Below are 61,895 nucleotides of genomic sequence, written 5' to 3'. Positions count from 1 at the left end.
CAACTGCTTCTCAAGTGGCTTCAATAAAAGACTTCCTACAAGCTAGAGAGCAAATTAGTTCCTATTTAAAAGATTGTATGGTCTCAACACAGAATTATATGAATCAAACTACTAATAAAAAAAATGGTCAGCACGAGAGTTTTAAGTGGCAAACATGATTTTCTTGAAGCTCCAACCTTATCGATAGGTCATTATTGCTATCCACTATTCCCTGAAATTATCGGTTAAGCATATGGTGCATACCCTATGATTAAAAGGATTAGGAAAGTCGTTTATAAGTGCCAGCTTTCGCCTGCTTGCAGAATTCATGTGTTCCATGTTTCCTTAATCAAAAAGCAAGTAAGTCCCATTTCTACTGTGTCTACTACACTGTCCTCTGTATTTGATGAAGAATGGGTCATTCAACCTCAAAAGGTCCTCAATACTCAATATGTTATCATAGGAACTCTACTTTAAACAATTGTTGATCTTATGGATTGGATTCTCAACTGTCAACTCCATGCGGAAGGATGGGAGTACTATCAGCAAGCAATACCTATATTTTTACCCTTCTAGGGGACAAGAATGTGCGAAACAATGGCGTATTGTCACATATGTGAGACGTAGAAAGTTGAAGGAGTAATTCTGTTACTGGTCTTTTTACTATTATGCCATCGGTGGTAGAGAATTATGTTAGCTGCTATTTTGGTTTTTAGCAGTTGTTGCTAACCTCGGCTGTACTAACAACATACAAGGTCATGGAAGATATAAGGCATATCTATCTATGAAAATTATCAATAAATTCTTCTTATATTCTCTTTTCTATTCTCTATCTCTTCCTTTCTATCTCTTCATCTAATTCTAATTATATGGATTCAAAACCTGGTTAATAATGATGTTCCGGTCATTTCAGATAAAAAAAACTCACCAGAATAGTAACGTGACAACTGCGTTGTTTTCCTTTTTTATTTCCTTAATTCAACTGCTTGAAATGGTTACTTGGCAGTCAAAAAATGTTTTTTTTTGCTATCACGTTATTTTCATGTAGCTAACATGTTACGCATAAAAAGTAAAATCTTTCCAACATGGTTGTGGCTAGGGGTGTTCAAAATTGAACAGGGCCGAAATAACCGACAAAATCGATGAATTTTGATTTTTCGGTTCGGACTTGTAGTCTATTTAATTCGATTTCGGCCATAGTTTATATAATATTTTGGCAATTTCGGTTGGTTTTGTTTTGTGACAAAATTATCGAATTAAATGAACCATACGAAATGAAGTTTAATTAGATTTACAAGTTATAACAACAACCAGGCGATTAATAATATTAAATTATTAATAGCCTTTTCAAGTTTTTAATTTTCTGATTAGTGAATTTTTTTTTTTTTTTGCGGTTCTATTAAACCGTTAAATCTATATATAATATAAAACAGTAACGATGGAACTGAGGTGTCACTTCCTCTTTTTTTAGTGATAAAAAATTTAATATATTAATTTTAATTTTATTATATATATTTATCTATAAAAAGATTATTTTATCCGTACTATATCTAAGAGTTCTACAGAATTTAAATTAATCCCTAAAATCTCTCTAATTCTCTACACATCTATATATAATATAAAACAGTAACGATAGAACTGAGGTGTAACTTCCTCCTTTTTTACTGATAAAAAATATAATATAATATATAATATATTAATTTTAATTCTATTATTATATTTATCTATAAAAAGGATTATTTTATCCATACTATATCTAAGAGTTCTACAGAATTTAAATTAATCCCTAAAATCTCTCTAATTCTCTACACATCTATCTATATATAATATAAAAAAGGAACGATGGAACTGAGGTGTCACTTCCTCCTTTTTTAGTGATAAAAAATTTAATATATTAATTTTAATTTTATTATATATATTTATCTATAAAAATATTATTGTATCCGTACTATATCTAAGAGTTCTACAGAATTTAAATTAATCCCTAAAATCTCTCTAATTCTCTACACATCTATCTATATATAATATAAAACAGTAACGATGGAACTGAGGTGTCACTTCCTCCTTTTTTAGTGATAAAAAATTTAATATATTAATTTTAATTTTATTATATATATTTATCTATAAAAAGATTATTGTATCCGTACTATATCTAAGAGTTCTACAGAATTTAAATTAATCCCTAAAATCTCTCTAATTCTCTACACATCTATATATATAATATAAAACAGTAACGATGGAACTGAGGTGTCACTTCCTCCTTTTTTTAGTGATAAAAAATTTAATATACTAATTTTAATTTTATTATATATATATATATCTATAAAAAGATTATTGTATCCGTACTATGTCTGAGAGTTCTACAGAATCTATCTATATATAATATAAAACAGTAACGATGGAACTGATGTGTCACTTCCTCCTTTTTTTAGTGATAAAAAATTTAATATATTAATTTTAATTTTATTATATATATTTATCTATAAAAAGATTATTGTATCCGTACTATATCTAAGAGTTCTACAGAATTTAAATTAATCCCTAAAATCTCTCTAATTCTCTACACATCTATATATAATATAAAACAGTAACGATGGAACTGAGGTGTCACTTCCTCTTTTTTTAGTGATAAAAAATTTAATATACTAATTTTAATTTTATTATATATATTTATCTATAAAAATATTATTGTATCCTTACTATATCTAAGAGTTCTACAGAATTTAAATTAATCCCTAAAATCTCTCTAATTCTCTACATATCTATATCTATATATAATATAAAACAGTAACGATGGAACTGAGGTGTCACTTCCTTCTTTTTTAGTGATAAAAAATTTAATATATTAATTTTAATTTTATTATGTATATTTATCTATAAAAAGATTATTTTATCCCATATATCTAAGAGTACTACAGAATTTAAATTAGTCCCTAAAATCTCTCTAATTCTCTACATATCTATCTATATATAATATAAAACAGTAACGATGGAACTGATGTGTCACTTCCTCCTTTTTTACTGATAAAAAATATAATATAATATATGATATATTAGTTTTTATTTTATTATTATATTTATCTATAAAAATATTATTTAAAGTAAATGTGAAAATCAAATAATAATATTTAATTTATATAACACATTTATGTCATTAATTGTAATTATTAGATTGTATTTTTATTTATTTTTTTGTAGAAAAGGAAAAGAAAAACGAACAACAACAAACTACCCAGGAATTAGCCTATGGAAGCTAACCCCAATCCTATCTTCTAAGAGAAGAGGAGAGATGAAACTAGGAGAAACAGGAAGGGTAGTAACGCCTAACGTCCTTTCATGGCCCGCCGCCGCCAAGCGATCAGCAACACGATTCTGCTCTCTAAAAATGTGTCTGAACTCTACGAACTCAAAGGAGGAGCAAAGCCTTTTAATAGCTTTGATGAGGTTGCGACTGTTAAGACCCATAGAATGATTCTTAGAAATCATTTTGATTGCTTTCAAATTATCAGACTCCACAGAGAGCCTCTTAACACCCAGCCTTTTAGCAAGATTGATTCCAGTAAGAATAGCCCAGAGCTCCGCAGAAAAGGAAGAACCCAACCCTAAATTCTGGGAGAACCCAGAAAGCCAGGCGCCCCCTGCATCTCTAAACACACCTCCAGCCGCAATGTTACCGTTACTGAGGCAGGAACCATCAGTATTCAGCTTCACAACCCCCTCTCTTGGCCTGCTCCATCCCACGAGATGGACATCACAACACTGAGAGGCTCTGGCAAGGGACTCTCCTTTGAAACTATCGATAATAGAGAAAAGTTTTTTCAAGAAGAAATCAGCTAAGTTTGTCATAAAAACAGTTTTATCTCCAAAAATCTCCTCGTTTCTCCATTTCCAAACTTAGTGATAGATAATAGCAAAGTATTTTTATTAATATTTATATATTAAGATGAATCCGTGCATCGCACGGGCCAAAAACTAGTTATTATAATATATAACAAATCAATTTTTCAATTATTAATTTATTACAGTATGAATTGTATAATTTAGTAATTAACAGTGGTAAATGATTTTTTTTAGAACAGATGAGGGAGTGAAATGGGAGTTCGATGTGGTCTATGTGTTTTTACATTGTTTATACAATCTATTAGAATTATACATTGTTTATACTTCTCCATTCTTATCCTTTATTTATTTCTATCTCTTATCTAGTTCAATTAGAATTACAGTAGAATTAGGGTTAGGGTTAGGGTTAGACTATTTATCCAGAATTTAGACATTGTCATCGTATTTTGGGATAAGTTTCAAAAGATCACTAAATTTAAAAAATTTCAAGTAAATTTGATTTTTTTTTTAATAAAGTCATTGCAGCAAATTCATAAATAATTACTACGTCACTATTTCTGTGATTTTATTTTTATTGTTATCATGCCATACATAAAAAAAAAGTCATACTACTTAAAGATAGTTGTTATATCACGGTAATATTATTTTTTTATGAAAATGACTAAAATGACTTTATTCATATTAAAAAAATTTAATAATTTTATTAAAATAAAATAAAATTGAATGATTTATACGAAGGGGGTGTTTGTTTCAGCTTTTAAGATGAGAGTTTAGTGTTTCACTCCAAACCGCAGAAAATATAGCGCTTTTGTTAGGTTTATATAACCGTAACGTTTATCATTTTCTCTAGAAATGACATGCTTTGGAGTTTTTCACGAAAAACTCCTTTTTGGAGGTTTTAATGAACAATTATTTGTAATTATTCGTTATTGACAAAATTATTCTTCTTATTTCCACAAAATATGTTTCTTTTATAAGATTATTTCTATTTCTATAATATAATTAATGAAAGAACAAAGTTTGTTACGTTCAATAAAAAATTTATTTTAATTTAGGTTATTTTTGTTAATTAGTGTAATACATTTTTTATTTTATAATTTATTTGTTAATAATTAAAACATGTCCATATTATATATTTTAAATACTAACAACAACAATCAACATATATTTTACCAAACACTAATAATTAAACAGTTACAACCACAAACAACAACTAAACTAAACAAGTCCGAAATAAACCCTAAACTGTAGGGTTTTTTACATGAAATTCACAAATATAATAACATTTATTGTTTGACCAATATTGATAATTTAATTAGTAATATATCAAAAATATGAATGTTGATCTTAGAAATGTCAAATTCTTTATCTGCTGTTTGCTGTTTTGGTTGAAAAAGAAGATATAAACTGTTTGGTTAAATATTCAAAACAGCTGCTGATTACTGTTGAATAAGGAATTAGCTGCTTTTTGAATTAGCAGCAAAACACTACTTTTTTATAATGCATTCTGTCCATCACAAGCATTATTGTTCTATTTCATTTTTTTTATTTTTTTTTATTGTATTGGATTTGAGCACTCTAATAAGATGTTTTGGCCACCCAATTTTGGATTGAGAATGATTAATGTTTCTGCAAAAAAAAAAAAAAGATAGATTCATTATTCAATTGGTGAGTGTTTATGAATAAAATATAAACGTAATTTAAATTATTTATTTATTAATTTTAGAATTAGATTTATATATTGATTTATTGATTTGAAATAGGTCTATATTCATCATCTATACTATATATAATAGCGGAAGCAGAGAGAAATGAGGAGAAGTGTTTTAGAAGCTTTTTTGATGAGTTGTCAACGTAGTCTAAAATCAAAATAAAAAAGATTTAATTAATTAAAAATAACAAATTTATATTTATAATATATTAAACAATTATTATCCTATTAATTAAAATAATAAAAGACAGTAAGAGTTACAGGAAGATGAAAAAACACAAAGCAAAGGAAATCCAAAAATCACAAATAAACTTCTATATAAAGCATGATAGATAGTATTCCACCATTATATTCATTTGCCATGATAGATAGTATTATATTTTTGAAGCTAATTATTCGATTTTTTCATATGTTGTAGTTATTTTCTTCTCAATTGTGTTGTTGTTTTATTTTTATTAAACAATAGTTGTTATAGTTTCATCTTTCAGATCTATTTCTGTCGTTACCCAGGTTCTATATCTCTTGCTATCTTATCCATGTTTTCTTTTTTATATGTCTTTTTTTTTTCCAAAACCGATATCTCCAATTGAAGAAATCCGATAGAAATAGAAGATGCATGGACAACTATAATCGGGAAACACAAATGTGTCAAAAATTACAAGAAATTATTATGTTTCTCAAGGTAATTATTCGATTTTTTTTCATATATTGTAATTATGTTTGTTCTCAATTGTGTTGCTTTATTTTTATTAAATAATAGATGTTATAGTTTCATCTTTCAGAGATGAAATTCCATTTCTGTCGTTACCCAAGTCCCATACCTCTCCCTACCTTATCCATGTTTTCTTTTTTATTTTATTTTTTTTTCAAAATGACTAAAATAAAGATTTTGTATATTTGCATTCTTTTTTAAGTATATGTTGCTAGGTGTTATCGTTTCGATTGTTAACTCTAACTAAAATTTAGATTTTCGGCTTTATATAAACTCAATTGTTAGCTTTAACTGAAGTTAGATTAATTTTTCTAATTCGAAACCTGTTGAAATCCATTCATTTTTTTAGTTTGAGTTTATCTAACTGATATGGATTATATATTTTTTATTTTTATGCATTTTGATACAAATAGATATAAAGTTTCACACAATAGTTGTTCATTGAAGTTAGAGACATATTGTAATTCTTTTGTATTGTAGATATAATATTTAATTTTAATTGTAGTTTAATTCAATTTTTGTTTAATATGGATTGTAATTCTTTTGTACCCTAGATATAATATTTAATTTTAATTGTAGTTTAATTCAATTTTTTATTTTTCATTATATTCTAATCTTTTTTTTAATTAATCTCCTATTTTATTATCATTGTTTTACAGAATTCCAATTATATAAAAATATAAAAATATATTAAAATTATTAAAAAGTATAAATCATTGAATTTTATAAAAATAAATAAATCATTCACCTTTAATTAAAATTCTATAAAAAAAATTAATCAATTATTTTCAAAATTAATTTAATTTAATTTGAATTATCAATAAAAAATATATATTAATTTCAAATATACATAATATAAATTTTGTTCATAGGATGATATAAAATTATTTAAAAGTAAATATGTCAATTTATTTATCTAAATTATATAAAAGTTTCATATCTCGTGCATCGCACGAGTTTTTGACTAGTTTTATATAATAACAGCAACTGTTGATTATAATTTTACCAAATACTAATAATCAAACAGCAAATAACAAAACAGCAAACAGCAACAGTAATCGCAAACAATAATTAACAACAGCTAAACCAAACAAGCCCTTAGTGGGTGAAATGGCAATGAAAATCTTTAACTGCCAAGTAATATTGGACTTTACATAATAATAATTGTTTCTGACAAATTTGTAGATAAATTTTAAATTTTGAATTCCCATGTAAATTCCCCTAAATTTTAATTATTATCGGTGCAATTTTCCCTTTTCAAAATTCACAATTAGAAAAACAGAAAGAGTAATTGAATCAGGAATCCAAATGAATCGATTATTGAATTGAATCTATTGTAAGAATAAAGTTACAGTATGATAAGGGAAAATGAACCCAGTTACTATTATATACTTTATTTTGTTCACACTATTAAATATCTAAATAAAATTACGGCATGTTTGTTCGAAGGGATATAGTAGGTAGGATATGGATAAAAAGACGAGATAAGTTATTTTATATTTGTTTGGGAGATAAAGAGAGTGAGACAGTGGAGGTATAAGTCTCTTATCCCAGTAAAGTTATATCTAGTGGGAGATGATATAAGACATGTAGATAACTTATTTAGATGGAAAAATCTAATTCCCTTAAATTTTATTATTTATTCCATTTGTTGTGTTTTGAAAATTTAATAGAGTATTTCAAGTATTTCTCAAATTAATCTTAATCTTTGAACTTTTAAAAACATAAGTTTGTCCATATATTATTGTAGTATCAATGTCGAATAAAATTAATTAAATTTAATCTATCATCTTAAATATATTAGTTATTCCATTTTTTGTGGTTTGAAAATTTAATACACTATTCCAAGTAGAATTTCCCAAATTAGGTTGATAGATTAAATTTAATTAATTCTAGTCCACGTTGATACTACAATAATAAATACATTCTATTTAAATTTGGATAGGAGTAATATAGTAAAATGAATCATTTTATCCATATCTATATCCTACATATTAAACATGAAATAATAAACCCTCCTATTTTATTTTTATCCTTATGTTCATCCCAACATTTATCCCAATCCATATCCTCACGCTTTCTAAAACGCTAATTTAATTACAAAAGATAATTTGAAGTTAAAAGATAATTCTCTCCTTTTAAGAAAAAAAAAAATCATCCGAAAAAATTCTGCAAAATTTAATTTATTCAGAATCCTAAGTTTTATATTAATTCTAGAACATGCAATCCTAGTAGTATTTTAATCTTAACAGGAAGGAATGAGATAAGAATCCTAGTCCTAGAATTTGATTGAAACAATAATCCTAGCCCTAGTCCTAGTCCTATCCTAACTACAACAACGTACTTGTCTAATTCCAACACTATAAATTCCCATCGATTGGCTGCGATACACATTCACCATTTTTTTTCACTTATTATTCATACATTCCGATAGATACTAACATTACTATGGCTCCTTCCGTTTTACCAACTCTTCCCGGCGGCAAACGTGATTCTAAAGATTACGTCGGTAACCTCACATTCTATGTCGTATTTACTTGTGTCGTCGGAGCTTTAGGCGGTTTGATATTCGGATATGATATCGGTATCTCCGGTGGAGTTACTTCCATGCCTTCCTTTTTACATAAATTTTTTCCGACTGTTTATGAAAAGCAAGTATCGGATACCTCCACAAATCAGTACTGCACCTTCAATAATTCAACTCTCACCATGTTTACGTCGTCGTTATACTTAGCCGCTCTACTTTCATCTCTGGTTGCTTCTTCTGTAACAAAGAGTCTTGGTCGGAAGTTTTCCATGTTTCTTGGAGGTCTAATATTTTTTGCAGGAGCTGCTTTGAATGCTTTTGCTCATGCTACTTGGCATCTTATTGTCGGCCGTCTTTTGTTGGGCGTCGGGGTTGGATTCTCCGTTCAGGTAATCTTATTTATTTGGTGTTTGTTTTAACTTTTCCGATGAACGGCATAGCATTTTCTGTTTTTCACAAAAAGCTTTTTTTTTTTTTTAGCTTTGCATGAATAACTATTAGTAGTTATTTGTTATTTATAAAATTATCTATCTTATTTTGTTAGGAACTAATGCAAACACAAACAAAAACATAAGAATTGTTTACCCAGTTCGCTACTCAATTTAGAGATACGGATTACAAAGAAAAAGACTATATTTATACTCCTCAAGAAACCCTAATCATACAAAGAAAGAGGTTATATTTATAACCCTCAAGAAACCCTAATCGTGCAAAGAAAGAGGCTATATTTATACTCCTCAAGAAACCCTAATCGTACAAAGAAAGAGGCTATATTTATACTTCAGCGGGTTGGATCATTGAAGTACATCTATAAATCTCCAAAGCCCATCTATAAGTCTCCAAAGCCCAACAATTTCTACAAAATATTTTTAAAACACGTCCATAAGTTAAAGATAACAGCAAGAACACAACCGCATAGCAGCAAGGGCTATTGGCTACAGCTTAACCAAACATACCTTTATTGTTCAAGTAATAGTATGTTTATATATATACATAATTTATCCTATTTGGTTTTGTTTTTCCAGTCAGTTCCGCTCTATTTATCAGAGATGGCACCGTACAAGTTTCGAGGGTTTCTGAACATTTTGCTTCAGATGCTAATAACAGTTGGTATTTTATGGGCTAATGTGATAAACTATTTTATGCCAAAAGCACATGGAAGCCAAGGTTGGCGTTATAGTCTTGGAATTGCAATGGTTCCTGCTCTACTCATATGTCTCTCGGCGGGGTTTCTTCCAAACACACCTAATTCCATACTGGAAAGAGCTACAAAAGAAGAAGATAAAGAAAAAGCCAAACAAAAAGCCAGAGTTGTTCTTATGCGTATTCGTGGGGCTTCCAGTGAGGAAATAGAGGCTGAATTTCAGGACATAGTGGCAGCAAGTGAAGAAGCTAAGAAGGTGGAACATGAACATCCATGGAGGAATATCATGGAGAGAAAATACAGACCTCATCTAGTTATGGCTATACTAATCCCAGCTCTTCAACAACTTACAGGAATCAATGTAGTCATGTTTTATTCTCCAGTGCTTTTCAGAAGTCTTGGTTTCGGAGGCAGTGCTTCGCTTCTCTCTGCAGTCATCACTGGTGCTGTTAATGCCGTTGCAACTTCGGTTTCCATGTGGGTTACTGATAAACATGGGAGGAGAGTGCTGTTTCTGGAAGGGGGAGTGCAGATGTTCATCTTTCAAGGACTGCTGGCTGGTTTCATTGGATACAAATTCGGCTTGTCTGGAGTTGTGTCGGATCTACCAGTTGGGTATGCTGTTTTAATAGTCGTCTTTATCTGCTTGTTCGTAGCAGGATTTGCTTGGTCATGGGGACCCTTGGGATGGTTAGTTCCCAGTGAGATTTTTCCATTGGAGATCAGATCAGCTGCTCAGAGTATTGTTTCTGCTGTCAACATGCTCTTCACTTTCTTAATTGCTCAGTTGTTCCTTTTCTTGCTTTGTGAATTGAAGTTTGGATTGTTTATCTTGTTTGCTTTCTTCGTCGCTGTAATGACCGCCTTCATCTACTGGTTCTTGCCTGAGACGAAGAACATTCCTATTGAAGAAATGTCTCAAATCTGGATCAACCATTGGTACTGGAAAAGATTCGTTGTTGAAGATGATCATAATGGTGATGCCAAGAAACTTCCTGTTTAAGACATTGCAGCAATTTTCTTTATTTTTTTGTTCTTTAATGCTTTTAGAATTTAATTCATAGATGTTAATTTAGTAGATTCTTTCAATTATTCTGTTATATAAATTCAATAAAGTTTCAGGTTAACTTATTGCAGCATTTATTTTTATTGACTATCACATAAACTTCTCTAATTATATGGGCATGATTTCATGGATACAATTAAACAATGTTATAAATGACAGCAGCTTAACAATCAAAATCAGAACATACAGCAGAAAAACGTGACATTTTTAATAGGTGACAGTTCTGACGAGTCCATCCATATTTCATCTGGATACAATATAGGCTTGGGAGGCAATTCTACACTTTCCAAGTCTGCTTCAGTCATCTCGACGACTTTGTTCATCGGAGGCCGATAAGAAGGTTTCATTTGTATGCACCATAATCCCACCACATTCATATCTGTATTTGTTGCTACATTCCCATTGTAATTTGTAGACTTCATCATAAACCCATAGAGGAAAGTAACAAGATTGGCTTCTTAATGCAATATCTGCATATCACAACCTTTGTGTAGATATTCAATGTCACGAGCAACTCCGAAAGAAATTTCATGCAATTTGTTCTACAACTTCCTAATTAACTCAAATTTATTCTAAAACTTCAAATTAGCTTCTTGAATAATGTATCAACAGATAACAAAGTATTCTAAGCCTGATCAAGTAAAAACATGACTCATTATTTCTACCTATACAATACTTTGAAAGCTTAAGAAACCCAAGCATTAATATACATACATGATTACTTTGTTTCTGAAATGATTTCCAGCTCTAGGTGAAGGCGTCTTTGTGGCCTTTTTGCAGAAACTGCAGACCTGAAAGGATTCGGAGATATCGGTAAGTTTTCTCCTTCTCCTTCCAAAATTTTGACAACAGTTTTCATGGAGGGGCGATCCACTGGGTTCCATTGAATGCACCATAGTCCAACAATTGCTCTCTTCTTTGCTATTTTAGCATCTCCCTCTTCTTCAATCTCCAACCTTAGATCTTCTCCTTCTTCCAATAGATTATATATCCATTCTGGAAAATATATTTGTTCGTCATTACCCATTGTTTCTTCAACAATCTTTCTTCCCCCAACCATTTCTAACACCAACATTCCGAAGCTGTAAACATCGGACTTGTATGAAACATTCCCAAAATTCCTAGAGAAGATTTCAGGTGCCATGTACCCAATAGTCCCTTTTGCAGTTGTCATAGACACTGCACTTTGATCCTTACCACACAACTTAGCCAAGCCAAAGTCTGAAACTTTTGGATTGAAATCATGGTCAAGCAAGATATTTTGCGGTTTGATATCGAAATGGAGAATCCTTTGATCACATCCTTGATGAAGATAATCAATCCCTTTTGCTATTCCAAGAGAGATATCTTGAAGTCTTCTCCAACCAAGGAAATGGCTTTTGGTATCTGAAGAGGATATGAACTTCTGCAGTGAATCATTGGGCAAGTACTCGTATACAAGAGCTCGACGAAACCCATCAGCACAGAATCCAAATAAACGAACTACATTCACATGGTGGATTCTTCCTATTGTTCCAACTTCATTCACAAACTCCTCACCATTTCCTTTGGAGTTACTAAGGACCTTAACAGCAACCATAATTTCATCAGATAGCTTTCCCCTATGCACAGTTCCATAAGCTCCTTGGCCTAATTCATCCTTGAATTGGTTTGTCATTCTTTTAATATCAGCAAAAGAAAATCTCGAAGGCTTGAAAGATTTGTAGTCATCTAAAAACTTGTCAATCATGGACTGATATTCTCTGTCTGTTTTGTTGGAGCTGTACATCCGATAAAGCACAACAACTGCTCCCACAAGAAGGATAGAACCCAGGGTTGCACCTATATACAAAATAAACCGAATTGATTCTCTTCACTTCCTTTGCTTGACCATATATTAAAACAATGGAGGTAATTTCATGAACAAAGTACAGATTAGAGAACTAACCTGTTGCTATTAGCTTGGTTGATGCTCCTGCAAAATACAAATTTGTTTAGTTAATGCTTTAGCCAAATGTACCATATGATTGTATTATCTTCATGCAAGGATTGAAATTTCTAATTGCAGATGTACCATATGATTGGTTTGCACTTGTAATGCAAAAAGAGAGATATTAAAGGAAGAAGTAATTAACTTTCAAACTTCTTAACAAGTTATTTTCACACATCAAAACCAATATGTAGATAAAAACTACTAAATAACAAAGACTATTATAAGCATGTTAGAGAAACCTTTGGCAAACGGAGATGGAACTTGAGAAGAAGTCAAGAAGAGCTAAAACACATGCTTCTCTCAATGGAAGAAGAGTCATTCTTCACATAACAAGTAATAGGTTTGTGAACAACTTCAAAACTTAGGTATTTCAGTTCAATTAGAATGGTTTAATTGAAAGAATATTTGGAGCAATTGCAATCAAACATAATCCGTTGCAAAAATCTTAGTGGCAGGGCAGAACTAAATGATGTATTTCTAGACATACTGATAATTTAAAAGCAACCTTAAAGAAAGTTGAAGAGTAGTTTATCTCTTGAAGAAAAAATGACTTCACTTGAGTATCACCATTTTCTAACTCCATATACTGATGTTATAGGTTAAGTTAAGCAGCCATATATCCAAAACACTCACTGTACATAAGAAGTTACAATACTAAACAATAATAAAATAACTCCAATCACAAGGTAATCAAGTTGTCGGAAATATATAGCATTTTAAACTGAAAGACTCAAATACAAATACAGAACACACACCTGGTTTGAGCATGGCATAGCATTCAGTTCTAGATCCTGTGTTGTTTCTTTGTAATCTACAATACTTTCCTTTTTCTTCACAAGATCTACAATTTGGTTCTGACCAACTCAATTCCAAATTATTTTGCTGGTAAACTAAGTAATTATATGGAATTGGTGAAATATCATGTATCTTGGTGCAAGACAGCAGATGCCCGTACCCACCAATAGATTGTCCTGAACTAATACCATAGGCTGCATAGTGTAGATTACTAAGGCACGGAATTTTGTAATATCCGTTCTCATCTTCTGAAGAGCAATTGAATAACGTGAATTCATACTTGTAATGGTCGTTAAACTGGAAAGGAGAAACAGATAAATTCAAATTTAAAAGCCTTCTTGGAAGGCAACCTTCAGAATCATATGCAGAGATGAGTTGAGATTTATAGTCAATTTTTTTTATGGAGAGTTTCCACGAAGGAGTCAACTGCAGAATAGTATCATTATTTTCAGAGCAAGAGAGAAGAAACCAGTGTTGAGGATAGCCACAGTGATGTGGTTGCTTGCCTTTGATCCGGAATGGAAAACGGACCAGTGGTCCATTGTTCCCACATGTTGAGGAATTACACTCGTTTATATGGACAGAAGTGCTGAATGCAATGAAGAGTAAGAAGCAAGACAAATAAACAACCATCTCACAATATAAAATCTTCTGTAGGAAGAATGCAGTTTTAGCTTCAATTTAGAGGAAGCTTTCAAGACGTTGATGTCATTATGAATGGACTTTGACTATTTCCTTCATGAAGCATGCCTGGACTCAATAAATTATGGAAGTCAATGGTATTTTTACATACGAATCAAATGCAGAAAAGCATACCATGTAATAAAGAACTCCATAGAATTTATTTTACACAATGATGTTGGCAGTGATGTATGGCTAAGATTGCAAAATTACTAACAATATAGACACAATCTCTCATTAATTTTCTCCATTTTCTTCCTCCGACAATGCTTAGGCTTATCATTACAGGTTCTGTATTCTTCTTTATTTTCCTCATAGTGCTTCAGAACAGCATTGCTACAAATACAAATCATTGCCCTCCCTCAGCATGTGGAAGAACAAATATCAGTTACCCTTTCAGCCTACAGACTGATCCAATCAGCTGCGGAGATGATAAATATAAGCTATCTTGTGAAAATAATTTCACAGTCTTGCATCTATTTAATGGAGGAATGTATCACGTGCACGCAATCAACTATGACGACTTCATGATCCAATTGGTGGATGCCAGTGTTTATAGAGATGATTGCTCCTCCATTCCTAGTTTTCCTTTAACAAGTTATAGCTTTCGTTTTGAAGATCCATACACCTTGTATAAATACAAACAGGAGACCAAAAATAAATTCAGGTGGGAAACGTTACCAGCAGAGACGATCGGTTTCATTAAGTGCCAAAATCCTGTGAATTCTTCTGTTTACTTGGATACTAGTCCTTGTATTAACTCTTCTACCAACTCTTCACTCTCTCATTCTGGAATGTATTCTTATGCATACATTGGCGAAATAGCAGGAAATGATTTAAGGGATGGTTGCAGCTTAGAAATGGTGTCACTGTTCCGAAGACTGGATTCCAAGAATAGAATCTCATCCTTCATTGAGATTCATAGGGAAATAGCATTTGGATTTGAGCTTTCCTGGCACAACATCAACTGTAGAAACTGTAGTTCGCACCTATGCTACCTAGACAACAAAGACCATTTTCATTGCCTAAAAACGGGTATGTAATGTTTTGTGCATTATTATACAAATCGATTAATCATTTTCACACATTTCCTATAATTTATTATACAATTGCAGAATGTTAAATTATTATTGTATGAAATTAATATAGGTTTCCTTGTCCGTAATGCAAGTGACTCTATTAAAAACCATTGTCTTACAGATGAAACCACTTCTGTATTCTGATGTTATTGTCTTCTTATAATAGGAATTGGTTTCATGGTGGTTCTTTCTGATATTCTATGTAAGTTCCCACTTTCTCTGTCCAAAAGTCTACGCCAATATAATTGTAATACATGTTTCTTGTAACAGTAATTTTTTTTCATGTTTGCCTCAGGGATACTGTTCTACATGATGGCAAATCTTTGTAAGGACACTTCTCATTCCTACATTTATATATGAAACTGAATTCCTAGACAGGTTTATTTATAGATGGGTATTGTATGAGATACTTTTGCAAACATGGAAAATACATTTTAACTTATCTACGAGCTTATGCCTCTTGAACTCTTCACTCAGGCATGTTGCTTGTTGCAAGAGCTTTATGTGGAAGTCCTTGTGTTGCTGCATTTCTAATCTATAAATGGCGAAGGAGACATTTATCAGGATACGACACAATTGAAGAATTCCTACAAACTCAAAACAACCTTATGCCTATAAGGTATGCATACTCAGACATCAAGAAGATGACCGGAGGCTTCAAGGAAATGTTGGGTAAAGGAGGCTTTGGTTCTGTCTATAAAGGAAAACTTCGTAGTGGCCAGTTCGCTGCAATAAAGATGTTAGAAAAATCTAAAGCCAATGGACAAGATTTTATGAATGAAGTTGCTACCATTGGCAGGATCCATCATGCTAATGTTGTGCGATTGATTGGTTTTTGTTCCGAGGGATCAAAGCATGCTCTCATATATGAATTTATGTCTAAGGGATCTCTTGACAGTCATATTTTTAGTCCAGAAAGATCCATTTCTTTAAGTTGGGAAAAACTATATGAGATTTCCCTTGGAGTTGCTCGTGGTATTGAATATCTCCACAAGGGTTGTGAAATACAAATTCTTCATTTCGATATTAAGCCTCACAATATTCTTCTCAATGAAAATTTCACTCCAAAAATTTCTGATTTTGGGCTTGCCAAATTATATCCAACAAGAGGAAGCATTGCATCTCTCACAGCTGCAAGGGGAACAATAGGATATATGGCACCAGAGTTATTTTACAAAAATATTGGACGTGTGTCATACAAAGCAGATGTGTATAGTTTTGGAATGTTGCTATTGGAAATGGCAGGCAAAAGGAAGACCCTGAAAGCTCCAGCAGCGGATGCATCAGAACAGAATTTGAGCCAAATATACTATCCATTTTGGGTTTATGATAAGCTCTCAGATGGGAAGTTAGAAATTGAAGATGCAACTGGTGAAGAGAATGAAATAGTAAGGAAAATGATCATAACAGGATTGTGGTGCATACAAATGGAACCATCAAATCGGCCTCCAATGAACAAAGTTGTGGAGATGCTTGAAGGAGATTTGGAAGATCTGCAATTGCCTCAGAGACCTCTTTTATATCCAGAAAAAACAATGCAAAAAGGATGAGGAACAATCATCAATTGACTTTTCAGAATCTAGCAGCCTGATTGAAATAACTTAATTTATTGGCAGATCATCATGCACTCTACTAAGTGCAAGGGTATCTAACATTTCTGGTAAATGGAACTAGCCTCTGATACTAGATTGTGGAAGAAATATCACTTTATCTTTTTTTAAATTGTTGAATACTTGATAATCTTATTGACTGTTAATAAAAGTTTGCTTGATGATATAATCTTATTATTGGGCAATTTTTCCTTCAAATATATTGGAAACTCTTTCCTTTTTACTCTTTATGTCTCTAATTAATCATATATTACATGATGGAAAATAGTTAGAGGGTCGACTGCAGAGTCTTTTAAAGAATTTTATAGCAGGAAGGAGAAAACCAGGAAGAATCTTTTGAAGGTGAAAAACAGTTACAGAAGGGTTTTGATAGTGAAGCCTAAGCATATTACAGAAAAATCCAAATTCATTTCTCTGCCTTGAATATACAATTTTTTCCATGGAAGCTACTGCTATCTTAAGTTAGAGGGGTCAACCAAGTTAAGGAAGTTTTGTTCTTAGATAAAGTGTTAGTTGACTACAAATAGCAATTCAGACAAGTTATACAGAGCTCGTGCTCCAAATAAGGTATCCAACAAGGGTATGAAACACATTTCTATATTAACTAATTCAGCTTAAGCAAAAAAATCAACAAATAATAGATGAATAAGTGCATCATGTATAACAAGGTTCACTTACAGATTCCTTCAGCATAAGTGCATCGTTTTTAATGCACAAGAAGAATTGCACATTTGCAAGTGAAGAATAGAAGAAATACTCCAAGAGAAAGCAGCATAAGTAATTCAATTATCACAGTTGATCCAAGGGCTGCACCAACAAAATGAAATTTATCTTTCAATTATTAAACAGGATATTAGGTTAATGTCTTAATTCACAACAAGTGACTAGAAAACGTGACAGAGCTACAAACAGAAAGATCAAGCGAATCATCTAAAGGCATTGAGAAATGAATTATAAAGATGGAATCTGTAATAGAACTTTTCTAACACAAAAGTTTGATTGGTGTATCAACTATTGCACTTACAATGAGCTGCTAATGAATTTATTGGTGTTTGTCGTACAAGATTGACAACAGTCTCAGCCTGCAGAGGCATGGATATCCTTTCGGCACTATCAGAATAACAGTCATAGTGTCCCATATGTTTGATTTCACTGATAACACTGCATCATCTTCTCCTCCCTTATTCTACAAGACAGAGAAATCAAATTAATGTTGGATTGGATTGATAAAATTTATAACAAGAAATTATGATCCCACATTAGTAATAAAAGAACCCTTACTAACAAAAGCTTCTAGACATGATTAATATCTAAAGAAAAATAAAACCTCCAAAGAAGCATTTATGTCGAGCATGTAAAGGGCAAAAAATAGAAAGAAAAGTTCAAAGCTAAAAGAGAGATAAACCTGGTACAACATTGAAATGGAGAGATGAATCAGACACCCTGAAAACATCATCATTGATGAAGACGCTAAGAACCCCTGAAATGATATGATCATTATTTCGCAATTTGAATAAAGGGATAATTACTGATCTAACCCAATCAAGGATCCCAATTTACATATCTAACCCACCGTGCTTCTATTTTATCAAATTAGACATTTAAACCCATTTTGGATAAAATTACCCTTATTCTTATATAACAACCATCTCCTCTTTCCCTTTCATTTACTTTCACATTCTCACAGCAAAATTCATCAACTCAACCCAAGATCTAAGCACATCCATACCCCATTCAAGTTCATGTAAGTATCATTTCTTCATTTTTCATACACATTACTAGAAATACACAGTTGGTATTCGAATGTATTTGCTTGAATCTTGACATTTTCCGATTCCGCCATTGTCGCCCGATGTGTCGCATTCTGGTGCTCAAATGCGACACAGAGAATCAAATGCGACAAGGACTCACATATACCTTGTCGCATTCAGAGCCATGTCGCATTTGCGGTCGCATTTGATGTAGCATGTCGCATTTAGCTGTCGCATTTTGGTGTAGTATGTCGCATTTGAGTCGCATTTTGGTGTAACATGTCGCATTTGAGTCGCATTTACATATGAATTGGCTTTATTATGTTTTGATCACGTGTCCATTTTACTAAATGTAGAAGTATGTCAACCAAAGAGAGGTGTACGCATTTTTTTATCTTGGAATGGACTGTGGACCACAGAGGGAACTGTGATGACATACGTGGGTGGTAAAGCGAAGTTGTTGGTTTTGCCAACAGAGATTTGTTGAAACACCTTTCCACATGATTTTGATTTGACAAAATTATTTAAGTAAAATTAAATATATTCTAAACACACTAAGTTTAAATGCTTTGATTTATTACACTAATGTGTTTGTTCAATGTTGAGTTAAATTGTTTATAAGACATAAAGACTAAAAGGCTTAAAGCCCAATACGGAAGTTAAAGCCCAAGTCAAACAGATCAAGACCACTCGGCCCGCGTGTGTCAAAACGCTGTCGTTATGTACAAAACGCAGCTCAGCGAGAGAAGGATCTAGAAGACCTTCGTTGAACAACTTCGGAATGAAGCTGCTGAGTTGAATCGACAAAGAGTACAAGACAGCAGTTGAGCAAGAACAACTTCCAGACAAAGTGTTTCCACTTTGGGTAAAGTTCAGAAGACACAGAACGCTATCTAGTTGACCTTACCATAAATGGAGAGACATTCTGCCAAACTAACTAAAAGCTGACCGAGGACAGAAGATACTCAAATCTGATTGGCCAAGAGCTCTGAGCAAGACTGAGTGACAACGACAGGAAGCCGTTTCCCTCCAACGGTTATTTCGAAATTCAAAATGACTGATGCCTCAGACGTCTCTATAATAGAGCCTTTCAGTTGCTTCATTCAACACAGAACTTAATCAAGCCATTACGCTGACCAAAATTCTACTCAAAGTTCTGTGAGAAAAAGCAAAGCAAATACTTACACTAAATTCTATATCTTTCGTGTAAAAGTCTAGAGTGATTATTCAATCATCTAAGGTGTCTTAGCAATTGTTGTTTAGGACAAATCTTTATCATTTATAGAGATTAGAAAGGAGAGGCTGAGTACTCGGTTATAGTACTCAGCGAGAGATTAGGAGTGAGTAGAGGTATAGAGGAAGGTACTCTTGTTATACTCAGCTTCTAAGTTGTAAAAGGTTTGATGCTCTACCGTTAAAGAGCTCAGTAGAGAATTCGAAAGCTCGGAACGTGTTCCGAGGACAGGACGTAGGCTTAGAGGCCGAACCTGGATAAATCTGCTGAGTAACATCTTTCTAACCTTAAACTCCTTGATATATATATTGCTTGCTTAAACAAAACTGACCAAGTAAAGAGGTCAAGCTGAGTTGTGTGTATTGAGTATCTGAGTTCAGGAATAGACTCAAGTGCTATCTCTTGACTCAAAGAAAGAAGCTGACTTAGTCACCAGTTGACTAAGCTAGCGTCTTAATTTACTCAGCGCGCTGTGTAATCTTTTTCAAAGAAAAAGAAGTTAGCTTTAACGTACTAAAATTTTAAATAGTTCCTATCCCCCCCCTTGGAACTAACTTGTTACGTTATAAGGGACCAACAAGATTGACTTGCAAAAGTTGAATGCGCTCAAATGCGGTTCAGAAAATTTCTTGTTGAATACTACTTGTCGCATTTGAGCGCATTCCAGTCAAATGCGACAAGGTTAGCAACATACCTCGTCGCATTTGAGTGTTGAATGCGCTCAAATGCGGTTCAGAAAATTCATTGTTGAATACTACTTGTTGCATTTGAGCGTATTCCAGTCAAATGCGCTCAGGTTAGCAACATACCTCGTCGCATTTGAGTGTTGAATGCGCTCAAATGCGGTTCAGAAAATTCATTGTTGAATACTACTTGTCGCATTTGAGCGCATTCCAGTCAAATGCGACAAGGTTTTTAAATAAGAACATAGAACACAATAGAATTACATAAATAAAACATAATATATAACAAAAAATGGAAGATTACAATATCATTTGAAATCTAACAACCGTCCATGAAACAACTCAACTGCAAGGCGCAAACGGAAGAAAGTGCCATCAGTAGAGTTGTATGGATATACATATGAGTCATCATGCGGGAGATCATGTAATCCACTTAAGAATTGTGCGTTTATGCAAGTCCAAATACCACAGTCATTTGAGCCGGACACTTGTTGTGGCACCCCTGAAACTCTACTCCAAGTGATCATCCGTCTCACATTTTCACGTCCATCTACAAAATAGCCGCTCAATTCCATGACTCTAACAATGACTTGTAAGGGTGTTTGGAGGAACGCATCCAAAGGTTGCTCTGACATGTTTGAGATAAGGTTGTCATATATGTTTAGGTGCATAGACCGCAACTCTAACACTCCTAGGATCCAGTGCTCTTGCTTGTAGTTGATCGGAATAAACACTCTTTTCACTGTGTACCAAGGGCGAACAAAATTATCTGCATCACCTTTTACTCTTTGTACGAAATAGTCTTCACTATCCCACCCCGGTTCATTGAACCCCTTCACATACATGGCTTGGCCCATTAATCCAACAAAATCTGTATCAATTGTAGTCCATTCTGCATCCACCTCAGTTTGTACTGACTGTCGTCTCAGTAAATACAGCCAACCATTGATATGCTACAACAGTGAGTGATTATGTAAACCTTTAATACTATAGTAAAAGACAAATAATTACAAATGAAAAGGGTATATTGGATGGATTAATGTTACCTCATTGCAGATATACGTCCCCTCAAGCCGAAGGGTATTGAAAAACTTTTCATCAAGCCAGTACATATCTAAACCATCCAAACATATTCCCTCAGTTAATTCAGGCCCGTTGATCCACGCATCTAGCTCCTCTATCAAACATGCATCTATTCGGTGGCGCTGATCATCAACATTAAAAATAACTAGTCTTTCCTCAAACCCGCCAATGTATTGGCCATCATATAAGGCTAATGGATCGGTGTACTGTAATGGATCGGTGAATTCAAATACTTGCTCATCTTAGGAACACATTTACCTTTTCCACGTGCTCTCCCTCTACCTCTAACTGTGCCTCCGCCCCGGGTTGGACCCTTATCTTCACCTTTCCCAATCCCTCTACCCCTCATTGGACCTTTATCTTCTTTTATGGAAACCACCTACAAAAGGAAAAACATGGTAATGAGCTTATCTCATTGAAGCTGTAATGCAATAGCCTGTCGCATTGGAGGTAAATGCGCTCCAATGCGACAAGCTTTAAGGTAATAGCTTGTCGCATTGGAGGTGAATGCGCTCCAATGCGACAAGCTTTAAGGTAATAGCTTGTCGCATTGGAGATAAATGCGCTCCAATGCGACAAACTTTAAGGTAATAGCTTATCGCATTGGAGGTGAATGCGCTCCAATGTGACAAGCTTTAAGGTAATAGCTTGTCGCATTGGAGATGAATGCGCTCCAATGTGACAAGCTTTAAGGTAATAGCTTGTCGCATCTCAGCCTCCTCATTCTCCCGATTGGTATTGGGTCGACCCATTGCCTTTAAGTCTTTTATATCCCCCTCAATCAATGATACTCGTTCCTCTAGGTTGCCTAACCTACTACCGACCTTGCTAAATTCTCCCTTGCACCACCTATGATGCCTATCAAGCACATCCATCAGAACTTTCTGAAGTTGATTTATCTCGGTCGTTTGTGACCGTGATGCAATGATATATCTATCAACTTCATCATCCCTTTCCTCATCATCTTCAGCTCCCTCACCACCCTCTTCATTATCACCTCCCTCTTCAGCATGTCCCTTCTCATCATCACCCTCCTCATCACCTTCCTCTTGATCATCTTCCACCTTCTCCTTACCTTTCCCTATTTGGGCAAATATTGCATCTATATCAGCTTCCCGTCCTTCAACATGGTCCACCAAATATGTGTACCAATCGAACTCTTTCTCTTCATCCTCAGCCACAAGACGCGCGTCTAGAGGATCAGCAACCTTACATTGCAAAAAAATAGCAATGTATTAGTAAACAAATACAAAATAAATGGAAACATATAAATCTCATTCCACTTACAGAAAACGTTTCTCTGACTGTTTGGTTTGAGGGGACTATTCTATGGGTCCATCTCAGCAAACGTGGAAGTGGGTTGCCACTTCTCCTGCTGTAATATGCATGAGTCACCTTCCACAACTCAAGAATCCAACTCTGCAAATAAGATGTAACCCTTGATAAGCACTATAACCTTGTCGTATTCCATTTGAATGCGCTCGAATGCGACAAGGTTAGCAACCCAACCTTATCGCATTCCATTTGAATGCGCTCGAATGCGACAAGGTTAGCAACCCAACCTTGTCGCATTTGAGCACATTCAACAATAAATGCGACACAGATGTAACTTTGGTGATCGCATTCGGGCGCATTCATACACCAAATATATATACACAAATCATACATCAAATGGAATACCGTATATAAAAATAAAAACCATACCTGGAATATGTGTGCAAATCCAATAAGTTGATATGGAACACGTCCCCTATCTCCCGCTGCATTTGCCTTGATTGCCTTCATTCTTTTCCTAATGGCCCATTCCAATGTCCTATATGTCTCCTCCCAAGCCAATGTACCCCATGGAAACTCATTAAACAATTTTGGATAATTTGCAAGATCCAAAACCCAATCCTTTGCATGCCTATCGTTAGCATTTTCCGGTACATTGCCATGCACAAAGTACAACATGGCAATCATCACAGCATCTTGGTCAAATCTGTTAGTCGCATCCTTCTTCTTCCATTCTACACTTTTCAAAACTTCGAAGAAGTTAATTGTCGTTATTGTCTTGTATTGCTTGAAGTACTTCTTTCGCAACCTCTGCGGCATCTCTAATTCATACATTCTTTCCATGAATTCTCTCGTGTTTACCCCAAACCTTAAACCACTTATCAGGCCAAACTCCCAATCTCCAAACCTCATATCAACTCCCCTCACCCTGAACCACATCTCCCTGTGTTTACTTTCTCTATGTTTAATCTCCCGCGATATGACATGATGAACTATTGCAGAAGAGAAACCAACAATCTTCATATCCAAATATTGACCAAAACATGTTTTCCTATAGATTTCTAGCTGCTTTTCACTCAAGTACTTCTTTATCATGACCCCAGAATCCATATTAAACCTCACTGTTACTTGAGCATTCGAATCAGACACCTTGGGATATTTGAAAATGGAACTATGTTTGCCCTTTTTGGCTTCCCTGGGATCATGCTGTAACAATTTTAAACATACACATATTAAATTCACTAACAAATCTGACATATTCTATGTATAATTCCTTGTTTTACTTACAATCTTGTCGCATTCGTCTGTGAATGCGCTCAAATGCGACAAGGTTTAAGGTAATAGCTTGTCGCATTTGAGCGCATTTAGGTAATAAATGCGACAGGTTTAACGTAATTGCTTGTCGCATTTGAGCGCATTTAGGTAACAAATGCGACAGGTTTACATACAGTTAATATGATCGCATTTGAGCGCATTTAGGTAACAAATGCGACCATATTTTCACGGTAGTAATTAACGTCGCATTCGAGCGCATTTAAGCTTCATTAATGGCAGAAACAACAAGGAAGAAGATGATGCATGCTTACCTTATGTTTCGTCCGTTCCTCTTCGTTTGCCGCCGCCGCCTTCCGTTTTCTCGCCATAACCTCCGCGCGCAGTAGATGAAAACGGGCCCGAGCCGAGGTAGGAGATGAAAATAAAAATGAAAATGCAGAGAAGAACGGACCGGATTATATATAGTGATGAATTCAAAACGTAAAATGCAGTTGAAACGAACTGAAACTGAAGAAGATGAACCACAATGAAGTTGAATGGGAAAGGTCACATGAGGAAGTCGAAGTGGAAGCAGCGGGAGAAAGGAGATGAACCTTCAAACTAAAACAAGGGTAGTTTTATCCAAAATGGGTTTAAATGTCTAATTTGGTAAAATGGAAGCAAGGTGGGTTAGATATGTAAATTGGGGTCCTTGATTGGGTTAGATTAGTAATTATCCCTTGAATAAATTGTGAACCGGTTGATTAAATTACGATTAGCATTTTCGGAATTTTGAACTTTTAATCACAATTGTGAACTACCCATTGCGGTTAAGGCGTTTGCCAAAATGGGAAATCAATTCAAAAGTATTGTATGTCTTTGTTCAAGAATAAATAAAGGTTCAATTTGTGCCTTAAAGTTGGCATTGAGGATCAATTTAACCAGTATCAAATCAGTTCTGAAAATATAATATATTTTGTGGATTGCTATTTGTCGCCCCTATTTTCCTTACCGTCGCCTCCTGTTTGACATTTTTGCTCTTTTCATTTTTCATTCAAAAAAGTGAAATTCTCTCAACCACGAAGAACAAAACGAAGAAAAATCATGCCTCCAAAACAAGGAAAAATAATTGAACATCTAAGTTTCGTATTTACCAATAATCTGAAATTTAACTAATTTAACTTGAAACGGAATTTTTTTTCGTTGAATTTGCACTAAATGGGTTGCCCATACGGTCCGGTCCATGGACCAATAGCATGAACTACCCGTTTTCACCTAGGCAAAACGGGTAGGCTACCCTATTTTGCCTAGGCAAAACGGGTGGGCTACCCGTTTTGCCTAGGCAAAATAGGGTAGCCTACCCGTTTTACCTACACCCGTTTTGCCTAGGCAAAATAGGGTAGCCTACCCGTTTTACCTAGGTGAAAACGGGTAGGCTACCCGTTTTCCTTTAGGGAAAATAGATTTATTTATTTATTTATTTTAATTATAATAAATATTAATTATAGATAAATTACGTATTAACGCGTGCAATACATAATTTACGTATTTTTTATTTCCAATCAATAATTTATATATACGTTTTTTCTATCCAGTCAATACATAATTTACGTATAATTAAATTTACGTTCTAAAAGGTAAATAAATATAATTTACCAAATAAAAATTAATTGGACACTTCAATACATATTTTTTATTTCCAATCAATACATAATTTATCTATAATTAATATTTATTATAATTTACGTATAATTAAATTTACGTTCTAAAAGGTAAATAAATATAATTTACCAAATAAAAATTAATTGGACACTTCAATACGTATTTTTTATTTCCAATCAATACATAATTTATCTATAATTAATATTTATTATAAATAAATAAATAAATCCATTTTCTCTAAAGCAAAACGGGTAGACTACCCTATTTTGCCTAGGCAAAATAGGGTGGGCTATCCGTTTTGCCTAGGCAAAATAGGGTAGCCTACCCATTTTGCCTAGGTGAAAACGGGTAGTTCATGCTATCGGTCCATGGACCGGACCGTATGGTCTACCCGTTTAGTGCAAATTCAACGGAAAAAAAAATTCCGTTTCAAGTTAAATTCGTTAAATTTCAGATTATTGGTAAATGCGAAACTTAGATGTTCAATTATTTTTCCTTGTTTTGGAGGCATGATTTATCTTCGTTTTGTTCTTCGTGGTTGAGAGAATCACTTTTTTGAATGAAAAATGAAAAGGGCAAAAATGTCAAACAGGAGGCGATGGTAAGGAAAATAGGGGCGACGAATAGCAAAACCCTATATTTTTTATATCTTATATTTTTTATATCTGAACTTTACTATGTTTGCATTTTGATATTTGAAATCTATTTTTATTCTTAAAAACTAGTATATTCTGTACAGTCGTAGAACGTTTTGGTCTCGGCACATTACTTTATACACCAATACAGAATATCAATGCATTAATACTATTTTAAGAGGTTCGGTGAAGTTTTTTCTACCTCTATTTTGGGACTTTCTCTCAGAATTAATTGTTCATGACCCATACTCCTATTTCGAGAGATTTCTTTTGTTAGTGCGATTTTTACCTCTATTTATTTTTATCACTTAATATAATTATTTCATGAACAAAAAGATTTAAAATATATTATACTATAATTAAAATTCTAAATTCAGTTAATTCTTATCCAAAATTAGATATTCTGTACTCACCCATAAAGTAATGTGTCAGATATCAAAATATAAACATGATAAAACTTAGATATCAAGAAATATATTATATTTTCAAGACTGATTTGATACTAATTTGATCTTTTCGACCAAATTTAAAAACTGAATTGATATCCAAAGATTGATTTAGGTTAAATTGATCCTTTATACCAACTTTGAGGATCAATTTGAATATTTGTTCTTTTGTTTAATATGATATGTTCTTGTAAGATTTGGACAAAAAGGTGAAAGTAGTTTTCCATTCAAATGGATGTTCCATCCACTCTCGACTTAGATTATACATCCAAAAAGGTCTGCTCTCGACCATTCCACACACAATGTAATAGAGGTGTGGTTATCTGAAGTGGATCCTCTCTTTTTCAAGGGATAACAATTGTTTATCTGAAGTGGATCCTCTCTATTTATAGTTTAGTAAGAAGGAGATTGAACCTAACTCTCCTTCTCTGTTTGAGATGAGAATGAGATATAATGGTGCCTAGATTGGATACTATTAGGCCAACTCCAAAACAAAGTTAAACGAAAAATAAGAGGAATTTGGTCTGGTTATTTAATAAGAAATTATGGATCTTACTTAAACTTTTTCCTACCAAAAAAAATAAAAAATTATGCATCGGTCTGGGTATAATAAGGAAATATGTACTTAATTAATTAAGTTCTCATATGATAATTGTTTCTTGTCCTTTTTCTTTTTGCAAGGATGAAATTGAGAGTGACAAAAAGTTGGTGGAAAACTCCCTCCCTCATTACGAGCTTGTATACATGCTTCTAAAGCTACTCGATTAGCTACGGCACCGGGTGCATTTCCTCAAGGGTGCCCTAAAGTTCCTCCACCGAATTGTAGTACGGAATCATCTCCAAAGATCTCGGTCAGAGCAGGCATATGCCAAACGTGAATACCCCTGAAGCTACAGGTAGAACACCAGGTAAAGAGACCCAACCTTGAGTGAAATAAATATCGCGCCTTCGATCTTTTTTAATAAAATCATCACGCAGTAAATCAACAAAGCTCAAAGTGATCTCTCTTTCTCCTTCAAGTTTGAGGTAAAATTGATAATGTTGGAGATAATATTATATTTCTGAAGGTAAATATTCGATTTTTTTCATATGTTGTAGTTATTTTGTTCTCAATTATGTTGTTGTTTTATTTTTATTAAACAATAGTTGTTATAGTTTCATCTTTCAGATTCATTTCTGTTGTTACTCAGGTTCTATACCTCTCGCTATCTTATCCATGTTTTCTTTTTTATTTGTCTTTTTTTTTTCCAAACTGATAGCTTCAATTGAAGAAATTCGACAGAAATAGAAGATGCATGAACAACTAAAACCGGAAAACACAAAAGTGTCAAAAATTACAAGAAATTCTTATGTTTCTCAAGGTAATTATTCGATTTTTTTTCATATGTTGTAGTTATTTTTGTTCTCAATTGTGTTGTTGTTTTTTTTATTAAAAATAGTTGTTATAGTTTCGTTTTTCAGAGAAGAAATTCCATTTCTGTCGTTATCCAGGTTTCATACCTCTCGCTACCTTATCCATGTTTTCTTTTTTATTTGTCTTTTTTTTCAAAATGACTAAAATAAAGATTTTGTAAATTTGTATTCTTTTTTAGTATATGTTGCTAGGTGTTATCATTTCGATTGCTAACTCTTAACTAAAATTTAGATTTTCAGCTTTATATTAACTCAATTTTTGGTTTTCTCAATTGTGTTGTTGTTTTATTTTTATTAAAAAATTGTTGTTATAGTTTCATTTTTCAGAGATGAAATTCCATTTCTATCGTTATCCAGATTCCATACCTCTCACTACCTTATCCATGTTTTCTTTTTTATTTATTTATTTTTCAAAATGACTAAAATAAAGATTTTGTATATTTGCATTCTTTTTTAGTATATGTTTCTAGGTGTTATCGTTTTGATTGTTAACTCTAACTAAAATTTAGATTTTCGGCTTTTTATAAACTCAATTTTTAGTTTTAATTGAAGTTAGATTAATTTTTCTAATTCGGAACATGTTAAAATCCACTCATTTTTTTAGTTTGAGTTTAGCTAATTGATATAGATTGTATTTTTTATTTTTATGCATTTTGGTACAAATAGATATAAAGTTTCACACGATAGTTGTTCATTAAAGTTTGAGACATATTAAATAAAATATTAAAAAAATATTGGAATATTATACTTACAATGAAGTTTATTTCAATATAAATTATGTTATATTATTATTATTATTATTATCAAGAAGTTATTTTTTTCGCAATTTTCTAGACAAGGAGATTGTAAGCGTCTAATACGCTTGATAAGATGTTTATTCTTGAAGAATGTGGATTATGCTAGATACGAATTCAAAATCAAGGTAAATAAAAATAAATTTTGATGCTCAAAATCCTAAAAATGTACATTAATTATGGATATTGAGATAATTGCTTTTGCAACATTGGCTTATATAATTTTTAACTATTATATTATGGTTTGTATAAAATTGTTAGTATTTCAAGGGTTTTTAACATATGAAAATGAAATATGATCATAGGACAAATTATTGAAAAATATTAATTAAGAAAATATTATTATTTGAATCTTTTCAAATTCTCAAATGTTGAGCATAATAATTCTAATTAATATAATTAATTTCACATATTAATTATAAAACGTTTTTTTTGTACTAAGTGGTTACAATTGCGATTTAATTCTATTTAACTAAAATTAATTTATGGACTTAATACTTCATTAAGAAAAAATAAAATGTTTAATTAATGGGCAAAACATATTTTCACTCTCCTCTTTATACGTTTATGTCTCAACATTCTCTCTTATTTTAAAAAAAAAAACCCCGAGAGGAAGATGGTTCTCTCCTAATTATCTTTTTCGTCCCTTCATTTTTTTTTCAATTCTTATGTTTGTTTTTCTTACTTACAAAATTTAAGAATATATAATTATTAGAAAATATTAATGAAGTCAAATAAGTGATATCTGCGAGTATGGCTGATATTCTATATAGTGAAAGAATGAATAACAAATTGATCGAATGTCTTGATGAGATATTACGAGATGAAAATAGGAGAAATCATCATCTTAAACTAATTCAATTAGATATATTGGGTTATTGTAGCAAAATGAATTATTGAATTCGAATACTTGGTGATCATGAAATTCCATCAACCAAAATAATTATCATCAAGATGAATTTGTGACAAATTCTTACGAATTTTATTTTTTTATATGTAACATATTGAATTAATAAAGTTTCTTCATATGCAACATTAGAAAAGTATTGATTGTAATAGTTTATAGAATAATATATTGATGTTGCTTCCATTTTAACATAGATTGTAATTCTTTTGTATCGTAGATATAATATTTAATTTTAATTGTAGTTTAATTCAATTTTTGTTTAACCTATATTGTAATTCTTTTGTACCGTAAATATAATATTTAATTTTAATTATAGTTTAATTCAATTTTTGGTTTTTTATTATATTCTAATATATTTCTTAATTAATATGCTATTTTATTATTATTGTTTCACATAATATTTGGAATATGAAAATGTATTAAAATTCCTAACAAGTACAAAGCATTGAATTTAGTAAAAATAAATAAATCATTCATCTTTAGTTAAAATTTTATAAAAAAAAAGTAGTCAATTATTTTTAAAATTAATTTAATTTCAATTATTATTAAAAAATATATATTAATTTCAAATATACATAATATAATTTTTTTTCATAGCATGATATAAAATTATTTTAAAGTAAATATGTCAATTTATTTATTTATCTAAATTATATAAAAGTTTCATACCCCGTGCATCGCACAGACTTTCGACTAGTTAAAAATAAAATTACTGCTACACATAAATGTTAGAGGTATTTTTACAACTTATTATTTTTAAGTAAATTGAAGAAACAATATTCACATGATCAATTGTTTTTTTTTTCTTAAGTTTAGGAAATTAAAGCTTTTTTTAATATATTTTCTTTGCCCCTTTTTCTATTTTAAATTATCTATACGTGGAAGCAAGCAATACATGGAGCATGGGTCTACCTAGGCGCCTCGTCATCTATAAAGACAAGCGCGTGTTTTACACTTCACAAATGGATAATACTACCAACAAACAACTGAAATGAACCCAATAATAAGCGCGTTTATCCACTCCCGCTTAACCAGTTCAATTTAATGAAATTACTAAACCACCCCTTCTAAAAAACCTGGTCAAGATTCCCCCATAAGCGAGTAGACTTGAATTTCATACGCTCAGTAGTTCCAAGCTGTACATCATCTTATCCAAAGAACGCCACGTGAGGAAAACAATAATTTCGAAATAATCCAAGAAATAAAGGAGATGATAACCTTACGCGTCTTTCACTTTCCTGTCACTTTGACCCAATGTTTTCTGCAGAAATCTAGCAGATTACTGGGCTGTGACGCAGCGTTGAATATCACAGGTAAATATAGCATATCTCACGTTTCTTTATAGTAGTATCTCGGACATCTCCTTGTCTCAGCTTCTCATCATAGACTGGTTTTTCAGTTTCACGGCCTTCTTCCTTCGGGGAATCTTAATATCCAAACAGGATTAAATAAAAATAAAATATTTTTTCAGACCTTCAATTCATTTCCATATTAAAAAAAAATTGCCTTCCATATTCAGCTTTGATCTTCAGCACCCACCTACCCCAATAATTTACAGTTTTCCCCTTTTCGTTCCCTTTTTTCAGTTTTATACCAATTTTGCTTGTGATCCTCGTGGATTTGTGGGGTTTATGTATTGACTGCTTTATTGGGGGTTTACGTATCGTTTTCCCCAACTGGAAAACGTTTCTTCCTGGTGACTGCAATTAGATTAGTCAAGATCGCCATTGCTCGTGATTGCGACTGGGAGCGGGAAAGGGAGGTGATTTTGCTGAAATTTATAAATTCGAATTTCGGAGTTGTGACATTTACTCTCAATTTGGGAGCGTTAATTTAGAATTTGAACTCCCAGAGTGACTAAGGGAGGTGATTTTGCTGAAATTTATACATTCGCATTTGGGAATTGTGATATTTTATCTCAATTTGGGAGTGTTTGAACTCTGATTGAGAAATTTAGGGTTGTTGGTTTTTTATTGTTGTTTGTTATTTCAATTGAATTAAGAACAAGGTTGAAGAAGGAACGACAAAGATGACGATCGGGACGATCGGGTTCGAGTCGTTACCTGGGAGTTCAGGGTACTTGGATTTGTTCCCAGAGAGGAGAATGTCGTATTTTAGTAATAATTTCGTTTTAAGATTGACTATTGTTGCTGGCATAGGAGGCTTGCTCTTCGGATATGACACAGGTATCGCTGCAATTCATGTTTGGATCAAAGAAGAATGTAATTTGAAATGTTGTTTGGTGATCATGTTTCTGGTTTTGATGTGAAGTTTATTCTTTTGCAGGTGTCATTTCAGGTGCCCTTTTGTACATAAAAGATGATTTTGAAGCTGTCAAGAATAGCAGCTTCCTACAGGTAAAACTAAGTTTATGTTGGTATTTTGTTTTTCTTATATACTTGGATAAAAAGGAATCAGTTTGATTTTTCTTCTTATTTATGTTCTAACTGTTTTGAGTAGGGGAGTTACAGAGGAATTAAAAAAAAAAAAAATGGTTGTTTCCATTAGGATTTGGTTGATGACACTCCGAAAGCAGTGTTACCTAATTATCAAAGGTGTGCCTCAGGCTCAAAAGGCTCTATGCTCTAAGCATGTGGCTTGAAAAGCCAAAAGGCGGGCTTTGAGGAGTGCGCCTTTTGAGCCTAGGCGCAAATTTAGAAGCTACACTGTTTTTTAGAGTTCCAAGTTAAAATGAAGATGTTTTAATCTGAGCTTTCTCCTATCTATATGATCTGCGACTGAAATTAAACTAGAATAAAAAGAAATAATAAAAAGGAAAGAAGATTTGGACAGCAGAAATATCGAAAAAAAAAAAAACACAAAAGAGAAACACCTATCCAATTTGAAGAGTTTAGAAATATCGCAAATGGAGACTTTAGTCTTAACGAGAAGTAGTTATCAGACTATTAGTTAATTAACTTAGGATTTGGTTGAACTTAGCCTTCAGATTTAAAATTATTATTGTGGATTATGATTATGGAAGAGGTACTAGTTAACTTGGAATATATTTCATGCATTTTACGATTAAGATTGTAGATAATTGGATATGATTTAGTATTTGATGATTTGTTGCATTTTAGAAATGTTGATTGTCGTTATTTATGACTTTATATATTATTGTTCTTTAGTGTGCCTCGTGCACCTGAGCATTGTGCCTTGCGCGTATGATTTGGATTGAAACATAATAATATTTTGATTTGGCAGGAAACAATTGTTAGTATGGCCCTGGTAGGTGCGATCTTAGGAGCTATGTCAGGAGGTTGGATTAATGATACATATGGACGGAAGAAAGCTACCCTGTTGTCCGATATTGTATTTGCAGTTGGAGCAGTGGTTATGGCAGCTGCACCAGATCCTTATGTTCTTATTGTAGGTAGGCTTTTAGTTGGACTTGGCGTGGGCCTGGCATCTGTTACTGCTCCTGTTTATATTGCTGAGGCGTCTCCATCTGAAGTAAGGGGCGGATTAGTGAGCACCAATGTTCTTATGATCACTGGCGGACAGTTTATCTCCTATGTCGTTAATCTTGCATTTACAGAGGTTAGTTTAATCTCCTTTTTCAATTTTAATAGTATCATAATATAATTTAGAATCTTGCTTATAATTAAATAGTAAGCCTATGCCTATTGAACTGGAGAACTCCTATTCATCCAATTCAGTAGGTTTAGTCAAAGTCGTCCTTAAGTAAGCGGATCAAATTCATTGTCTTATATCCTTTGGGAATCAGGAAAATATATGCTACTGTAGTTTGGAATTTATTGTAATGGGTTAGTTTGTCCTTGATTCTCAGCATATATGCTTTTTATGTTAAGTCCACTACGAGAAAGAATTTCGCATCTTAGTAAATTACTTCAAGTAAATCCTCAGATTTGCTTGTCAAAGATTAACTTAAGTGCTGAAAATATAATATTGCAAAAGATTTTATTGCTTTCATAATGTTTCTTAAAATTAGAACACTGAAAAGACACAGAATTTTTTTTTGTCGCGGCTATTGTGATGATGACTTCATTCTGCACACTAAGTTGAGATTCTTGTGCTAATTCTATTCAGTTGATAGAAAATTTGTGTTATATTCATGTATCCTGTTGTGTTTAGTTTTATTATGCAGCTTTGGAGACGCATCAAGATAGGATTTGGCTATTGCCTTTTAAGATCTGCCTCTGAGAAACAACAATGACGGATCCCCGTTTTTCCTTCTTAATTTAGATAATCCATGGTTCTCTGTTGTTAACGGCATGTGAAAGATTCTACTGGCTTCGAAATATTATGATATAGATTACTTAGCTGTACCGATATTTGCTTACAACTATCATTTTTCCTCAGTTAATCTTGTTCCTGCTTGGCTTAGTTTACCACTAGCTAGTGATATGATAACAAATGGAGATCGAATTGCGTTCTGATTTGTGCTATTGATTATTATTTTTTAAATCTTTGTAAAGGATGGAGCAACGATTTGTAATCTTAATCTTAGCTGATGCTGATTTTTTCTGATGAAGTATTCCTTGAGATTTTTTTAACTAATGCTTTCTTCTTTCTTTTTGGAAGAGGTTTTGAGAATTTTATGAACAGCTGAATTGACTTTTTCCAAGTTATGATGCTTAAGATGAGTTCTACCTCTAAAATAGTGGTCGAGCTGCTTATCATTTCTGACGATTTTAAGGCATCAGTCATTTGATTACTCGGTTGTTTAATTTGATGTCATATTCTCTATGTTTATGTCACTTATTTTTTTCATTATGATGAAGGCATATAACCATGTGCCAGATGTTTTGGCGTGAACCAAGTGACTTTAAGCCTGTATTATAATGCCTTATAGTTAGGTAACAGTATCTGAACTTTCCTGTTGCCTTTTTCGTCTTTCTAAACTTTCTTTAGGCTATTCATTGATCCTAAGGCAAGAAAGCATGTATTGCATTAAGCATAGATCCAGTTTCAGTTTTCTAATCTTATTGCAAAATTTTAAAATATTTCAGAATTATTTGGTCACTTATGCAAAATTAATCACCTTAAAAGATAAGCATTTATACATTTAGAAAGCATTCTATGCATGTGCATTCTTCGATCAGTATTTCAAATAGTATTATGCTGTGTTTGCCGCTTTTTAAGGATTGCTACTATGACAGGTTCCGGGAACATGGCGGTGGATGCTTGGTGTTGCAGGTGTACCTGCTGTAATTCAGTTCTGTCTCATGCTCTGTATGCCAGAATCTCCTCGATGGCTTTTTATGAAGGTATTCAAGGAGCCAAACATTTTGGAAATGAAGTAGTTTAACGTTAGCTAATAGTTCTGTTCTTAACACTCAGGATGATAAAGATGAAGCCGTTATGGTGTTGGCTAAGATATATGACCTTGCTCGTTTGGAAGATGAAGTTGATCATCTTTCCGCTTCTGCAGAGGCAGATCGCCAGAGAAAGAATACTGTTAGATACATTGATGTATTCAAATCAAAGGAAATGAGACTTGCATTTCTAGCTGGGGCCGGACTTCAGGTAAAGATTCGACAAGCTGTCATTTTACGTTTGATTTTCTGCAAATAGGACCCACTTAACAACCATCATGTTGTATGACTAGAAAGTTTATATCAGTTTTACTTGAGTTTCATCCACTTTCATATGAGGTGAAATTGAGTGAAATTATGAGAAACTATATGAAATTGGTGTGAAAGTGCATCTAAACCTGTTAAAACTCAGCTGTAATTAGATCAAGTCTTGGAGTTAATCTTTCTGAATAGTTTTAATCAGTTTTACATGACTTACGAATAGGGCCCTCTTAACAAGCATCGTGTTGTTTGACTGAAAATTTCGTAATGTGTTGCAGGCTTTTCAGCAGTTCACTGGCATCAATACAGTCATGTACTATAGTCCAACCATTGTCCAAATGGCAGGCTTCAGTTCTAACCAATTAGCACTTCTGTTATCCCTCATCATTGCCGCTATGAACGCTGTTGGAACAATTCTAGGCATTTACCTTATCGACCATTTTGGGCGAACGAAATTAGCCATCTCAAGCTTGACTGGTGTAATTGTTTCTCTTTTGATTCTTGCCGGGGCATTCTTTGGACAGTCATATGATTCAACAAGTGAAGTCTATGGATGGCTTGCAGTTCTAGGACTAGCTCTCTACATTGCTTTCTTCGCACCCGGTATGGGACCAGTACCATGGACTGTGAACTCAGAGATATATCCTGAGGCATATCGAGGGATATGTGGCGGAATGTCTGCTACTGTGAATTGGGTTTCAAATCTGATAGTAGCTCAAACCTTCCTTTCAATTGCCAATACTATAGGAACAGGTTCAACTTTCTTGATTCTTGCAGGCATAGCTATGGCTGCAATTGTTTTTGTGATTGTGTTTGTGCCGGAGACTAAAGGGCTCATGTTCGTGGAGGTTGAGCAGATATGGAAGGAGAGAGCTTGGGGAAGTAGTTATAACACAGAGAGTCTTCTCGAGCACGGAAACGAACATTCGTGAATTATTGGTTTTGAAGATAGATTCAGGAAGTTTGTATCTGTTGTAGTAATTTGTGTGTAGATTTGTATATGCAAGGAAGGATGTGTTTAGAAATGAATGTGTCTTGTGGAAGTCAGTTGTTTTTACCTTGGGGCTCTTTTTCTATTGCTTTCAAGGAAAGGCAATTTCTCTATTTAATGTATGGGAAGTTCTACTGGTCTCATTCAGCCTACCTTAATCATTGAATTCTAAATTGATAAATAATGCTACTATTACTTTATTTTATTTTATTTAAAGATGATGTTTAATGAAGTTTGTAAGTTTTAATTCAGTTTAAGTTGGATGGATTAGCTTCTAGTAGACTTGATTAAGGCCCGTTGGGCAGCTCACACGGCTTAAGTCTGCTTTTATGGATTGGGTTTGAGAATTTATTTTTATAGCCTAGTCCAATTCGATCTTAGCTCGATCAAATGTGAATATATTTTAGACTAGGCTGGGTTAAACAAAATAGTTAAAAATCTGATAAGTTCTATTTTATTCAGTCTAGCCATGAAAAAAATATTCGAGATTTGTTCAACAAAGCTGAAAATGGAGTAGGGGGTATGGCTCAAAGCACCGATGAGAGGTGAGGGTGACAAAAGCGACTCAAGGCAGCTGAAGGAGGCAGGAAATGGTGGAGGGTTGGTTAAGAGCATCTTTAATGGTCGAAGGATTTCACACCTCACCACAAATAAACATATCTAAATTACAAAACATTTTAATAAAAAATCATCTTATCTTATGGTTGGACAAGTAGATACTTTTATCGTGGGTCTCATACCAGGTCATGGGGTCCAATTGTGAACATTGTACATGGGTGGATAATATCCAGAATTAGCCAATGAATTTTGGTACATCTATACTGGTTGGCTATTGTTTTTTACTTAGAAAAAAATTGGTTCTCGCAAACAACCAGTAAAGATGTTCTAACAACTTGTGCCGGCTGTAATTTTCCAAAACGCAAACTCATGTTCATGCCCTGTATATATATATATATATATATATTTTTGGCAAGGTATCAACTCCCAAGAGATTAGGAAAATAAGGGGATTCAATAATAATCACCAAGAGACAGCTCCTAACTTAAGTGCAACTACCCAATCACGTCATAAGGAAAATTTGGCTAGCAAAATCATGCATGGTAAGGAACCTATATAATCCAAGGTTTTCTGGATGGGTCGGATGTCATAATGGTTAACAAAGAGGAGCTGGGCCTTGTGCTCCAAAACGATGGAAAAAGGGAAGGCCGAGTTGGATGTGGGATTGGGTCAAAATCTGGATAGAGAGCTCCTTTTTCTTCTATTATGAATATGTGGAGACTGACACTTAAGTCTGTGGAGTTCAATGAGTTATTTAAAGTGGGACTGTCTGGGTCTGAGAAATCCTCGAGCAGTTCGATCATTAAGTGAGGTTATCAATTCTACCAAACCCGATCGAGATGTTTGTTGATTAAAATCATATTACAACTCTTTAAAAAAAATTAAGTTTGACGGTTATTTTTCTGTTGATAGAAGAGGTCGGAGTGGAGGTTTAACTGCTATTTGGAAGGATGGGATGGGTGTTTCTGTTACTTCTTTCTATGACCATCATATCAACTTACTGGTTACTGATGTTGTAGTAGGGAGATAGAGGTGTGTGGATTTGTATGGATATGCATATCGTAATAAACATTTGGAGTCTTGGTCTCTTATAAATTCTCTTTCTAATGCCTTCGACCTGTGTAGCCATCCAAAATTTTAGTATATATTTAATCTATGTAATATTATCTCAAAAGTTTAAAGTAGCTGAGTTGGTTAAAAATATTGTTTTTAGATCAGAGGTCATGTGTTAAAACCACACCAAACTCATTTTTTTATTTTATATGAAGTTATTTTTATTATATATCTTTTCTATAAAACAAATCAATTATCTATTTAAAAAAAAAATCAATTTCTTACTTTTAAGATTCAATTAACTTAATTTCTAAATTAAATTTTATGAAAATTATAAAAAAAAAATTATAGCTAAAAATTAAAAAAAAAGTGTGAAAATGTTACAATTTTTAACTAACATACTAAAACCATAAAGTCTAAGTGTGCTAGAAGATTAAAAAAATTTGTTCAGCTCTAACAGGTTGGATTTCGAAAAATTATTCCCAATAATCGGACTAAAATTAGCCCTCCGGACGTCGATTTTTGGATTCGCCACTGGATGTGGCTGCATACTGAGATCACTACCCTATTGCTTTGGAGCAGTGTCACCATACACATAAAAAAAAGACTCTATTTCAATTCGAAATGTCCGGGTGAAGGAGGCAGGTTATAATGAGCTCGTGAAAGCAAATTGGACCGAAAACTGACTGATTTTCGTGTTGATTTACATATGTCTATCAACCTACATGATGTACACATCAAATACAGTGTTCAATGAACTATCATTTTGCGAGAGAATTTCTATTAGGGTTTTTGGAGACATCGTATGTGGAGTCGGAACAACAACTACATGTTAAACTTTTTTCTGTAACTCAAATACGACCAAATTTGGTTAAGATGGGTGTTTTGTCTACTACGATCACACTTCCATCTTGAGGAGGAGATGTTGAATAGTCATTATACACTTAATATATTAGGAGCTCTATGAATTTGGTCCAAAAAATTGATTGACATTCTAAACTTATGAAATGTCTCGTTAGCTTACTGAACTTGCTTCAAGTGATATGATTAATTTCCTAAGTCAATGTGTTATAACAAGAAATGTTTTAGATAATTTGAAATGTATGTTACTTTAAACAAGTTTAGGGAACCAATAAATCATTGTATACATATTTGGAAGTTTAATAGGACACGTTGTAAATGATTCGGAAGTTAAACAGATCATATTGTATAAATTTAGATATTTAATATGCCACTTTAAACAAATTGAAAAAATAATGAATCACTTTATAAATTCAAGATATCATTCTAACTTTTTTGACTCAAATTTAGTTTGGCTTAATGTATTAACTTTTTTTTTTATTGATGTGGCAACATTTATAATGTTAATAGCCATTATGTATTATTCTATATTTTATATCAGCAACAATTTTTTTTTTCATTCTCTACTAAATTAGAAGACGAGCCTTGACGCAACGATAAACATTATTATCGTTGACCAAGAAATCACGGATTCAAGTCTTAGAAATCGTCACTTATCCAAAAAAAATTGGCAGTGCACCAGGTATTTTCTAGAAACTAGATTTTCTTTAGACAGGAAAATGATAAGTCAATATTAATATTAAATTTGATAATTGCTGGTATTAAAAAAATTAAGGTGAGTTTACACGGCTTTCGTGTATTATTTGGAAGAAAAAGAAGTATTGAATGAGCTTTTTTCGTTTAAAATATTTTAGTTTCATAATTGTAAACCATTTCAAAATAAAAAGTTTAAAATCATAATTTTCAAAAATTTTCCTTTAAAACATTCATTTTCTCTTTACTCATTAAATTCATTTTCTCTTTACTCATTAAATGGTTAAAAAATTAAAGTTTATAAAAATATCATTAAGTTTTTAAATTTTTGTTAGCATTTTAATTTTTTTTTAAATTCTTATTTTTAATAAAACCAAAAATATCAATCATTTTCTTGATAAAATAAAAAAGTTAAAACACATTTTAGACATTATCTTTTTAGATACCAATTTAACAAGTGTAAAAACACCCTTTTTTTTTTTACATTACCAAAAATTAATTGAGAATATAAATAGGGATAATGTACCAAAATAGGTTTAAAGTTTTTGGAAAAGTACCAATTTAGATTCAACGTTCAAAATAACATTAATATAGGCTTAACGTTTACAATATAATATCTATTTAGGCTTAACGTTTACAATATAGCATCAATTTAGACCTCATGTATAAAATAGCACCAATATAGGTTTAACGTTTATAAAAGAATACGAATTTAAGCTTAACGTTTACAAAATATATCCAATTTAAGCTAAACGTCACCATGAAATTAACCATATTATATTCTTTTCTTATTAACTTTATGTGTTATCTTTTTATTTAGTTCTATTTTCTTATTTATTATAATACAATTAATTAGTATTCTTGCTCATTAAGATCTTATATTTGTTTTTCATCAACCATTCCATGACTCATGTAATATATGCAAACTAAAAGTAATTAAATATACACAATATTTCGAATACTGACATGTATCAATATTATTTTAACTAGTGTTCGAAATATTGTGGATATTCAATTACTTTTAGTTTGCATATATTAGATGAGCAATGAAATTTAATAGTCATGGAATCATTGATGAAAAACAAATATAAAATTTTAATGGGCAAGAATATTAATTAATTGTATTATAATAAATATGAATATAGAACTAAATAAAAAGAAACATATAGTTAATAGGGAAAGAATATAATATAATTAATTTAATTATGACATTTAGCTTGAATTGTATATATTTTTGTAAACGTTAAGCTTAAATTCGTATTATTTTATAAACGTTAAGCTTAAATTCGTATTATTTTATAAACGTTAAGCCTTTATTCGTGCTATTTTGTACGTGAGGTCTAAATTGATGCTATATTGTAAACGTTAAGTCTAAATTGATATTATGTTGTAAACGTTAAGCCTATATTGCTGCTATTTTAATCGTTGAGTCTAAATTGATACTTCCCAAAAACCTTAAACCTATTTTGGTAGGTTATCCCATATAAATATAAAAATATAATTAGTGCAGAAAACGTTTGATTAATTTACAATACTCAAGGTATAAATGTTGTATATTTCGCTGTCCGTATATAATAAAATAGCTCTCTTTTTAGTCTATATATGAACACTCCTCTGAATACTAGTATACTACTACAATATCTAATCACAGCCATCGATTATGTGATGAAACCACCGAATAACGTAGTGATGTGTGAATCTTATTGTTCTGAAAAGTGGGACCCGTTGCAAAAAATATTAGAGGCTAATAAATATAGCTCAACAGAAATGTTGACTCTGGTTTCCCGCAAAAATTATTGAGCGATAAAGAAAGGCCACGTGGGTTGTTGGCCTGTTATTGTCCTTATTGTAATATAACCAATAATAGCCCCCAACGTGGCTCTTCCTTATTCACACTGTGGGCTCCATTCCATTCCATGCTTATGCATATTATTCCATGATGGCATGTCATGTGGATACATGCATGGATAGGATCGATCATGTATGGAAATAGTAGTTTGAGTCCCTGATTTATGGCTTAATACATTATTTACCCCCTGAATTTATTCAAAAAGCTCAAGTAGCGCCTGAACTTTCAAAGTATTCCAATAGGCCGATAAACTTGTATAAAATATAATCAATTAATCACTCAATTGTAAAATAGTAAGTTAAATGTGAAAGATATACTGCACGTACCTTAGAATTTTATTACATAATTCACAAAATAGATTAAAACTTATTTAAAAAGAATTTACTATTTGTTCAATTATAAAACTTTTTCTTCTCTAAAATTAGAATTAACTTTGGTCGTTTTACGTTTTTAAGATGCATGTAACATATCTTTCATATTTAATTTACTTTTTTTTTACCACCGAGTGGTTAATTGCATTTTACGTAAGTTCAGAGAACTAACTAAACATTTTATGCAAGTTCAACGGGCTATCGGAATACTTTAAAAATTCAGATGACCAATCAAACTTTTTGGACAAGTTCAGAAAGCAAATGATGTATTAAGCCTGATTTGTTAAGCTAACTTAAGTGTCATGATTAAGTCCCTAAATCTATAAAAATATACAAAATAAAAAGTTAGATTGTTTTAAAAACTTAAAATCACGAATTAAGTCTTTACTTTTTAAAGTTTGAATTTTTTTACGGATTTAGACAAATTGCAATGTAGATAACTTTAAACGAGTTCAAATGGAAAATGATGGATCACTAGAAGCAAATTCAGGGGATAAATAGGTCATTTTAAACAAATTCAGATAATCAATAAGTTACTTCAAATAAGTTGATACTATGTAATTTTAGGAGGCGAATCAATTTTTTGACGTGCTTTTTTTTATGTATTAAGCCTTTTTATAAAAGAATATTATTCTAAATATAAATCAATTTGAAATTAAAACAAAATCAGTTAATTAATTTGAAAATCAGTAATTTAATGTATCCAGAAATAAAGGATTAAAGGTTTTTGATGTATACAAACAAAAGATTAGAATCTTAAACACCAAAATTAGAATGAGTGACTTTGTATGCTTTTTGCCTGGATAGCTGAAGCCATTTAATAATAAGACAGAGGAGTGGACCTCCCTCTAATTAGTAAATTAAATCTTACGGCATTATATTATATAGTATTTTTTAAGTTTTATTACCTTTGACTAAATGATTAGTTGCTTACGGAGCTACTCTCTATATTTCATTTCAAATCTTATAGTAATTCTTTTTAAATTAGTCCTCTATTAATCCATTATCAATTTACACATGAAAGAGAAATCAAATAATCAAATAATATATAAATGTAATTTGAAAATCTTTATATCAGTATTTAATAATTACCGTAATTCAGGTGTGTTGAGACCAAAGTATTTTACATAATTCAAATGTTTGCCTTTTTTTACATAGATTATTTGAATCAAAATGTGATAAATTATAAACAAATAACAAAAAAAAAAAGGGTTTTGCTATTCACCGTACCCAAATTACTTATTATCGCCTTCTCTTTTACCTTTCCGCTCTTCTCGTTATTTTGCATCCAAAACGCTAAATCCTCTCTCTCCCATTCTCTCCCGAGCAAAAAATTCGAATTTTACGAAAATGGAACCGAGCATTTCCGAAGTAGACGATTTCAAACACGAGGTAATATTACGATCCTACATTTAAAAAAAATTGTGAAATCTGAAATTTTTAATTTTTTTTTCATGGTTTTTGCTTGAACGGGTGGCGCATACTGCCTGTTCCATAAGCTGAACGCATAAACCACGCAAACTTAATTTTTTGTCTTTTTTCAGACTATATTAACAATTGTTATGCATTTTTGGTATATTCAGGAACCGCTAGAAGATTGGAATCCCGACGATATTGATTACAGTTCCCGTTTCATAACGGACACCATTTTCCCTTTGTGTCAAGATGTTGTTGATTGGGTAAAACAGGTAGCTATTCGGAATGAGTTTGAGCTAATAATATCTTCTTACAAACATGGGGGAAAGCAGAAGTTGTTGAGATGTTCACGGTGTGAACGCTATAGAGGTGTTCTGAGAACTTCTGAAGAGACTTTAATAAAAAAAAGTAAAACTAAAACGTGCAGATGTAAATTTCAGATTAAATCCAATCAACATGCAGGCCTTTCTGGTTGGGGGATACAGACTAAGTCTGGAGCAAATGGTATGCACAATCATACATTACGTGTGTATCTAGAGGGAAGTCGACAGATGAGCGGACTCATTACCGTATCTAAAATAATTGTGCGTGATATGAGTTCGGTTCAAGCAAAGCCCTGTGCTATTTTAGCAGCGGTTATCACCGTAGGGCGGAATGCATAGTTCATGTGTTCCGCCCTACGGCCAGAACGGGTGGCGCACCCGTTTAGGCTTAAAAACACGAGTTCTGCCTCCGATTTCTGAGGCGGAACTCGTGTTTTCGAACGAAATCTTAAAAAAAACATACCGAAATACGCATGAAGCCTTTTCCCATCCCGTATTTTGGTGTCATGACGTTTTAGGCCGGGTTTTTGAAAATCCATAAAAAGTTTGAAAGGATTTGAGAGATTTTGATTTTTAAAGTTGAAATTATAAAAAGGACAAAAATATCAAAAGGGGACGGTGATAAATAGTTTAGAGGAAGTAAATAGCAGTTCACAAAAAGAATTATGTTAAAGGTTGTTGGGATTAATTTGATATTAATAATCAAAGCATAGAAAATTGTAAAGTAAAGATATATGATAAGCATTAATAGAAACAAAAAGAAGCAACATGAATTAAGACAAGTATATATTGAGATCTGAAAAAGGCATAATCAGAAATTATAAAATGGTGTTTTTGCTAAGATTTAGTAACAAGTGGGAAGAATTAAAATAGGATAATGATTGGTATGTATTAAAAAAACAGTATGATTAGATCTTTAGATTTAGTTGTCACATTGGAGGACAAGTTGATGGTGTCTTGTCTTTCAACATGGTGTGCAAGTGATTGCCTCCAGTCCAGGCATTATTCCAAAAAGATACTCATTCTCTGTTTTACTTCATCTTTTAATCTGCAAAATTTCAAGAATATACCACTCCCTGGATGCATAATACATGTTTTTTTAAAGTTAATATACACTGATTAAAAAATATAATTAATTTTAAATAAAAAACTTTGTTATCCGTGTATTAATTATATCTACTACCAACTTTATCTATTTCTAAGGTAAAAAGCCAACTTAACTTAAATAGAAGTATATTTGATAAAAGTAAATTAATATGAATAGATTGAAGCAAAATGCTATGTATTGTGAAACAAAAAAAAACTCTCTGAAAAGACATCTATTGTGGATAGGATGGAGTAATATTTTATATTTTATTCTAGTTTACAACATTTTATATGCATCGGATTCATAAGTACGGCCTCGTCGCCAATAAATTTAGGGATTAAATACTAAAAATGTTAATTGGAAAATAATTCTTAATTAAGAATTATTATCTATAAGGGGATGTTCTTAACTCTAATTTAAAAAAGTAGTCTATTACGGTGTCTAATTCAATGTAATGAATAAATTTATTCATTTATCTCGTTACGGCTATTACTTTCTTCCTTTTTTTTATTTAATTTGAAAAAGCTAGAAAAGCAACAAAAAAAAGATTCAACTTTAGTAAAACTCGGAACTCAGAACTCGGGGTCCACGCTTCGAACCTTTTTTTTTAATTCAAAAGTGTATATTTCCATTCGAATTTCAGCAATCACTTGTTCTGATTCTACATATTGATCATTTTGAAGTAAAAGGAAACTTTTTTTTTGGAATAGGATAAGAAAGAAATAGAAAAATATAGGATTCATTCTTTTTTCTCCATCTTTTTGTAGTGACTAATTTTGTATATATTTCTAAGAAACGGAACTTATCCATTTTTCGGGGTTGCAAAGGGGTGTGGAAACACATAAAACTCTTGAATGGAAATAGAAAAGAGATGTAACTCCAGTTCCTTCGAAAATGGTAAGATCTTTTGCGCAAGAAGAAGGGGATGATCCATATCATCCATCGCATTAAATAGATATCATATTCATGGAATACGATTCACTTTCAAGATGTCTTGGTGGTGAAATGGTAGACAAGCGAGTAAAAACACGTTAATGAGATGGTAAATGGTTGCCGGAATAACGTTAAAAAGCCACTGCCAACTCTCCTCTAATATCAATAATTATTATATTAAATAATATATACATATGTAAACATTTTTTATTATAAATATTCATTAAAATTTTATTTTAAAAATTAGAAATTACTTTTTATTTTTTAATAAATTATTAGGCATAACACTAATTTGACCTCGAAACTAAAACTTAATTAGAACCTGTTTCGCTTTTTTTGAATTGCATTGCGAGCGTACTAGTAATTTTGTGCAAAAATTACAAAAGTGTGAAATCTGAAATCTAACTTCTGATCAAAGATTGCGAAAAGTTTAAAAGACTAAAGAGCTTAAAGGTTTGCAATTAAAACTACAACATTGAGATTAATTAAAAGAAACGATGCTGAATTGAGAAAAATACTTGAAAGCTTGAAATTGAGATTGAAATTGAATGATTATAAATATAGAAATTGAAAATGTGAAACTAGGAATTGAAAAAGAAAGATTGAAGAACTAATGATAGAAAATTATAAGAATTTGACAAAATTGAGTCTGATTGTTGTAAAAAAACTTTTCTAAGATTGTTGATTCCGTTTTTCTGCTGCCAAAATCTGTATTTATGCTGTAAAAATTCTGATTAAGGCATTCAACTCCGGAATAAAACCAACAGCAAGTTCCTATGAATTCAGGAACATTTACAAATCTACCATATACATTTTTCCTACATAAGGAAAACAGTACGTTAAGTATTATTTCTCATGCTTTGCTAATTACTTGAATTAATCATATAATGAATAGCAACAAAAACATGATTAACTTTGAAAAAGATAATAATACTTAGCTTTCGATTATTCGAACTACGCATGTCTATCAGCACTTCAGAAAGTATTAAGATTTGTTTCAATCAATACTTTTGTATGTGTTCTTTAGAAAATCAACAAATAAGAATTCATCTGTCTTAAGATTGTAAAACAAACGATTATGTCTGTCTTAAGAATGTTAGACAAACAAGTACGTCTGTTAGATGCATGTGATTAACGAAAAAACAAAACCAACACAGAAAAATATATAAATAGTAAAACTGGAAATTAAAAGGAAAGAGATAGACAAATCTGAGGCTTGTATTAGCAGTTTTCTTAAGACAGATGTCGTCGCTATTGACGATTGTCTCCCAGGATACAACAGATTACGCAAGCGAACTCAAACTGTGTGTAGCCTAGTTATCACCGGAGTAGGAAAATAAGACATTATGAACAGACTGATAGTAGGAAAAATTACACAGATTATTTTTCTTAACCATATATGAATTTGACAATTCCATTCTATATAAATAGAACTCAAAAGATATGTCTTTTCACGAACGAAGACGACTGTAAACGGACAGACACGACTTTTACGTATAAACACGACTGTTCACGACGGACATGACTATTCATAAAAGGACGTATTTGTTGGTATACAAATTAATGTATAATTTTATTCAAATTTTTCCAATAAAGTAATTAATTAGAAAATTGAACCAAATTAAAATATAGGTGAAACAGAATCTTAAACTATCAAAATCATCAATTAGGTTATTAAGTTAAATAAAAATCATCAATTAAGTTTTCAACTTTTCCAAAAATAAAAAACTGTTACTATTTGATATAGACTATAATATATTGTATTAGCTCAAAATAAGTTTGGATTGTTACTATTTGATATGGACTGTAATATCTTTGTATCAGCTTAAAATGTGTTGGCTGAATTTCATACTCTTATCCGTTAGAATAATCGGATGTAATGATTAATTAAAAAAATGGGTAATTTCAATTTCAAACCCTTATCAATTAGGGTAATTGGACGAGCTGAGTAATTCAAAAAATAAACCGGTAATCTCAACTACAATACCTACAGGTACCCTATGCGTTACATACAAGAAAAAATATTAGAATATATTTGTTTAATAAAATCATAAAAAAATAGGGTTAAGGTGCAAAAATACCCCTAACATTTTGGATCAGGAGCAATTTTACCCCTAACGTCTAAAATGGTGCAATTTTACCCCTAACGTTTGTAGCCAAGAGCAATTTTACTCCTAACGTTGATAAATTGGGTCAATTTCAGAAATAATTCATCAAACTGTTATCTCGGTCATGAATCTTATCATCTACACTTCACACGTGCGTCATTTTATCAGTAAAAAATCATAAACATATGTTGGGATGTGAAAAAAATAAAAAATAAATAAAAAAAATACTGTCTTTGGTACGAATTAGACAAAAAAATTCAAAAAATTCATCAAATTTATAAATATTAATCTCAAATTCTATTATTAAATTAAAAAAAAACATAAAATCATTTTTTTAGAATGAATTGATATGCAATGGGTGCAAAATAATGAACAAAAATATCTGTGTTTTATAATAATATCTGAAATTGACCCAAATTGCCAACGTTAGGGGTAAAATTGCTCTTGGCTACAAACGTTAGGGGCAAAATTGCACCATTTTAAACGTTAGGGGTAAAATTGCTCCTGACCCAAAATGTTAGGGGTATTTTTGCACCTTAACCCTAAAAAATAATAATTCTATACTACATATTTATTTAATCATGATTCATAATAATTTTGTTAGATATGATTAAACCAAAAAAACAAAATAAACACAGAGAAGTGTAAGAACGATAAAACTTGAATCAAAAGAAAATAGTTAGACAAATCCGATGTATGTATTAAGAGTCTCTTTAAGACAAATTCCATCGCTATTGGCGATTGTCTCTCATGATATAAAAGAATTGCACAAGTGAATTCTTACTACATGCAAATTCTTTACCATCGAAGTGGAAAACAAGAACAATGTGAACATACATAGAGTAGAAATTTCAGACAGTATTTTAATTTTTTTTCTAACCCTTGAATTTGACAGTTCCATTATATATAAATAGAACTCGAAAGTACAATATCTATTCACGAACGGATACGACTGTTCACGAAGAGAGGTGTTTGTTGATATTTAAATTAATTTCATAATTTTATTTATTTTTCCCAACAAATTTTGTTAAAATAAAAAAACTAATTTCTAATCTTTAAAATAAAAGTTAACTATTAATAAAAAAAAAAGTATACATAAAAAATATTAAACTCTTTGTGGAAAATAATTTTCTAACTACACCTACCTACATGTGTAATAATTTATACAAAAAAAAAACCTCTATTTAGGGATAAACCTTAAATTTAGGGTAAAAGGCATCTTGAAATTCATAAATAATCCGATTTGAATATTAGAGGTGTTTGTTTCAGCGTTTCGGATGAGCGTTTAGCGTTTCACTCCAAACCGTAGAAAATATAGCGTTGGTTAGGTTTATATAACCGTGACGTTTAGCATTTTCTTAGGATACTGCAGCATTTTGAAGCTTTTCATTTTTAAAGTTTTTCATGAACAGTTGTTTGTAGCCATTAATTATTGATAAAATTATCCTTATTTTATAATTTATTTATTAATTAATTTAAAACATGTCTATATTAGACATTTTAAATACTAACAACAACAATTCAATATAATTTTACCAAACACCAATAATTAAACAGCAAACAAATTACTGTGACTGTAAATAGTTAACAACAATCGCAACAGTTGTTAGCTAATAGCTGAACTAGACGAAGGTTTAGATAAAAACTACTTTATTCATTTAAATTGATAAAATATTATTTTGGTGCTTTATTATGAAGATATATAAATGGATAACAAGGGATGGAAATGATATAATTTAGGAAAATGTGATGTAATTGGGTCCACAATTAGGAGAAGTTCAGTGTATTCAAATCATAAATTTTATGTGTTAGAATTATAAATAAAGCAGCAAGCATATTCTGATTTAGTAAGAGCATATTATTACCTAGTTATGTACACGCCTATCCTATCCTATCCTACAGCATATGCTTTGAATCGAAAATTTTAAATATGTATGATTCAATAATTTATTATTATTATTATTTTCAATAATGTAGTCCACGAATTATACAATTAAATCAATCTTCTGCAAAATGATAAATAAATAAATAAATAAATCGGGTTTACGAGGATAAAAGACTTTAATGTAAGAAAGCATCTTTTTTTTTTTATCATATTTCCATTTTAATTTAATTATTGCCGTTTTTATTAGAGTTTCTATAAATAGATTGATACATATTTTTTTTTTAATAAAAAAAAGTTAAGCTTAAGGGAAACAAAGGAACAAAAATTACGAGCGAAAAGTGCTAAAACTATATGTGTTAGCAAAAATGAGATTTTGAATATTTGTATGTAATTTACTACATTCGTTATGATTAAAGGAAGGAGTTTTTACGATATAGTTCGATCAATTAGCTGCTTAATTATCTTTCGAAAACTTTAAAAGTTCCTAAATATTTTTCCAATAAAATTAAAAATTCAAGATGTATGTATATATGATTAGAATTCGGACTATAAGTAGAACAGATTATTCTCATGTGTGGTGTGGAAGACTAATCCAAAATTTTCATGTATTGGAAGGTAATGCAGGAAAAAGATAATACGAGTCTTCCGATAATATGCTCTGTATAAGTAAGATCTGAAAGAAAAGAAAGAAAATGTCAAAAAGAATGGTCGGTAGTCTGTCGAGTGCATTCTCAAACTGAAGTTAGTAAAGGTTTTTTAAAAATATAATAGAACCGTAGTAGTAGTAGTAAATAAGAGTCCTTAGAAAAAGTGAGAATGAATACCTTGGCTCAATGATATATTTTTTTATTTATAGTTCTTAGAGAATTTACGGAGACAGGACCCTTGTCCAAATTGACTTTTCCACGTGTGTAGAAGTAAGTTTGAGGATGTCTCTTGTTAGATGAAGCCTGAAAGTTTATATCACACTGTTGGCCCAAAATAAATAAATTTTAATTTCATGTATATAGAAAGCTTGGGTTTAATTTTAGGGTATAGTTTATATGCTTCTAGAAAAATAACAATGATGAATGGAAAATAGAAAAAATATATATATATATATATATATGTAAACTAACCGCCAGTCGATAAGGGCATCTTGCTCCACGCGGGGCGTGCCTTCTCATACGCGGAGCTTAGATCAGGCATCCGGACAAGTTCTACCTAGGAGGTCAAACACGCGGGGCGTAACACCAGAAACGCCACGCGTAACCCCCATCAACGGGACGCACCAGGTTCAGAAGTTGCATCACGCGGGGCGTGCCTTCTCATACACGGAGCGTAGATCAGGCATCCGGACAAATTCTACCCAGGAGGTCAAACACGAGGAGCGTAACACCAGGAACGCCACGCGTAACTCCCGTCAACAGGGCGCACCGGGTTCAGAAGCTGAACCACGCGGGGCGTAGCCAGACCTACACGGGGCGTAGCCAGACCTACACGGGGCGTAGCCAGACCTACACGGGGCGTGCCCTTTCTCTCGGCGAACTAGATGTCAGCACGGCAAACGAGAGATCAGTCCTCGCCTGGAGCCCGTTTCGGTCCACCCGACTTCTCCAAACGCACCCGAACACAACCACGAGCTAACCTACGAAGCCTAGCCCATCCCCACATCTAGGTCCAAGCCTTAAAATTCTCTCTAACTACAAGGTAGTGGGGTGATGTGGCATGGAAGTTAGTGGAGGTTAGTGGTAGTTGGAGGAAGTTGATGATGTGGCAAGTTAGTGGGCAAAGTTAGAGAGAAAAATAAGGGTTAGTTGATAATTAATTACCAAAATGTCATTCCAAAAAACTATAAATAGACCCTCTCACTCTCATAAAAAATCACCCACTCAACACAACAAAACCCCTTCCTAAAGATCCTTTCTCAAAGCTCCAATGCTTAATTTCTAGTTCTTTTTGTTCTTAGTTCTTCAAGTTCTTTCTTTCGTTCTTCATTGTTCTTAGCTTTAATTCCTTCTTTAGCTCTCATTTAGCCTTAATTCAAGCTCCAATAGCCTCTTTCCAAGTTTTTCAATTCAATTTAGCATTCCCAAGCCTTTAATTTGTTCAATCCTTAGCTAGAATTCTGTTTTCAAATCAATTTTCCAGATTCATCCAACTATTTTCAAAGCCCGATTTCGTCCGTTTAAAGTCATTTTTTGCTTTCAATTCCTTCAATAAAGTTGTTCCTGACGTCCTGAAGTTCAATCTGGTGCATTTATTTTCCCAATTCCGTGCTCAGAAACTATAGTTACAAGCCAATGTTTACAGCCTAAATTCTTTTAGATATTCTGTTCCCAGAATTTTCCAGATTCGTCCAGTTGTTTTCAAAGCGCAATTTCGTCCAGTTAGAGTCCGTTTTAGCCTTCAATCCCTTATAGAAATTTGTTCCTGACGTCCCGAAGTTAAATCTAGCATATTTACTCGTCCAATTCCGTATTCTTAAGTACTCAAACGAGCCCACCAAAGTCAAAGGTTAAATCTGCCCCATTTGCCTACCACACGTTTTGACATTGCCAAGATCGTATACCATACGGGCCCGACCGACCGCAGCGCCCCGAGAGTTTCAAGCCAACATCAAAATTCAACGTCCAGCCGAGATAGTTATTGTGGCTCCGAGTTTGTCGTTGAATTTCAATTTTATTTTAATTGCATTTCAATTCCTCGTATTGATTTGTTCTTTCCAATTCAATTGATTGTCTATATGTTTAGTATAGAAATATTTCAATTGTAATTCATTTCCAATTTCATGCTTTTTGAACATATGTATTCAAACACTTATTCATATCAATAAATACCAATTTTCCCAAATCTTGTGTCAATTTCGCACTTTAATTTCTTTATTTTACACAACTTCAATTTACCCGCATCAGCTTAAATAAAATTGATTTATCTAGCAAAGTTTCTATAACGGCGCTAGAGACCCAAGAGGGACTTTTTCAATCCTTGCGTCCCTCGCCAATCGCTTCGATTAGAATTCATGTTTTCGGCGCACAATTTCACAAACGTAACCGTTTTTCATAATTGAGAAATAATTTCTCTGGCACGCCTGCACCCTAACCATACGTGACAAGGTTGAAATTAGCATATTCCGAAAATATCGCTAACACACACACACACACACACACATATATATATATATATATATGTAAACAAATATAAATACATGTTATCGTGTTACTTTTTATAACACAGAAATCCGTTGAATTGATTATATCGGAAGAATGGAAACCACGATATTTATATTACCGATCACGAATTAATTACGTTGAAGTTAATTGGGAAAAGACACGGTGAATCTACGAACTAAGAACAATCGCTGAGACAGAAAGAGAAAGGGCGTGTCACATGAGAGGAGGAGAAAAGGGTTACTTATAATTTATATCCAATCCATTTTGGTTATGGATGAATTATATTTTACCCACTGTTTGGCTCTTTCATGGGAAATTGCGGGCGTGCCAGAGAATTATAGTATTCTCGTACTATGGAGTGAAATTGGGTGCGCTTTTCTAACTTCTAAATATCAAACAATTGTAAGAATTAAAGAGACCGAAAATTCCTAAAGGGTTCAATTATCAAAACGATACCGACCTTACAGAAAATGATTGAAACAACAAATAAAATAAAATTGAAAGGAAATGATGTGTTGAACTTTAGATCTGGAAATTGAAACTAAAAAAACAATTGAGAATTGTAAAAGTGCTGAAGTCTAAGGTGAATTTGCTAGAGTTTTGGGTACTTGTTGTTGAGTTGATTGATCGGGCTTTGTTCATCGTGATTTCTTCCTTTTATAGATGTTGGAGGTAACTTCCTGCTTGCTTCCACAAGTCACGTTCTCTACATTCAGCCCACGTATTGAATAACTGCTCCACTTTGACTTTCACGGTGAAATGAATTATGACGGTTTCTAACTTCCCTGCATTCTAATTGGCTCATAAAATATACGTTAAAATATTAAATGGCCTTATGATTTCCCTTAAGTTTCCTTTGAGGTTCACCTTAGGAAATTGGTTTACCCCAATGTTTACTCTTGAAAAAATTTACTTAGACATAAGTTAGGCCAATTAATAAATTAAAAATAATTAAAAGCCAAAAAATTAATTATGGTGCAAACACCCACATTAAATATTTGTAGTAAGATCAATGTCAGCAAATAGCTGTTAGTTGTTAACTAATTATCTTTTTAGTTAGCAAATTTAACTAGCTGGTTATGTAAACTTGTTTAGTAAAATTTAACTGGTGGTTAATTGTTGTTTGTGTAAAATTATAAATAAAGATATGGTAAAACTTTTATTTAGAGTTAAATATCAGTAATTAGAGGTAAAAATGTCATTCAAAAGAGATAGAGAGCCTTTTCAAAATTAGCTTTTTAGAATCAATAATTTTTTTTCAAATATTTTTTCACGAAACAATAGAAATTTGACTAGTTAAAACCTCTAAAATAGCTTAAACTTATAATTTTACTCTAAAAAACTCTTCAAAACCGGGATAAACAAATCGTATACACTTTAAAAAGTTAATTGTAACTTTTTAACTTTTTAACAATTATTAAAAAAAAAAAAAAGTTAATTGTAAAAATTAGTTTTGGGTGGAGTGTATCAATACACGTGGCTTAATGGCTTATTTTCTTATTATTATCATAAAGTGAAAAAGGTTATTGGCTAGTTTGGAAAAGTATATCTATATAAACACTTTTCTTTTTCAGAAAATATATAAATACTTTTGCAAACTAAAAAAATTGATAAGGTTAAGAGATGTGTCGTCACGGAATCAACTATAAATAAAGAATCATAAATTATAGGGACAATTACAAAACTAGCACCTTTTTGGGGGTTAGTTTTCATTTCTAACACACTTTCAAAATCTCACCAAAACTAACACATTTCATTAACTAATTTCCAACCTTACCCTCATCTCTAACAGTCCGCTCCCGCTCTTCAATATTCGAACTTCCATAACTCTAACCTAACACCCCTCTATTCATCTCTCTAACTTTCCGGCGATTCATTGGCCGATTCTGTACATTTCATCCGGCGAATCTCTGTTACTTGGAGTTGACATGGCGAGAACACAAAGCTCAGACAACGAATCGAACTCAGAAGGAAGAACGAAAAAGAGGGTAAATAACTTGACTTTACATTTGCGTTTCTCTCTTCTATTGCACGTACATTTGTTGTGTTTGAGAAGGAACATTTCGTTTCGGTTCGTTTCGTTTACTGCTTCTGGTGTTAGGGTTTTTCCTGGGTTCGTCTGTTGTTAGGAAGTCATTCGGTTTGGTTGAAATTCGTCGATGTGTATGTTCATCGGCAACCTAATTGTAGATAGTACATATTCATAGACAGCCTAATGGCCGATAGAACATCCATAACGACGATATACTGCCGATATAACATTAATATCGTCGATCAGTTTGCCGATAGAACATTGATATCGTCGACCAGTTTGTCGATAGAACATTCATATCGACAGTATATTGCCGATAGAACATGCATATCGACGTTATATTGCCGATAGAGCATTCATATCGACGTTATATTGCCGATAGAACATTCATATCGACCTAGCTCATCCTAGGTCCACGTTATAATTAGCTTGATTTTATGTTCCCTGATGATATGTCTACAACATTTTTCAGCATGATCGTGTAGACAAGAGGAAGAGAGATGAGCATGCCTCTCCGTCGAAGAAGAAAGCCAAGAAGAAACCTGCATATAAATACAAAAAAGCATTTGGAACGGAAAGCGTCATCACGGTTAGGTGTAACCTAAAAGCAGCAGAACAGATAAAGGGGTTGTTAACATCAGACCAACTAAATCTCTTTAGGAAGAGTTGCTTCGGCCAGTATTTGGAAATGACCAATACAGTATTTGCAGGAGTCCTATGCCACACCGTTTTAACAAGGGAGATCATACGTGAAGACATCAAACCCAGGGAGCTTTGCTTCAGAGTTAGAGGTGTTGAGTTAAGATTTGGGGATTGGGAGTTTGGACTCCTAAGTGGGTTACGGTTTGGGGACATGGAAGCATTTCTGGAAAGGTTCAGTGGGATAAAGAAGCCATATAGATTTAGGAATAAGTTTTTTCCAGGCATCCCTACACCATCCTATAAAGACGTGGAAACAATTATGCTGCAAACTGTTTGGAAGGATCAGTCTGACCAGGATGCAGTTTCATTTGCTATGTTGTATTTTGCCATTGGCTGTGTGTTGGATAACACTCACGAAAAAAAAGTTCTTCGTTGGGTGTTGGAACTTGCTGAATTTCCAAGATTGTTTAACGAGTTCCCGTGGGGTGTTTGTGGCTGGGATGTGACCTACAGGTCTCTTGTTAATGGAATAGATGGTGGAAAAGACCGAATTGATCAATTGATCGCTTATAGGCAGAATTTAAGGATTAACCGTGTCTCATACAACCTATATGGTTTTGCATACGTATTTTAGGTATGATGTGTGTATATTCTTTATACTAGAAATGTTGGTCATGGGCATAAATAATGAATTGGACCTTTGTTGCAGGCTTGGTTGTTGGAAGTATGGGATGCCACCCGGATATGGTATGAGAAGAAAGGCAATCGCATCCCACGATGGCTATGATGGAAAAAGACTGCTATCGCTCAATTGCCCAAAGTCCTAACCATTTTTGAAGTAAGTTGACCAAGCATTGTGCCTACATGTGTCACTATTGTGTTATACATTTGACTGGTTTGTTTATTTGTACATTTGTATTGTATTTTTAGTCGGGTGTAAAACCAAATGCCACAAAACTTACAGCTGAAGACACCGAGAAAGAAAGCTCATGGTATGATCATCTAGTAAACCATGTGGATGGTCTGCATTGTAATTATGACCATGTCTTTGCCGATTTGGAAAAGGTGCAAGAGGAGGAAAAAGGGCAAGAGGTTGCAAAGGGGAAGGAGGTGGAAGAAGAGGGGAAGGAGGTGGAAGAAGAGGGGAAAGAGGAACAAGAGGATGAAGGTATGGAAAAGGAGGAACATGAGGGATTGGGTACATATGAAGGCGGATATGTTGATGTAGAGGATGGCAGTGAATCTGATACTGATAATGATGAAAATGCCTTCATTGTCTCACCTAGAGTACCTGTCCAGAAGAAGAAACACTCTGGTATTGAACGAGTACTGAGGAGGATGTTTGATGAGCACGAGAAGAAGATGAATGCCAAGTTTGCTGAGCAGGAGAAGATGATAACTGAACACTTTGGTCAGCAAGATAGGAAACTGAATGCCCTTGTAAATAGATTGTCCGTTGTAGAACGTGATGTGCAGGAACTGAAGTCACAACGCGACGTTGATATGTATGATATGGGGATTGGAGGACAAGGTCTGGATGACCAAACTGTTCAGGAGGAGAGGGAGAATAGAGAAAATGAGGAGAAGTTAGACCAGGAGGAGAAGGAGAAGAAAGATCAGGAGGAGAAGGAGAAGAAAGAGCAGGAGGAGAGGGCTAAGAAAGAACAGATGGAAAAGGAGAAGAATCAGCAGGAGGAGATGGAGAATAAAAAGCAGGAGGAGAAGGAGAATAAAGATCAGGAGGAGAGGGCTAAAAAAGAACAGGAGGAAAGGGAGAAGAAGCAGCAGGAGGAGATGGAGAAGAAAAAGCAGGAGGAGAAAGAGAATAAAGATCAGGAGGAGAGGGCTAAAAAAGAACAGGAGGAAAGGGAGAAGAAGCAGCAGGAGGAGATGGAGAAGAAAAAGCAGGAGGAGAAAGAGAATAAAGATCAGGAGGAGAGGGCTAAAAAAGAACAGGAGGAAATGGAGAAGAAGCAGCAGGAGGAGATGGAGAAGAAAAAGCAGGAGGAGAGGGCTAAAGAGCAGGAGGAAAGGGAGAAGAAGTAGCAGGAGGAAAGGGAAATTGTTATAATGATTGATGTAAGTTTGTTTTTAACGTTTAAGGTGGTGCTTTTAACTGAATTCACAATGACATAATCTGTGTCTGTATTTGGTGTTTTAACAGGATGAGAGCCATGACGGCCATGATGCTGAGATCGATCATGGACAGCTTACTCTTCTGGTTAACCAAGTTGTCCAATCGTCTTTACCTATACGTGAAGACAAAGGTCCAATAGAAGATTTGACTATCGAGGTTAAACATGAGGAGGAAGGGTAGGGTAATAGAGGAGGAAGAGGAGGTGGAAAAGGAGGAGGAAGAGGAGGAGGTGGAAGAGGAGGAGGGAGAGGGAGAGGAGGGGGGGTAAGGGATGCAGGAGGAAGGGATGGAGTGGGAGGAAGAGGGACAAGAGGAGGAAGAGGGAGAGGTAGAGGAAGGGATGTAAACATCAAGGAGGAAGAGGTAAAACCAAGACCCCAGCGACAAAAGAAACGTGGGAAAGACGTTCAGACACCATTCACTGATCCTCGGATGGGACATCACTTTGATGATGATGATGATGCAAAGTACCCCATGGAACAACACGATGGTCGCGATCGTATAAAAGGACACCTTCTAGAATCATATGACGACTGGAAGAGGAGTACCCCCCCGCGATCAGCTGAGGACGTTAGGTGGAACCGATTGGGGTCAGACTGTATCATGGTTTGAAGAGGCAGAGATAACTGGAAAGTATATAGACAGTCAAGTAAGATATTGGTCACTTTCCAAGTTATTGGTTTATATTCTTCACTTTGTATGTGTTGTGTTTGAACTTGTTTGTGCATGTGTGTTGCATCTTGTAAATGCATTTTTGTGGTTATTAAACGGTAAATACGTCAATCAAAGTCAGGATTGGACTGCCATCGACTCAAATTTCTTTGGCTTTATGGAGTTTGCAAATATGACCCAGAATTATGACAAACCCGGCAAATGGGGACAATCCAAGATGTTTGTGCAACGAATCACTGGGATGAAAGAGTTTCAAAGTCGGCCCTGGTATGATGTTAAACATGTGCTAATACCCATCAACTATAAAGGAGAACACTGGTTACTCGGTGTGTTCTATGTGGAAGAAATGAGGATGGAGTTCTATGATAGTTTAGAGTCAAATGCATCCAACGAATCAATAGACCAATTGGCCGTTTTACTTCCGCAACGTTTTGACGCCTCACTTCAGCAACCATTGGTCGCCTTACTTCCGCAACACGGATTCGAGAAGTCATAGTCACATATAATGGCATCACATCGGGTTTATTCCATCTACAAAACTCAACGAAACCAGCTATATCACTGTCATCCACAATTTGTGCTAATCGTCCAAAAAGTTTATTTGGACCGTATGTTGTGTGCATTGCCATTTGTATGTCAAAACAGGTTGCATCAACATTCAGGGAAGCGTGAATTCTATCTCTCAAAGTTTGGTAATCAGTTGGGGTTGAAAAATGGAGCACCTTAGATTGACCACCAACGTATATCATAGTGTCCATTGGCCCCTCTTTTTTCCATTCTCCATCCCACGAAACCATACACAGACAAATATTCGGGGTGGACATATTTCTGCATTACCTTAAATACATAAGTAAATAATATTAGTATATTATTGTAACTAAACGAAGAAAGTTAACGAAATAAGTATTGGTATTCACACTTCAAACTATGAGATATGCCGATATATGTCGATGCAACTTGCATAAAGACACATATCGGCGCATATACGTCGATATGGCTCATATATCGACGTATATCGACGGAATATGAATAGCCGTTTTTCTAGAATGATCTGTTAAGCGGTGCCTTAAATGCATGTAATGATGACTTTGACTATCAGGCTAAGCATTAAATACGTCGATATATGCCGATACAAAAGAGATTTCGACACCTATCGGCACGTATCTGCAAAGTATTGTCGGTATGAATGTCGATACAGCTTATATATCAACATATATCGACGGAATATGAATAGAGGTTTTTCTGGAATACTCTATTAGTGAGCATTAAATGCAGGTAATGATTAATTTGACTTTCACTCTTCTTCGAATGTCACTCTTATTCGAATATCACTTTATAGTCTGTTGAGATTCCCCATGCATATTACAATTCCTTCATCTATAAATAGACTCATTACTTGTTCATACTTTATTATTCATTCTAGTAAACTCTTCAGTTCTCAAGTTTATCTGCAAACAATGGCAGCGTCACCACCAGGATCACCACAGTCGCCACCACCACCACCACCACCTCATCCTATGCCTGAGTTCGAAGAACTCATGGCTTCTTTCGTCCTCTCCTTCCGTGATGGAGACACGGATGAAATCGTCAGGTTCATGAGGGGCATGGCACAAACCATGTCTTGGGCTGCAGAAGAGACCTCTGACCTTCTGGAGTCAGTCATGGCCCAAAACAGGCGGCTCAGGAGGACAGTAAGGCACCTCAAGCGGGACTTGGCGAAGGCCAAAAAGGACTACGCTGAGGTGTTAATGGGTCCTGAGTACCAATAATTGTGTTTTTTTTTTGTTTTTTTGTTTTTTAATGTTTTATGTATTTCTTTCTTTCTTTTTAATATATATATAATATAAAAATTATCTTTATGTTTTATGTGCTTTGTGTTTGAATTTTATGATTTAGAATGGAAAATCACACAGTCCTGTATGTCGATATGAATCTTGTATCGACATTCATATCGACATTATCGACATTCATATCGACAATAATCGACACTGTCGTGAAAATCGCAGATTGAAGTTCCAAATCAAATGCATCTTCTTACATTGATGTCACTGATTTTAGGGTTTCGCACGAACAATAATAGCATGAATAGACGACAACAACGATATACATTGGGTTTCAAAGAAACAAACCGATACATCAACAATGAATAGGACGAAGCTTTAAATATTGTAAATTCAGGAAAAACTTACATGATTGTGTATAAAATCTTGAAGCACACACTATGGGTTGGATTGATTGTTGATCGTTAGCTGTAAATTGATCCCATTCTTTAGAGAGAGAGAGAGAGAGAGAGCGCGGGACGAAAAGAGAAAAATGGGGGGAAGACAACGTTATTAAAAGGTTAGAGATGAGGGTAAGGTTGGAAATTAGTTAATGAAATGTGTTAGTTTTGGTGAGATTTTGAAAGTGTGTTAGAAATGAAAACTAACCCCCAAAAAGGTGCCAGTATTGTAATTGTCCCTAAATTATACTAGGAATTATCTTATCTGAATTGGACAAGTGTGTGTTTTAGTTATTGATGATATTTTATCGGTTATGGGCATATATGTTAGTTAAAAGTAGGGTTCTAAATGAGCCGGGCCGCTTATGAGCGGTTTAGTGGTTGGTTTGATAAAAATTCGGTTCGATTTGGTTCCATTTGTAAACGAGCTGCTCGTGAGCACGATTTATTGACTCGGTTCGTAAACAAACCGAGCTTCAGCAGGTCAAAACTCGGCTCGAAAGCTTGTGAGCAGGTTCGATTAGAACATTTATGAACAAATATTTGTTTTGTAGAAAATTATATAGTTTTGTATTAGTTCACAAATATCTAAACTTAATATTATTTCATTTGCTATTAGATGAGTTCTTTCACAAACATAATAAATGAGTAATAGACGAATTATTTGTAAGCATCTTGTTTTATTTATTCATGAACTTTGCTTGTGAGTTTGTTTATGTACACAATTAAAGAGTTATTTGCGAGCAAACTTCACGAATATAATTAACGATTTACTCACAAACAATTCATGGTTAGATAGTTTTCTTAATGAACCAAGTCCAAAAAGGATTTTGGGTTCGAAATAAACTCGCGAAGCTCGGCTCAAGCTCGTTGAGCAAGCCAAAGCTTGGCTCGAGCTCGAGCTCATTAATTTTATAGCGAGCCGAGCTTGAGTAGGTCAAAACTCGGCTCGATTACAGCCCTAGTCGTCACTGAATGACTCAAGGGTATAAAGACTTATGAAACAGTAAGCATTGAAACGATCTGTTATTATAATATCCCATGGTTACAATGTCTAGATGGTTCTCATGTAATGCTTACAAATGAATTCTTAGACCTAAAGTCATTATAGACCCTAG

The 61,895-nt window shown here is 33.1% G+C and overlaps 5 protein-coding genes across 5 annotated transcripts; 4 read left to right on the top strand and 1 right to left on the bottom strand.

Moving 5' to 3' along the window:
• The first annotated feature begins 8,660 nt into the window (after positions 1-8,660).
• Positions 8,661-10,947, top strand: LOC136224737 (sugar carrier protein C-like). Its single transcript, XM_066013150.1, has 2 exons — positions 8,661-9,158; positions 9,795-10,947. Exons 1-2 carry the CDS (start codon positions 8,691-8,693, stop codon positions 10,914-10,916), a joined length of 1,590 nt encoding a protein of 529 aa, XP_065869222.1. The 5' UTR covers positions 8,661-8,690; the 3' UTR covers positions 10,917-10,947.
• Positions 10,948-11,312: 365 nt separating this feature from the next.
• Positions 11,313-14,667, bottom strand: LOC136224735 (rust resistance kinase Lr10-like). The gene is made up of 3 exons (XM_066013148.1): positions 13,707-14,667; positions 12,907-12,933; positions 11,313-12,800 (listed from the first exon to the last, which is right to left on the bottom strand). Exons 1-3 carry the CDS (start codon positions 14,377-14,379, stop codon positions 11,698-11,700), a joined length of 1,803 nt encoding a protein of 600 aa, XP_065869220.1. The 5' UTR covers positions 14,380-14,667; the 3' UTR covers positions 11,313-11,697.
• A 9-nt stretch (positions 14,668-14,676) lies between these two features.
• LOC136222588 (uncharacterized) lies at positions 14,677-15,650 on the top strand. The gene is made up of 2 exons (XM_066010337.1): positions 14,677-15,462; positions 15,577-15,650. Exons 1-2 carry the CDS (start codon positions 14,694-14,696, stop codon positions 15,648-15,650), a joined length of 843 nt encoding a protein of 280 aa, XP_065866409.1. The 5' UTR covers positions 14,677-14,693.
• LOC136224739 (rust resistance kinase Lr10-like) lies at positions 15,459-17,679 on the top strand. The gene has a single exon (XM_066013152.1). It carries the CDS (start codon positions 15,986-15,988, stop codon positions 17,054-17,056), a length of 1,071 nt encoding a protein of 356 aa, XP_065869224.1. The 5' UTR covers positions 15,459-15,985; the 3' UTR covers positions 17,057-17,679.
• Positions 17,680-31,623: 13,944 nt separating this feature from the next.
• LOC136223622 (inositol transporter 1) lies at positions 31,624-37,016 on the top strand. The gene is made up of 6 exons (XM_066011733.1): positions 31,624-32,439; positions 32,540-32,610; positions 33,458-33,793; positions 35,377-35,484; positions 35,558-35,743; positions 36,072-37,016. Exons 1-6 carry the CDS (start codon positions 32,283-32,285, stop codon positions 36,723-36,725), a joined length of 1,512 nt encoding a protein of 503 aa, XP_065867805.1. The 5' UTR covers positions 31,624-32,282; the 3' UTR covers positions 36,726-37,016.
• The last annotated feature ends 24,879 nt before the right edge of the window (positions 37,017-61,895 follow it).

This window comes from Euphorbia lathyris, chromosome 3, assembly GCF_963576675.1.
Source record: "Euphorbia lathyris chromosome 3, ddEupLath1.1, whole genome shotgun sequence".
Classification (NCBI taxonomy): domain Eukaryota; kingdom Viridiplantae; phylum Streptophyta; class Magnoliopsida; order Malpighiales; family Euphorbiaceae; genus Euphorbia; species Euphorbia lathyris.
This window is presented reverse-complemented; position numbering and strand designations above follow the sequence as displayed.

Excerpts from the sequence above, each read along its gene's own strand:
- LOC136224735 (XM_066013148.1), bottom strand. The coding sequence starts at position 14,379 with ATGGTTGTTTATTTGTCTTGCTTCTTACTCTTCATTGCATTCAGCACT. Across the intron at positions 12,934-13,706 it reads CTATGCCATGCTCAAACCAG|GAGCATCAACCAAGCTAATA; the intron begins GTGTGTGTTCTG and ends TGTATTTTGCAG. Across the intron at positions 12,801-12,906 it reads AACCAAGCTAATAGCAACAG|GTGCAACCCTGGGTTCTATC; the intron begins GTTAGTTCTCTA and ends TTTTGTATATAG.
- LOC136224739 (XM_066013152.1), top strand. The coding sequence starts at position 15,986 with ATGTTGCTTGTTGCAAGAGCTTTATGTGGAAGTCCTTGTGTTGCTGCA.
- LOC136224737 (XM_066013150.1), top strand. The coding sequence starts at position 8,691 with ATGGCTCCTTCCGTTTTACCAACTCTTCCCGGCGGCAAACGTGATTCT. Across the intron at positions 9,159-9,794 it reads GGGTTGGATTCTCCGTTCAG|TCAGTTCCGCTCTATTTATC; the intron begins GTAATCTTATTT and ends TTGTTTTTCCAG.
- LOC136223622 (XM_066011733.1), top strand. The coding sequence starts at position 32,283 with ATGACGATCGGGACGATCGGGTTCGAGTCGTTACCTGGGAGTTCAGGG. Across the intron at positions 33,794-35,376 it reads TTAATCTTGCATTTACAGAG|GTTCCGGGAACATGGCGGTG; the intron begins GTTAGTTTAATC and ends CTACTATGACAG. Across the intron at positions 35,485-35,557 it reads CTCGATGGCTTTTTATGAAG|GATGATAAAGATGAAGCCGT; the intron begins GTATTCAAGGAG and ends CTTAACACTCAG.
- LOC136222588 (XM_066010337.1), top strand. The coding sequence starts at position 14,694 with ATGCTTAGGCTTATCATTACAGGTTCTGTATTCTTCTTTATTTTCCTC. Across the intron at positions 15,463-15,576 it reads TTTTCATTGCCTAAAAACGG|GTTTCCTTGTCCGTAATGCA; the intron begins GTATGTAATGTT and ends AAATTAATATAG.